Raw genomic sequence first — 72,089 nt, forward strand, 5'->3', positions numbered from 1 at the left:
AAAAGTCACCGGTTCTGTCCAAGTCACTTTGATCCTCTTATGCTTTTGCCCTTTGACCGTTTGACCGTCAGTTTGAAAACTTCATAACTAATTCATACAAAATCAAAAAAATGCAAATAAGATACCAAAATGTTGAGAAAAACATCACCTATATGTCAGTGTCATTTGCATTCATGAAAAAAGTGTTGGAAAGTGCACATCCGAGTTTTAGCTCTTTTGATACCACCATGAATAGTAAACTCTAAAAAAATTCAAAAAAATATGGTGGCAAAGAACGACAAGTGTTCTAAGTGCTTGCCAAGTTTCATTAGGGAACGACATTCGTGGAAGTCGTGGCAAAAAAATAATCTATTTTGGAGTGCTGATTGTTTTTTTTGCCGCGGCACCCACGAATGTTATTCCTTGATAAAACTTGGCAGGCACTTAAAACATTTGTCATTCTTTGCGACCAAATTATTTTTGAATTTTTTTGAACTTTTTTAGATTTTACTATTAATGGTGGTAGCATAATAGCTAAAACTCGGATGGGCACTTTCCAACACTTTTTTCATGAATGCAAATGACACTGACATGTAGGTGATGTTTTTCTGAACATTTTGGTATCTTATTTGCATTTTTCTGATTTAGTACGAATTAGTTATGAAGTTTTTAAACTGACGGTCAAACAGTCAAAGGGCAAAAGCATAAGAGGAGCAAAGTGATTTGGACAGAACCGGTGACTTTTGGGAATTAGGGGTAAAACAGACAAGTGGGACACAACTAGGGGCATAAATCTAATTATCCCTAAAAGTTTTGTAAAGTCTAGACTCGACTTTGGCCAAGGAGTGTGGAAGGGGGATTCCTACAAGCAGTCGGCTCTGATACCAACTTCTGACGCCCCCGATTCAATCGTACACTAATCATACATGCAAACGTGTATGATCAAGATCAGGGACTCACGGGAAGATGTCACAACACAACTCTAAAATAAAATAAGTCATACGAGCATCATAGTACAAGCCAGGGGCCTTGAGGGCTCGAATACAAGTGCTCGATCATAGACGAGTCAGCGGAAGCAACAATATTTGAGTACAGACATAAATTAAACAAGTTGCCATAAGATGGCTAGCACAAACTGGGATACAGATCGAAAGAGGCGCAGGCCTCATGCCTGGGATCGTCCTAAACTACTCCTGGTCGTTGTCAGCGGCCTGCACGTAGTAGTAGGCACCTCCGGTGTAGTAGGAGTCGTCGTCGACGGTGGCGTCTGGCTCCTGGGCTCTAGCATCTGGTTGCGACAACCAGGAAGAAAGAAAAAGGGGAAAGGGGGGAGCAAAGCAACCGTGAGTACTCATCCAAAGTACTCGCAAGCAAGGATCTACACTACATATGCATGGGTATCTGTGTAAAGGGGCAATATCGGTGGACTGAACTGCAGAATGCTAGAATAAGAGGGGGATAGCTAGTCCTGTCGAAGACTACGCTTCTGGCAGCCTCCATCTTGCAGCATGTAGATGAGAGTAGATGGGAAGTTCACCAAGTAGCATCGCATAGCATAATCCTACCCGGCGATCCCCTCCTCGTCGCCCTGTTAGAGAGCGATCACCGGGTTATATCTGGCACTTGGAAGGGTGTGTTTTATTAAGTATCCAGTTCTAGTTGTCATAAGGTCAAGGTACAACTCCGGGTCGTCCTTTTACCGAGGGACACGGCTATTCGAATAGATAAACTTCCCTGCAGGGGTGGACCACATAACCCAACACGCTCGATCCCATTTGGCCGGACACACTTTTCTAGGTCATGCCCGGCCGCGGAAGATCAACACGTCGCAGCCCTACCTAGGCACAACAGAGAGGTCAACACGCCGGTCTAAATCCTATGGCGCAGGGGTCTGGGCCCATCGCCCATTGCACACCTGCACGTTGCGAACGCGGCCGGAAGCAGACCTAGCCCCCTTAATACAAGCGCGAGCTTACGGTCCAATGCGGCGCGCGCCGCTCAGTCGCTGATGTCACGAAGGCTTCGGCTGATACCACAACATCGAGTGCCCATAACTGTTCCCGCGTAGTTGGTTAGTGCGTATAGGCTAATGGCCAGACTCAGATCAAATACCAAGATCTCGTTAAGTGTGTTAAGTATCCGCGAATGTCGACCAGGGCCAGGCCCACCTCTCTCCTAGGTGGTCTCAACCTGCCCTGTCGGTCCACCACGAAGTAACTATCGGGGGCCGTCGGGAACCCAGGCCCACCTCTACCGGGATGGAGCCACCTGCCCCTTCAGCCCCCATCTCCGAACAGTATCATAAGTAATGTAACAGTATAAAGTATATAGCATATGCCCGTGATCACCTCCCGAAGTGATCACGGCCCAGTAGTATAGCATGGCAGACGGACAAGAGTGTAGGGCCACTGATGGAACACTAGCATCCTATACTAAGCATTAGGATAGCAGGTAAGGGTAACAACTGTAGCAACAATGACAGGCTATGCAGCAGAATAGGATTAACCGAAAGTGGTAACATGCTACACTACTCTAATGCAAGCAGTAGAGAGAAGGAATAGGCGATATCTGGTGATCAAAGGGGGGGCTTGCCTGGTTGCTCTAGCAAGAAGGAGGGGTCGTCAACACCGTAGTCGTACTGGGTAGCAGCGGCGTCGGCCTCGGTGTCTAGCGAGAGAAGAGGGGGAAGAAACAATAAACATAATGCAAACATATGCATGACGATGCATGACATGGCAATGGGCGGTGCTAGGTGTGCCCTAACGCGGTAGGAGGTGATACCGACGAAGGGAGGAAACATCCGGGAAAGTATCCCCGGTGTTTCGCCTTTTCGGACAGACGAACCGGAGGGGGAAAGTTGCGTGTTTGCTATGCTAGGGATGTGTGGCGGACGAACGGGCTGCGTATCCGGATTCGTCTCGTCGTTTTGAGCAACTTTCATGTACAAAGTATTTTCATCCGAGTTACGGTTTATTTTATATGATTTTCCAAAGTTTTAATAATATTCTGGAATTATTATTAATTCAAAATTAAATAGCTAAATGCTAGGTGCACCCAGCTCTGCGTACACAGAAGTGTACCAGAGGCTGACGGGTGGGCCAGGGGGTCCTGTTGACCAGTCAACATTTGACTGGTCAAAAGGGGGTGGGCCCCCTGTCATTGACTGTTACATTAACTAACTAGTTAATTTAGTCTAACTAGGTTATTAGGATAATAGATTTTAGTTAGTTTAATTAAACCTATTTAATTAAGTTAATTAATTTAATAAATTTATTTATTTATTTTTTAAAATCAATTTATTTATTTTTAATTCTTTTTTTGTATCTTTTTTTAACGTTCTGGGGGTGGGGCCCGTGTCATAGGCGTAGCGGTTACGGGCGCTGGGTCGCTGCGGGCGCCCGACCCGTATGAGGGCCAAGCGGGCGATGGCGCGTCGCCAGAGGTGGCTGCAGCCACGGTGGAGCGAGGCGGCAACGAGGCAGTGGGTCCGAGTGGGACGACGGACGACGGACGATGCGGGCGCGCACTGGGCGCAAGCGGCGTCGGGCGCGCGCGCACGATGGGGGCAGCAGCACCGCAGCAGGCAGCGGCGTGGCCAAGCAGTGCCATGGCGCGGGTGCGGCCAGGCCACCGTGGGGGTGGGAGGGGGTTCGGCACGGCGAGGTGCGAACGGCCGCAGGCAGGGGAGCGCAGGACGCGGCCGGTGCGACGAGAAGCGCGGTCGGGCAGGGACGGCCATGCGCGGGCAGTAGCGGGCTCGCGCGTCCAGAGCGCGGCGGGGTGCAGGGCCGCGGGCGGGGGCTCGCGTGGAGCGTGAACGGCGAGGTGCAGAGAGCCACAGGGGGGTTGCCAGGCGCGGTGAGCATGTGCTGGCACGGCTAAGGACGGCGCCGTGGCGAGCGCGAGCGCGCGCGGAGGAGGAACGGGGGCGCGGTGACAGGAGCCACAGCGTGGGCGGAGCGTGAACGTATGGCAGTGACTGCGGGCAAGGGGGGAGGATGGGGGGGCCCTCACATGCGCATGCAGGGGATCGGGCGGCGAGGCTCGCCGGAGCCCAGTTGAGGAGGAGGATGGGGACGAGCGCCGGTGGGGAGGAGCTGGCGACGGACGACGAGCTCCGAGCGGCGGCAGCGGGCGCTGGAGGCCTCCAGGCGGCGTCGGCGGCGGTTCGGTCCCCCGATCTAGATCTGAATCGGGGAGGAGGGCGAGGAGAATGGGGGAGTGGGGAGTGGGTTAGGGTTCGGGGGGAGTGGGGATAGGATAAGGGAGTGGGGGGCGCGGCCGGTTGGGCCGGCAAGGCGGCCCGGTGGGCCGAAGTCTAGTGGAGGGGGGTTTATTCTATTTTTTTAGACCTTTTCATTTTTCTTTTTATTTATTTTCTTTTTACTGTTTTCTCTAATTTTCAATATATGTTAGTTTTAGTAAAATATCAAAGTTGCACCTAATTTAGTATATGTAAATATGCCGCAACCACATTTAACTTGGCACACAAAGTAAAATAGTTTGTGATGGTTTCTTATTATAAAAGCTTTTAAATATTTGTTTTTGCTACTGTTTTGTTCATTTTAGAGTATTTAAATAATTTATAAAATTGTGGATTCTCCACCATAATTACCTATGCATTATTTGTCACAATCCGAACATTTTAGTTTTAATATTTGAAAACTTTTGTGGTTTGCCTTTAACTCAAATCTGAATTTGAATCGTTTTGAACTAACGTGAGATTAGCAACAGTAATCGAAGTGACGTGGCACCATTAGCAAGGGATTACTGTAGCTTAATTATCCGGGCGTCACAGAGGGGCGAAAGCCCCTCCGAGATTGGATCTGTCTCTCTATCTCTCTCTGTTTCTGCGTTCTCCTCTGCCGCCCTTTCACCGTTTCGTATATATATGGAGATCCGTAACTCCGATTGAACTGAAACCTTCGCCGTGATTTTTTCCTAAAAATTAGCTTTCTTGCGTCCGAAGAAGGGCATCAACTGGCTTACGGGGGGCCACGAGGGTCAGGGGCGCGCCCAGAGGTGTGGGGCGCGCCCCCCTGCCTCGTGCCTTCCTCGGGCACCGTCTCGTGTGGATTTTCCTTCCCATATTCTTCGAATATTCCAAAAATAATCTCCGTCCGTTTTTATCCCGTTTGGACTCCGTTTGATATGGATATTCTGCGAAACAAAACATGCAACAAACATGAACTGGCACTGGGCACTGGATCAATATGTTAGTCCCCAAAAATAGTATAAAAAGTTGCCAAAAATATATGAAAGTTGTAGAATATTGGCATGGAACAATAAAAAATTATAGATATGACGGAGACGTATCACGCGTCGCCATCGGTTGGTCACCTCATAAGCACTCGAACGCCCCGCGCGTCGCCATTCGGTTGGTCACCTCATCACCACTCGGTCGCCCCACGTGTCGTCACTCGGTTGGTCACCTCATCACCACTCGGCCGCCCCGCGCGTCGCCATTCGGTTGGTCACCTCATCACCACTCGGCCGTCCCGTGCGTCACCACCCAATTGGTCACCTCATCACCATTCGGCCGCCCCGCGCGTCGCCATCGGTTGGTCACCTCATAACCACTCGGCCGCCCCACGCGTCGCCAGTCGGTTGGCCACCTCATCACCACTCGGCCGCCCCGCGCGTCGCTATTCGGTTGGTCACCTCATCACCACTCGGCTGCCCCGCGTGTCGCCACTCGGTTGGCCACCTCATCATCACTCAGCCGCCCCGCGCGTCGCCATTCGGTTGGTCACCTCATCACCACTCGGCCGCCCCGGGCGTCGCCACTCAGTTGGTCGCCTCATCACCACTCGGCCACTCGCACGCCTTCAGACAGCTAAGTCATTTTACATTCTGTTATTTCCGTCTTCCCGAGTATCCCGTAATTCACACATCACATTCACTCGGAGGCCACGCCACCGAGTGTACATCTACACTCGGCTGCTTATTTTCACATACTTGCTTACTACTAGTTATGTGACCCCCGTGTCCAACTTCCATTTTTTCGCATACATCATTCACGAACACCATGTGTCGTTCTTCATTTCGAGTTTGCACCGGTCCTCCGGGGCTGCAACTCAGTCGAAACACTACACTTTCGTTTTATTTGAGCCAGTATTCCAATGAGTTCAGTCGGATCCGTCGCTTCGACAAGTTCGAACGGATCCTTCGCTCTTTCAGACTCTTGCTGGTTAACCAACAAGCCCCTTGCACTCCCAGCGGGTGTCTATGGGTGTTATTCACACAAATCATTTCAACAAACATCAAATTTCCTCGAGAAATTATTTCGTTGGCTTGTGCCATTTTTTACACAAGTTACGCGATCACTCGATGGCCCTATGCGCCAACTTCATCGCTGCTCGGACTCGGTCACCGTACCGGTCCTAGCGCACCACAACACCGACCTTGTCGCTCTATTGACTTCAAACACATACGGCCAACCCCTCTGTGGAATCCTCTTCATCATATCAATGATATAGACCTCGTCAGGCATGAGACAGATAAGTCCCATTTATAATTAAACTTCACACTTCACTCTTTTGCGAGTTTGCCTCTTTCGAGCATCACTCGGAAGCTTCTCCTCATCTTTACCCGAGTCCGACTCGATGAATTGCAAATCATCCATTCAAAACTATATTTTTCGTATTCGGACATGTCCGTTGTCGAAGCCTATAGTACGCTCGGGGGCTGCATCTCATTTGGAATGACACTCTCCTGAGTAGTCGAGTACTTCATCACCAGTCAGATCCTTCACTTCAACAACTGCATTCGATCCGCCACTTTGACAAGTTTTATAATCACCCAGACGCTCTGCACGCCATCTTCATTCCTACTCAGACTCAGTTTTCATGCCGGTCTTGTTGTGTCGCAACCACACTACACCTACCTCGTCTCTACATTAGCTTCAAAAGCATCTGGCTAACTTCTTCGAAGACCATTTCAGTCACTTGGCTGGACACGCAATCTGTCACTCGACCACCCCGGGCATCACCACTTGGCTGGACACGTAGTCCTTCACTCGGCCACCTCGCGCATCCTCACTCGGCCACCTCGCGCATCCTCACTCGGCCGTCCCGCACCGCGCCAGGTTGTGCACGTCTTCACCACTCGGCCGCTCCGTACGCCACCTCTCGGTTGTGCACGTCTTCACCACTCGGCTGCCCCGCGCATTGCCACTCAGTTGTGCACGTCTTCATCATTCCTCTACCTCGCACATCATGACTCGGTCGCCCCGCGTGTCGCCACTCGTTTGGGCACGTCTTCACCACTCGGCCGCTCCGCGCGTTGCCACTCGGTTGTGCATGTCTTCACCACTCGGCCGCCCCGCGCGTCGTCACTCGGTTGTTCACATCATCGCCCCTCGGCCGCCTCGCGCATCACCATCAGTTGGACATGTCTTTACCTCTACACCCCAACACGGGAACGACTAAGTTACTCATATGATCAAACCTCATATCACACTCTGTAGCAAGCTTACCTCTTTCGAGCATCACTCGGGGGCTACGCACAGCCGTTGGCCATGCCGCCCTCAGGGGTTACGCCCATTGAATCAACCCATTGATCACATCAGGAATATCTTTTTGACCATACATGCTCGGTCTGTCGAAAATCTATAAGGGTAGTACTGTCCACTCGGACGACCGCCCAAATCATTACCTAAAGTCATCTTCAGGACTGCAAAAGGGTCAAAACAACGCTCCTCTACGGATACACTTGGCCCTATCCTAGGCTCCAAGGCGTCAGTTTCACAAACTTGGACTCAGAGATGGCATGTGTTGGTGTTCCCCCGGGATAATGAGTGGCCTCTCTCTGGAGAGTCAGCCCACACACTAGCCTCGTCACTCGGGTTTCATGGCACGTCCATGTCAGACCACTAGTCTATCTCCTCCGGGAGACATACAAGTGCCACCAAGTTTTTCCTTGCAGTCAACATACCCCGATCAGTCGGGAAGCACGTCCACTCGGACAATACCCCTTTCATGCAAAAGGGTGAAAATGAAGCTCCTCTACGAATACAATGTACTCTTACAAATACCCCTTTCATGCAAAATCTAACGGTCAATATAAGAAGTACTACTGGAACGATTACTCCCTGGAGTGTCCAGCTTTTTTCTACAGTCGGCAGTTTCAAAGCTGAATTCATTCACCATGCCGAGAGCATGAAGATTCACCTGCTTGACCGAGTTCCAGGCTGAATTTATTCCGTGCTGAGTGCACGAAGATCATTCCGACTGACTCAGCTCTAGGCTGGGCTTATTTGCCATGTCAAGCGTCTGAAGATGCATCTGATTGACTCAATTTCGGACTAAAAGATATTTACCGTGTCGACTGCATGGAGGTTTACCAGGAGACTTAAACCCTCTGCCCGACTCATCTTGTCCGACAGAAGCTCAGGGACTACACCCGGTGGGTGTACTCAGCGTGCCCCCACTGGAAGAGAAATCAGAAAGAAACATTTTGCTCGACGCAAGACCATCTCCAGATCACTCAAGTGCTACTCGACCTCCGAGTCGGAGAGGAACAAGTTCTATCAGTACCAGCTAAGAAGATTTTTAGTTCTCTCAGACCCCAGCCGACTGCCCGCAGTCGACGATGGTCTCGGGGACTACACCCAGTGGGTGCACTCAGCGTGCCCCAACTGGAGTAATCTCCACTCGGTACGGCCTGACCGGTCCGAGTGGAGAACAACAAACAAACAAGTTCTAAGGCTCCCGCCGGCTACCAAAAAAAAATTGCTATAAGGTGAGTTTAACGCTCCTCCGTGGACCTGTCTTGAGCCTTCTTCTAGGACTCAAAGCGTGAAACTCATAAGTTTGGATCTAGAGCCGACTCGTATTGACGTTCCTCGGGGATAAGAATGGCATCTCTCCGAGAGAGCAGTCCATGCATCGATCTTGTTGCCTGGATTTAACGACACATCCATACTCTGATCACAAGTTAACCTCTTCCGAGAGATGATCGAATGTCACCAAGTTGCTCCTTGCGAGCACTTACCCCAGATCAGTCGGGAAGTGCAGCGCCATAATCCATTGAGATTTTGTTCAAACCTTGGTTATCTGAAAGCACGATGACGGGTACCGAGTATTTTCGTAATCACTCGGACCAAATTGTGTCTTTCACAAACTCGTTCTGCAAAATCGCAACTAATTCGAGGGCTAATGTTGGGGACACACATAATAGGTAGGCCAACAAAGGGTGAAATATATTAAAGCATGGGGTCCACACATCAAGTGGGTCCAGATAAATTTCATATCGACAAACCATCCACTCGGATGACCATCAAGTCACTTGGACGACAACAACCACTCGGAGCATAGCACTCCACTCGACGAAATCATTCCACTCGGAGTACCTGATCTCACTCGGATATGCGAAGACTAACGATCGACAAGGCACTCGAGGCATCTTAGTAGCAGGCTGACATTATGACATCAACGCCCCACTTTGCAACATAGGAGGTGGAGGGGTGGTGCACTCTGTATAAGCCACCCCACCACTAGACTGGGGGCAAGGGCTCTTTCTTTCACCTCTCTCTCTTCTTCCTCTCTAGTCTCGGGACTTAGATCAGGCATGGGGATCCGTTCTCCTCGCTCTCACATACATTGTAATCTCTGGATACAGACTCAGATAAACAAAGCCTCTCCGGAGCACGAGACGTAGGGTTGTTATGTCCACCGTGAGAGGCCCGAACTCGCTAAAACCACGTGTCACCCATTTGCATCTCAATAGATCATGCTCATTTATCCTAACCCTCTCTTATTGTTGGAATCGTTCCCACGACAGGAGTCCCTGGATATTTAATGACTGATGGTGGTTCACACTTTATTCATGGTGCTTTCCGTAAAATGCTTGCCAAGTATGATGCTAACCACATAATTGCATCACCTTATCATCGTCAGTCTAGTGGTCAAGTTGAACTTAGCAATAGAGAAATAAAATTAATTTTGCAAAAGACTGTCAATAGGTCCAGGAAGAATTGGTCTAAGAAATTAGATGATGCACTTTGGGCTTATAGAACAGCATATAAAAATCCTATGGGTATGTCTCCTTATAAAATGGTTTATGGAAAAGCTTGCCATTTGCCTCTTGAGTTAGAACACAAAGCATTTTGGGCAGTTAAAGAACTTAACTATGATTTCAAACTTCCTGGTGAAAAGAGGTTGTTTGATAGTAGCTTACTAGATGAATGGAGAACCCAAACTTATGAAAATGCAAAATTATTCAAAGAAAAAGTTAAAAGATGGCATGACAAAAGAATTCAAAAGTGTGAGTTTAAAGTTGGAGAATATGTTCTTTTGTACAACTCTCGTTTCAGATTCTTTGCAGGAAAACTCCTCTCAAAATGGGAAGGCCCATATGTCATCGAGGAGGTTTACCGGTCTGGAGCCATCAAAATAAATAACTCCGAAGGTTGTCAATGGGCAACGAATAAAGCATTATATCTCAAGTACGCCCATTAATATTGAAAGTAATATTATCCAAACTTTGACATCGGAAGAACACATAAAGGATTCCTTCCGGAACACTCCAGAATCGTTAAAATAAGGAGGTACGTGATACGGTAGGTAAACGGACTTCGAAAAATCTGCAAAAATATTTTTTATTAGTTTTGGAATATTTAAGAATTTTTGGAATAAAGAAACTCCCAGGAAGCGTCCCCTGGTGGGCACAAGACACCAGGGCGCACCAGGCGCGCCTAGGTGGGTTGTGCCCACCTGGGACACCTCCCGTATTCCATTTTTCTACCACGTGCTTGTCCTCCAAGATAAAATTATCTATATATACTTCCCGAGCCTGTTTATCACTGTATCGCGGAGAAATCTTCGGTTCCCTTTTTCCTTGTTGTTTTCTATCAGATCCCATCTACCATGGCCACCTCCGATTCCTCCAAGGACAAGTTCTTCAAGAATGTCATCAACCAATATCTGCGGGAGGTGGTGCAACACCCTCAGGTCATCCAGATGCATGAGGGGCTGCTCCACATCCGCGATGTGAAAGTCCCCAAAGGAACGGGAACCGTGGAAGCTAGGCTTGAAGCTGTGGAGCAAGACGTCTTCCGGTGCAAGGGGATGGTGGAGCGTGGTCTCAACGCCAATCACCTTATGATCACGGACCTCTCCCGTGATCTAAAGGTGGATGTCAAGCCCATGAAGGACATCGTCTTCACCCTCAACGAGCAAATCAACTTCCTCCAAAGCCAGATCTATGACCTTCAAAACCAAGTCTTTGAATATGAGGCTAGGTTCAAAGGTATGAGTTTGGCTGCTAGTTGCAGGCCCCGTGAGACTCACTCCTCCTCTTATGATGGTGGACCACTGCCATGGAAATCCGAGGACAAGATCTCTCCTTCATCACCATCATCATCTTCTTCACCACCAAAAGAGAATTGAGTATCGGGTATGGGCACTCCCCTTGGCTTCTGCCAAGCTTGGGGGAGGTGCCCCGGTATCGTATCATCCCACTGTCTTATTACCTTTACTTATTTTAGTTCGATCCTTTCCATTAGATGAATAAAAGTTTAGTTCGATCCTTTCTTCTTTGAAAGTTTGCTTAGTGATTTATCCTTGTAATCACGTGCAAGTTATATAATAAAGTTTAGTGTGAGTTTTTGCTTTCTTTACTTTCATGTTGCAAATAAAAGAAAAGAAATAAAGAAAGAAAAGAGAAAGGAAATAATTGAATAAAAGGAAAGAAACAAATCAATAAAGATTATATACTAATCCTATGGTAGGTGATGGAACCACATAAGGAAAAGTATAAGTAGGAAATTTTATTAGAGATTGACAAACATAACATTAGTCAATGATGGAACTCATGAAAGAACTAATAAAGGAAGAGAAGATTCACATATAAATATACTATCCTAGAAATCTTTTGTGATTGTGAGCCATCATCAAAATATTATATGCCAAAATTGTTGACGTTGGACAAGAAAGACAACTTAATGGTTTATGTTTGTCTATATTCACACAGAAGTCATATTGTCATAGATCCTTTAACATGTGATGCTTGCCCCCTATCTTTGCTAGCCAAAAATTCTGCACCAAGTAGACATACTACTTGTGCATCCAATAACCCTTAAACCCAAATCTTATTTTCAAAGAGTCCACCATACCTACCTATGGATTGAGCAAGATCCTTCAAGTAAGTTGTAATCGGTGCAAAGAGGCAATAAAAATTGCTTCTAAAAGTGTGAGATCATTTAGTGTAAGAGAGAATTGAGCGTTGCACGAACTTGTGATGGTGTAGAATAAAAGTGACAGACTGCATAATAAATGTTGCTAACACAAGGGGCAATGTAACGTGACGTTCTCTTGCACTAAGGGATTGAGCATACAAACAAATAAGCGCATGGCAACCTCTGCTTCCCTCTGCGAAGGGCCTATCTTTTACTTTTTATGCACTTACTTTTATGCAGAGAGTCAAAGTATTCTTCCTATTCCCTTTTATTTTTCTCTTTTGGCAAGCATCATGTGGTGAGGAAAGATCTAGGCACATATGTCTAGTTGAATATAGATAGCATGAGTTATTATTGTTGACATCACCCTTGAGGTGAGTATGTTGGGAGGCGAAACCTTAAGCCCCTATCTTTCTATGTGTCGGGTTGAAACGTTTTGCTCATGGGTACGCGGTGAGTGTTAGCAATCATAGAAGACTATATGATGGTTGAGTATGTGGACTTGCCTAAAGGCTCCGATACGTGACCCTTCCTGAAAGGATGATGAATTGTAGTTGCAAAGTTGACTGAGAAAATAGTTTGTTGGTTTTTAATAGAGTTTTTGCTTTATACTTCGATTGTGTGATGAACTATTACTTATTCATGAGAAGTATATGATAAAAGTTCTTTGATAAAGGTTATTTTATAAAAGTTCTATGTTTAATTTTGTTGTTGTTATAATAATCAACATGATGCTTCTATGTCCGTATTTTGTTTTTATCGACACCTCTCTCTCAAAGCATGTGGACATGTTTTTCGATTTCGGTTTTCGCTTGAGGACAAGTGAGGTCTAAGCTTGGGGAGTTGATACGTCAATTTTGCATCATGTTTTCTTACTGTTATTTATAATGTTCTTATCCATAATAATGCTTTTTGGAGTAATTCTAATGCATTTTCTCTCATAATTTGCAAGGTACACACCAAGAGGGAGAATTCTGGCAGTTGGAAATCTGCACCTGAAAAAGCTACGTCAGGCTACCTATTCTGCACAACTCCAAATGAGCTGAAACTTCACGGGATTTTTTATGGAATATATAAGAAATATTGGAGCCAAGAACCACCAGAGGGGGCCACTAGGTGGGCACAACCCACCTGGGTGCGCCAGGCCCCCTTGGCGCGCCCTGGGGGGTTGTGCCCACCTAGTGGCCCCCCTCCAGTGCCCATCTTCTGGTATATAGGTCCTTTTGACCTAGAAAAAAATAAGAGGAGGACTTTCGGGATGAAGCGCCGCCGCCTCGAGGTGGAACTTGGGCAAGAGCACTTTTGCCCTCCGGCGGAGCGATTCCGCCTGGGGAACTTCCCTCCCGAAGTGGGAAATCATCGTCCTCATCATCCCACCAACTCTCCCATCTTGGGGAGGGCAATCTCCATCAACATATTCAACATCACCATCTCCTCTCAAACCCTAGTTCATGTCTTGTGTTCAATCTTGTTACTGGAACCATAGATTGGTGCTTGTGGGTGACTAGTAGTGTTGATTACATCTTGTAGTTGATTACTATATGGTTTATTTGGTGGAAGATTATATGTTCAGATCCAATATGCTATTTAATACCCCTCTGATCATGAGCATGTTTATCATTTGTGAGTAGTTACCTTTGTTCTTAAGGTCACGGGAGAAATCATGTTGCAAGTAATCATGTGAACTTAATATGTGTTCTATATTTTGATAGTATGTATGTTGTGATTCCCTTAGTGGTGTCATGTGAATGTCGACTACATGACACTTCACCATATTTGGGTCTAAGGGAATGCATTGTGGAGTAGCAATTAGATGGTGGGTTGCGAGAGTGACAGAAACTTAAACCCCAGTTTATGTGTTGTTCCGTAAGGGACCGATTGGATCCCAAAGTTTAATGCTATGGTTAGAATTTATTCTTAATACTTTTATCGTAGTTGCGGATGCTTGCGGGAGGGTTAATCATAAGTAGGAGGTTTGTTCAAGTAATAACAACACCTAAGCACCGGTCCACCCACATATCAAATTATCAAGGTAGCGAACACAAATCGAACCAACATGATGAAAGTGACTAGATGAAATTCCCGTGTACCCTCAAGAATGCTTTGCTTATCATAAGAGAACGTTTTGGCCTGTCCTTTGCCTCAAAAGGATTGGGCTACCTTGCTGCACTTGTGTTACTACTATCGTTACTTGCTCGTTACAAATTATCTTGCTATCAAACTATTTGGCTACTTACAATTTCAGCACTTGTAGACACTAACTTACTGAAAACTATTTGTCATTTCCTTCTGCTCCACGTTGGGTTCGACATTGTTACTTACCGAAAAGAGCTACAATTGATCCCCTATACTTGTGGGTCATCAGTTGCCCTTTATTATCATTGGTGGCGAACTTTGATGCCTAGGGGATGTAATGTTGTAATTTCTTTGTTGTATAGTATAGGTTTATTCTTCGTCACGACGCTGTAATTTATTTGCTGTTTCTGCTATCGTCGCTCTGAGAAAAGGTCATAATCTTTGATCGGTGCACAACGAGCCAATAGGTTATTTTTATAAAATAATAATTTCTGAACTAAAACTGGCCGGTCGCCAATCGCTAGTATGGGCCGAACTGTGGGCCTACAATCATCTTGGGCCATTAGTTAGGTCTAGTCTTAATCTAGCCCACTATTAGTTTCAGGCTAAAAGGCCGAGTAAACCGCTTGTCTTAATTGGGCCGAAAAATTAAATAGGCTTTTAAGAGATAGAAAACTAGATTCATCCTTAATTGTGGCGAACAAATCACGAACTGACAGCATGATGTAATATAAATCGTCCCATTATTGGCCCATTCGGTTGACGGGCCATTAACAGGGTGAAATGTTTTTGGGCCTTGGCTGACCCAATTACATGACAGGCGGGAAGCAGGCCAGATGTAACGGGCCTAAATTAGGCCCAACACTCTCAAGGGCCTTTAATAGGCCGATAGGCAATTTGGGCTAGAATGTATCCACGAAGACTATGGGCCCTTGAGAGGCCGAAAGTAACTACGGACCATAACTAGGCCCAGGTGCAACTCGGGCCTTTAAATGGCAGAAAGTGAAACCGGGCTGAAAGAGGCCCATATGTAGACAAGGCCGTTGTCAGGCCGAAACTAATATCGGGCTCAATTGTTAAACGGGCCATCAAGAGGCCGAAGAGCAAATCAGGCCGCCAATGGGCCCAATGGCACAATGCTACGTCTCCATCGTATCTATAGTTTTTTATTGTTTCATGCCAACATTATACAACTTTTACATATTTTTGGCAACTTTTTATATGATTTATTGGACTAACCTATTGATCTAGTGCCCGGTGCCACTTCTTGTTTTTTGCATGTTTTTTGTATCGCAGAAAATCCATATCAAACGAAGTCCAAATGCAATAAAATTTTACGGAGAATATTTTGGAATATATGTGATTTTTGAGAGTTGGAATCACCGCAAACGGAGGCCCACACAACCCACAAGACACCAGGGCACGCCAGAGGAGCCTGGTTCGCGGTGGTGGGTTGTGCTCACCTCGTATGTCGGTTGGAGCTCTACTTCGGGCGCAAGGAAGCTTATATCCGAAAACAAATCGTGTTAAAATCTCAGCACAATCGGAGTTACGGATCTCCTGGAATATAAGAAACGGTTTTCGGCCAGATCTGGGAGCGCGAAACAGAAGAGAACAGAGAGGGAGATCCAATCTCGGAGGGGCTCCTGCCCCTCCGCCACCATGGAGGCCATGGACCAGAGGGGGGGACACTTCTCCCATCTAGGGGGGGGCAAGGAAGAATAAGAAGGAGGGGGGCTCTCTCCCCCTCTCTCCCGGTGGCGCCGGAGTGCCGCCGGGGCTAGGATCGTGACGGCGATCTACATCAACAATCTTTCTACCGTCAACACCAACTCCCCCCCTCTATGTAGCGGTGTAACACCTCTTCTCCCCGATGTAATATCTACTTAAACATGGTGCTCAACTCCATATATTATTTCCCAATGATATTTGGCTATCCTATGATGTTTGAGTATATCCGTTTTGTCCTATGGGTTAATCGTGATCTTGGTTGGTATGATTGTATATTTTATTTATGGTGCTGTCCTACGGTGCCCTCCGTCTTGCGCAAACGTGAGGGGTCCTCGCTGTAGGGTGTTGCAATATGTTCATGGTTTGCTTATTGTCAGTGTTGCGGGGGTGACAACAGCCAAAACACGGATAAGTGGGTTATGGCGTATGGGAGTAAAGAGGACTTGATACTTAATGCTATGGTTGGGTTTCACAACCTTAATGATCTTTAGTAGTTGCGGAGGCTTGCTAGGGGTCCAATCATAAGTGCATATGATCCAAGTAGAGAAAGTATGTTAGCTCATGCCTCTCCCTCATATAAAATTACAAGAATGATTACCGGTACTTGTCATCGATTGCCTAGGGACAAATGACTTTCTTGTTGATAAAAGCTATCCACTTTTATTACCTTGCAATTTATTCGTAGTTTTATTCTCGCAAAGTACTCGTAGTTGTATTCTTGCAAAATAGTTTCATACTTGTTTCCGGTAAAGCCAACGTCAAGTGTGCGTAGAGTTGTATCCATGGTCGATAGAACTTCAGGGGATATTTGTTCTACCTTTAGCTCCTTGTTGGGTTCAACACTCTTATTTATCGAAGAAGGCTACAAACGATCCCCTATACTTGTGGGTTATCACACAGTAGCTACTAAAAGGGCCTTATCTGTTATGAGCCGTAATTTGGCCCAAGAAATGAAAGTCAGTTAATGGGCCGGATCAGGTATGGACCGTAATTTGGCCCAAACTATTGCAGGCTGTTAACGGGTCGGATCTGATATGGCGGTAAACTGGCCCAGAATATTGCAGTCATTTAACAGCCGTATCTGATGTGGGCTATAATTTGGTCCAGAAAATGTTAGGTTCTTAACGGGTCGGCCCATTAGATCTAACGAAATCTCGTGGGCCTGTTCCTGGGCAGGCTTTTAAACCTATATGGGTCTCTATTGGGCCGTCCCACGTGTCAACGTTTAATTGGCGATTCTTGTCAAATGGACGGTTGACATCTGTCCCAACGCTGAGGCGACACATGGATCGTCGACGAATGAGAATTTTACACTTGGAAAATCACTATTGGTCCGGGCTATTAACGGGTTATCGGATCCAAACCGGAACCCAATAGCTTAACGGCGACCCGTTACGGTGGATGCCACGTGTCGGTTACCCTTGACGAAATCACTTCTATGACGCGCGATTTATCGTCATGGAAGTGGACACTTCTGTGATGATAATTTTGGTAATGTCACGGAACACTTCTATGACAGCACATGTATGACTATCTTGATTCGGTCATAAAATCGTCATGGATGTACATGCATGACAGAAAATGTGACCTACTATGACAAACACGTATCATCACGGAAGTGTATTTTTTTTGTAGTGGTGGCCGTGTTTAACCACGACACATTATTATCAATATCATATTCATCATGAGGCTTTTAAATAAATTTTCAAGATCATAAGAAGCATTATCACCCCAATCATGATCATTGCAATAAGTAGCGGACATAGTAAAATGGGGATACAAGGGCAAAGCCCAACAACCACACGCAGGAGGCCCTGTGCGCACGGGGTTAGTGGAGCCCGTGCGCACGGGGTATCCAGAGACCCAGCGACTTAGCCCGTGCACACGGGCTTGTACCGTGGGCACGGGGTCCAAGGGCCCGTGCGTACGGGGTATCCAGAGGCTCGCAGCATGTCGCCTTCTCATGGACACCCATCGGTGCAGGTGGAACCTCACCTTCTCCTTGACGGTTCCTTCTCCGTTTCCAGGCTTCTCTCATGGATGGTGTAGGCACTCGCTTGTGGATGACCTCCTCGCTCACCATTGGGCTCAAACCTACATGGGCACATGGTAGGACGGTCAAGTAGTATACCATCCTCGAGGGAACTAAGAGGACACACATTAAGGATGGAATTCACCTTAGTGTGATTGAAGTAGGAGTTGGGCATGTCTCTTAGCAATGGAACTCTTGACATGGTGATGTCCGTAGGATGCTCTGCATCATCCCCTCCCCCTTGGGAAAGATCCGTCCTCGGATCAAAAACTAAATCACCATGGGAAAGAGATGATGTCGCCGTGTAGTAGTGGACGATCACCAAGCATTCATCATCTTGAAGTTCAGAATGGGCACTCTCCAATGTCGCACCGTCTTGTGGTTCCTTCAAAAGGAGCAAAGATAACAAACACTTGGAAAAGCAAATGTGGTTAGCGTTAGTGCGGAACCAAGCATTCAAAAGGTGATTCACCCAACAAGTGTTGTCATCAAGCATAGAATATGGTTTGACAAAGAAGTGTGGCATGGCATTTAAGCATATAAATTGAGCACAATCAAGGACATCATGGAAATAAGCATGCAAATGGGAGGTAGAGATGCAAAGATGTGTGAAAAGAGAGTAAGCATCTACCTCAAGGGCATAGCAAGAATGCACAAAGTGCTCAAAAAAGGGTCTATGGTAGGGATAAGAAGCACTCACAACACCACATAAAATGAAGTGTCTAAACACATGGGTCAAGTGCAAGACAATCCAAGCATAATGTGCATATGGTGTAGTGAAGATAGTGTGGCACTCAACACAATAGAAAGAGAAATTGTTCATCATGTGTGAGGCAATCAAGTCAATCATGTGACAAGCAATGGGACATGGCATATGTGAAGAAATGACATTGTTGCAACAAAACATATGATAGGAGCAAGTAATCCAAGAATTGGATGCAACACACAAGGTATATACAAACATATGGTCCACACTACTCGTGCTCATGGTGTGGGTGTTCTCGAAAGAGAAGGATATCACCTCAAAAGCATGTCCTTGTGCGTCCTTCACAATGCCGAAACACAAGCAAAAGCGATGTAGAAGCGAGTCGTGGTCGAAGGTATGAGGCTCGCTCTCAAGAGCTCGAATGGTTAACTCACGTGAAGTAGAAGTTTACATGATGTCGAAAGATCCTACACATGCATAAAACAAAGCAAAGAACGTATGTGCATGGTAGATAAACACATCATCCATCATGATGGTTCTCTTCTCTTGCACATAACCATTAGAAGCAAAGGGGTATGAATAATATGATGCAACGATGGTTATATTCATGGCACTAGGCATATGGTGCAAAGAAGGAAGACAAGCATGCTTCACAAGAAATATGTGAAAAGCTCCAAACATATGCGAGAAAGCTATGAGGGCAATCTCATTAGGAAGACTAAAATCATTGTTAAAATCATCTAGCACGAGAGAGGCAACATATGGAGAGATATGACAAGTAGCAACAGCAATCATGTGCAAAGCATGGCAATAGTGGCTATCAACCGCATGAAATGAGCAACTATGAATCATCAGTGGTGCAACATATGCAAGCATAGTAGAGAAAATCATGGTAATCATGTCATGTGAGCAAATAGTGGATATAGAATGCACATGACATATCGCAAGCACGGACACAAAGCAATATCAAAGTATCATCACAAGAATGGGTCATAAAATGGAACATGGCAATAACAAGCATTATCTCCACCAAGCTTTGCAAATGCACATACAAGTAGGAGAATCAAGTGTCATGTGTAAAGAAAAGCATGGGTCACAAATGCATGACAAAGGCATAGAAATGAGTATATCATGCAAAGTGAACATGGCAATATGGGCATAAAGTGAGAAGTGGTAAATAACCCATAACCATATGAGGGCCATGTAGAAGATATCCGCGAAGTCTTTGCGCGAAGGGAGCGGTGGGAATGAAAATCCATGGGATCCCAAGTCATCATTGCTCTCTAGAGCTTGTTTCGTCAACTCATGGGATTGTGAGATTGACGAGTATTCATGGGTACCTACACAGCAAATCACTACAAAAAAAAAGACACATCCGTGACATTTTGGGCCGAACGAATTTTTTTCTGTCATACTTATGACACTTCTACGACGATAATTGTGACAAAACCCGGTATCATCATAGATGTGGTGGGGTCCTACTTCTATGACAAAAAATCATGACAGAAAATGGGCTTTTCGTCCTGGGCGGGCCGGAGACGCAGCTGCATGACATTCTTTGGGCCGTCCATGACGGAAAAAACCATGGTAGAAGCGAGGGGGAGGAAAATATCGGGGGAGTTCCCGGTTACAGTGGGTGGTCGGGGCCGAGCGATGCGCGTTTCTCTCATACGTACGCGTGTGTGTGCAAGGCATTGGGCTCTAACAGAACCCGAGCGAGGCATTGGGCTCTAACTGAACCCGAGCGATTACACTAGCTACATTACTGAACCCGAGCGATCGATCCCTTGCTGTTAACTGAACCCGAGTGATTCCTTCGCTACTGCTGCTAACTGAAGCCGATCGAACACTACTGCCTCCTTCCCTTGATGAATAGTGAGTGTTGTTGAGGGGGTTTGGATGAACAGTTCCCGGTGGGGGTTGGATGAACAGGACCCCGTGGTAGTAGAGGCCGTTGCCGCTGATGAATAGTACCCCAATCGATCGAGCCGGTGGATGAGCAGGACCCCGTGGAGGGCTGGATGAACAGGACCCCGTGGAGGGCTGGTTGAACAGTAGCCGGTGGAGGGCTGGTTGAACAGTAGCCGGTGGAGGGCTGGATGAACAGTAGCCCGTGGAGGGGTGGTTGAACAGGACCCCGTGGAGAGGGCTGGTTGAACAGTAGCCGGTGGAGGAGCGCGCGGTGGAGGCTGGATGAACAGGAGCCCGTGGATGAACAGTCGCAGGTGGAGGCTGGAGGAGGTCGACGGTGGATGAACAGTAGCACGTGGAGGCTGGAGGAGGTCGACGATGGAGATGAACAGTATCCCGTGGAGTCCCGTTTTGCGGTACGCCACACCCCTCCCGATGAACATGACCCCCGTTTCGACCGTAGCGCTCCAACACAAGTCCGTTTCCTCCGTTTCGCGATACGCCACACCCCTCCCGATCAACAGGACCCCGTTTCGACCGTAGGAGGTCCGTTTCCTCCGTTTTGCGGTATGCCAGACCCCTCCCGATGAACAGGATCCCGTTTCGACCGTGGCCAGTCGAACACAAGGCCGTTTCCTCCGTTTTCCGGTACGCCAGGCCTCGTTTCCATCGCCTGTTCCATCCAAGCCGGTTGGATCCCGATGAACATCACGCGTTCCATTGCCTCCCGATGAACACGATGCATTCCGTTGCCTCCCCATGAACACGACGACGACGCAGTTTCTCTGTTCCGACCCAGCCATGTACACGAGCCCTGGCTGTATGTATGCGCGAGTAGGCGTTCGAGACCCCGCCCGTATGTACGTACGTGGCCGTATTTTCTTTCTTGCACCCTGGCCGTTGTACGTGTACATGCTACGTGCGCGCCTTTACTATGACACGTGCGCGCCTCTACTAGGACACGTGCGCGCCTCTACATCGACCAGTTTGTACGTACACGTTCGCCACCAGAATGACAACGCTATGTACGCTTCGACGAGCTGGGTCCTGACTGTCAGGCACTTCCTTGCATGCGAAGATGTAGCTGGTGGGTCCCAGCAGTCAGGGGGGCAAATATTTTTTTTGCGCATAATATGGACACACTTCCTTGTGTGCGAAGATTTAGCTGGTGGGTCCCAGCAGTCAGGGGGAAACGTTTTTTTTCGTGAAATACGGTGGCCCGCCCGGTGGGTCCCTGCTGTCAGGTGGAGGAATCATTATTTTGCGCGTAATAAGGAGGCATTTCCTTGTTGCGGCCGTGCACCCAGCTGTCAACCTCTCCACGTATAGTACTCTTCCGATGGAAGTCGTTCGTTAACCACATTGACCACGCCGCGCCGAGAGCACCAGGGCGGTGGACGACGGCGAGGCCTAGGAAGGGGATGACACGGAGCCGGGGAAGACGCGACAGTGGATGCCCACGCGGAGGGGAGTACGTGGGTTGACTGCTTCGGCTGCGGTGTGAGGCTGCCGTCGCCGGAGAATAACCGTCGCCGGAAAATAACAGGAGATGTGGGTGAGTAGAGGGATAGCCAGGCCAGGGATGCGAGTATGATGGGGCCGTGAGGCCTGCCCGGCAGCATAGCCGGCCACGGGAGGCGGGAGTAGGCGGTTCCGCCGGCGCTGGTTTGGGCGGCTGGAGTAGGAAGATCAGAGACTGAAGAAGCATGATTGCCGTTGGATTGACATCTAATGGTCTGACACTGGTAGAGTCGATTGTTGATAAGTTTCTTTTTTTAGCAAGTCAGCCTCCCATTATGCTGGGTCCTAGCTAGCAGGGGGAGTATTCATTTTTTTGTGCGTAATAAGGAAGCACTTCCTTGCGTGTGAAGATATAGCTGGTGGGTCCGAGCTGTCAGTGGCTGGAAAGTTTTTTTTCACAAAATACAGATGCCCTTTCGGTTGGTCCCAGATGTCAGGTGGAGGAATCATTATTTTGCGCGTAATAAGGAGGCATTTCCTTGTGTGCGGCCGTGGACCCAGCTGTCAGCCTCTCCACGTACAGTCCACTTCCGATGGATGTCGTTCGTTGACCACGCCGCGCCGAGAGCACCAGGGCGGTGGACGACGGTGAGGCCTACGAAGGGAATGACATGGAGCCGGGGAAGACACAGCAGTGGCTGCCCACGCGGTGGGGAGTACGAGGATTGACTGGTTCGGTTGTCGTCGCCGGAAAATAACAGGAGATGTGGGTGATTAGACGGATAGCCAAGCGAGGGATGCGAGTATGATGGGGCCGTGAGGCCTGCCAGGCAGCATAGCCGGCCACGGGAGGCGGGAGCAGGCGGTTCCGCCGGCGCTGGTTTGGGCGGCTGGAGCAGGAAGATCAGAGACTGAAGAAGCACGATTGCCGTTAGATTGACATCTAATAGTCTGACACTGGTAGAGTCGATTGTTGACTAAGTTTCTTTTTTTTTGAGAAACCTTGTGTACGCATGAACTTAGTAAGCCCACAAGCCAGCCTCCAAATCTGTGGCAAACAATATAGAGCCCATTTGTTATTTTTTAATAATTTGCAGCCCGTTTGCTAATTCTTAAGTAATTTATTACAGCCCATTTTCTGCCCAGGACCACGGTCAAAAAGTTCAACCTTATTTTGCATATTTCGGTGGAGTTCGAACTGTTGTAATCCCGGAATGATAAACATTTTTTAAGAACTTATTGATTTGTCAAAAAAAATCGTTTTGTTTTTGTAAGCAAACAAGATGTGGGGCAATTTAGTTGGTTTAAGGGAAAACCAGTGGTAAAAAAATCAGCGCTGGGAGGGGAAAAAAGATGTAAATATTAAAAGGGAACTTTATGTATTTTCAATATAATGATACATGTATATGAACTAGTAAAACTATAGGTAGAGATTAGAAAACGGAAGTAGGACATGGCGTTTCAAGAGGAAAATAGAACTGGGCTCTGTGTTTGATTTAGTAAAAAAACTGTGTGCGGATGTTGTAAGACAAAATATAACTAACGCTGGCGGGCCAGAGGCCAGTAGATACCTGCTGGATCTTTGTGCCCTGTTATCGTCATGGGCTAGGCCTGTTAAAAACAAAACCAAGCCTGGGCAGTCTACATCCCAGTTGAAACTTGCTCGACCTGAAAAAACAATATACCTGCTCAATAAACGAGAGAATTCTACAAGTACAGACTGATAACTGGGATGCAACAGGTATATTATTTTTTCATCATGATAATAAGTGCATGCACTTGTTTCAAAAATTTGGAGAACTCGGAATTCGAACGGCAGGTGCTTATGCTACCCATCAAATAAAAATCAGGTGCCTGAAAATTCGTTTCGAAACAAATGATTTAGCTTTATATCCACGTCGACCGAATCGCGTGCATGCCATAGTGCGACTGTATCTTGCGACGTGTTCACGTGCCCCTTTTGAACGCCCTGAAATTGCGCTGGAAGAAATGCTTGCTTAGGCCACTCAGTATGATACCTGCAGTATTGTCAAACACAGATTTTAGTATACGTAGTTGGCATTTTCATGACATCTTTGGCATGTTGCAGTCACTTGTTTCACTTTTTATTAACTGTCAAATTGTAATTTCTTCACTTGGTCTGCGTCTAAAAAGAAAAATAAAGCTATAAACAAAGGAATATGTTTGTGCAAGTAGACGGCCGATCTGTGTCTTACCTGGAAGTTTTCTCAGGATGGGTGTAGCATATGTCGTGCTCGCTGTCGATGGTTGGTATGAACAAATCGATAAGAGGGTGAGATCTCGCGCTGTCAGCACTCACTTTGGCCTCAAGGTGCTCGATCAGCTCCTGATCTGTGGGATCGAACTTGACGCTAGCCGGCAGCACCGGCCAATCCTTCTTGGAGTTGCATCGGTTAATTCCAGTTATATGGTACTCAATGTATGATCAAATTAACTGTTTTAAGTGAATGATGAAAGATTTCGACAGATAAATGGTAGTACTACACATCTAAAGTCCACAATACCCAAACACGCCGCCGGGATTCTTGTGTCACCTCACGCGCAGTGTGTTGTCACGTCAATTCAATGTGAGGATATGGGAAGATTTGATTTTTAGCCACCACTTACTTTGCACTTTGATAATTTGCCACTCTTTATATCGTCATTGATCTTTTGCCGCTCTTTACTTTGCACTTTGATCTTTTGCCCTTGGTGGGGTGTGTCCCATGTAAAATGACTAGAATATCCTCGCCCTATAGATTGACTATGCGCACCCTCTCGCTGGCAAGGATGCCAGGAGACGGCGGCGGCGGCCCCGGCGCCCGGCAATCCCGGCCAAGCCCCGCTCTGCCCCTCCCTCCCTTGATGTGCGCCACAGCCGCCGGCCCACAACCACGAGTCATGACCATGCAGGCGCTCGGCCGACACCAAAACGCGCACCTGCGGGAGCGCACGCTGTTGCCCCCGTGCTCGTCGCCCCATAGACCACGTCGCTGCTTCTCTGCTTCTTCTCCATGGACCGTGGCGCCGCTCCCCTCTCAATTCTGGCGAGCATAAGCAGCAGCAGCACGCGGCGAGCACAAGCAGCGGCAGCAGTACGCGGCGCTGGCGAGCATGTTGACGCTGTACATACACAAACACAAGCTAGCCAAGGTAAGCTAACATGCTGCTTGATGGATTCTTTGGAAGACAAGCACATACACGGCTTAATTGATTCCGACGAGTTACACAACACGCAGGCAACGCACGAGGAAACATACCGATCCCATCGAGACACACACGTGGCCGCGGACAAACTGGAGGAGAGCGGCGCCCAACATCACCGGCGGCATCTGCTATTCCGGCAGCGCGGCAGCGGACAGACTGGAGGAGAGCGGCGCAAGGAGGAAGGCGGCCATCAGCAAAGGCGATGGCAGCACGGCGGCAGGGGCGGCGGCGACGAGTTCATCCCCTTTCTATTTGATTTCAACCGGTGAATCGGAAACTAGCATAAAGGGTATTTTGGTCCACTGCTTTATGCATATATTATGTCAATCATTTGTAGGTATTATTTTTGTGTGAGAAAGTGTCAAAAGATCAAAGTGTAAAGCAAAACGTGACAATGGATCAATTACAGTGTAAGGAGTGGCAAATTATCAAAGTATCAAGTAAGTGATGGCAAAAAATCAAAAACCTCGAGGAGATGAATAATTTGACCGCCGTATACTAGTACTGCTATGTACTACTTATTAGTCGTATTTAGTGTCACATTTTGACCATAGGTTTAACTAACAAAATGTCAATGCATGTCACCGAAAATTATTCCATTGAAAGCTATGTTCAAATACGAATAAAACGATATAATTTTTTATGACATGGATTAACATTTAGTTAGTGAAATTTATGGTCAAAATTTGACACAAATTACGAAGGGGACCAGTAAACTAGAGGGAGATAGTAGTACGAGTAGCGGAATATACAGTATAGAGGACTAGTATAAATTTAAAAATGGGATAAGAAGTTACAAGGCTGTGCGACAGACTTTATAGGCTACATGAGTAATACAAAATATAATTCCCATTGGACAACACTTTCACCAACAAGTACATACTTGAAGCCTAATGTGACATTTGAAGCCTAATTAATATATATAGGACAGAGCTATTCTGTTACTAGTAACAGTCCTATATAGAGCGCGATGCGACGATTTAAAGAAAACAGAGAAAAGGCCTGTCCCGAACTGCTCGAAAAGAAAAGGTAAAACACAACTCCCTCCCGATCCCATCTCCTCCAGCGCGTTGAACCATGCCCCGCCGCCGCGCCATGACCCGCCGTCGCACCATGCCCCGCCGCCGCGCGCCACCACCCCATGACCCGCCGTCGCACCATGCTCCGCCGCCGCGCACCGCCACCCCATGACCCGCCGTCGCACCATGCCCCGCTGCCGCGCACCGCCACCCCATGACCCGCTGCCGCGCGCATCCACCCCCTGCCCCGCCGCCGTGCGCCACCACCCCCTGTCCCGCCGCCGCGCGCGCGCAGGATTCTACCGGCCGGAGCAGATGCGAGCCGGATCCAGCCTCCCCCCGAGCTCCGTCTTCTTCCCCGCCTCCCTCCCGCGAACCGAACGCCTCCTTCTGGGTGGTCCGGCACCGCTGCGTCTAGCGGTCCAACCTCGCCGCCCGAGGCCGTTCACCGTCGCAGCGCCTCCTTCCGTCCGCGCCACGGGCTCCCGTGCACGGCCCTTGCCGAAGCTGGTGCGCACGTCCCTGCCCACCTTTTCTCCCTCTCTGTTCCTGCACTCCATGAATTCTTGTTGAGTGCTCGTTACGTGTTTGCTAAAATGTCTAAGTGCACTTTACTACTAGTTTTGATGTGTTCACTGTTTATTTGTAGCTACCTTGTGCTTGCTAAATGTTACAGCTTACAGTACTTGGAGAATTTTTCGTGTGTGATCTGTACTTTAGGTGCTAATCCGAGAATTCGTGTCCTCGAGGAGTTCATGTATTACTACCATAGGAGTTCAAACACTACACCAAGAAAAAGTTCACCACACGTACATTTTAGAAAAAGGATACTTTGGAAAGTTTACTGGAAATAATACTTAACAAGAGCCGCATGTTTGTTTTACTGCCTAAAGGGTGATCTGCTGTGAAGTTAAGCGAGGCAAGGCTAGGACAAGTCCGACTGTTTTTGAGTGGGAAGTTCTGGGTTCTGACTTACATTTGATGTAGGTGAGGGGCAACTACCCAAAATTTCTTGAATGATTGGTTGTTCCATTTCTCAGTTGTACAATGATGATTTTCCCAAAAAGTTCCCAATTTTTTTGATCAATTTCTCAGTCGGTTTCGTAGATCCAAGAGTAAATGAATGCAATGCTAATTATTTCACTGGCATAGAAAAATGTAGTACGTGGTTCTTGCTGGAATCTAGATAGCTTTCTTTGTCCTCGTTAAAGAAATATAGCCTGTATTATTGCTAAAAATGTCTACATTAGTTCAGACTCAAAAAGACCATAAAGTTCAGAGGAAGACAAAATTAGCAAGAGAACAAAAAAACAAGGTGGCTCACCACAGAAACCCCGGAAAACTGAGGTCTCGTTTTCTTTTTTGCTCTAGTTTATTCTACTTTGGCATTTGGTGGATGATATTTATTGCATCCTTCATCACTGATCTTGAGAAGGAGATTGATCCGTGAATTTCTACTTTCAGTGCGTAAATCTATTGATTTTTAATGGTTAGGAATTTTGGGAGAGTAGAAACCTGGAAGAGCACTCTCAACCGTCCAGGAAGACAATAACGACAACCAGTATGATGGATGTGAGAGTTATTTTGACATTTCATTGTACAGTGCTTCTCTTTCTGTAGTGTTGTGTGTTTTCAAGTGCTTGATGAAAATTGATGTTCCAAGTAGTTCATGTATTACTGAGGAGTTCATGTACTGCCTAGTAAGTAAACCTGTTCAACGATGTAAGCCACGCAAGTTCGAAAGGATTCACATCAGTACAAACTCGAGGGGCATGTATTACCGTCCAGAGTACAAACTTCAGTTTACCAAGAAGAAGTTAATGTATTACCATTTAGAGTTCATGTATCACTATCCAGAAAATATAACTATTGGTATAGAAAATGTTCAATATTTGTTCGAAAGCTACCTGCAAAAGAGAAGCCCTTCTTACATCCATTTAGAGGTCAAACCACGTGCACCGTCCTCAGTCCAACCCCATGGCGTCAGGATGATCGAGCTCGTCGCAAGTAGCAGTCCATGGCTGCCATCTTCCACTTTCCTCTGCCTAGGTCCTTTCCTATGGAGGTGCAAGGTTTCTACTCTTCTCCCTCCCATGCTCTCTCTCACTGTCTGTGTTCATGTGTACTGCTGCTTCAATTTCTTTGTGATGCAAATGTTGTTGATGAACATTTTGTTTAATAAAAAGCTACCAAAAAAAATCAGTTTATCTCGTTGTGATTTTTTTTTGAATTTTGCTCTGGTCTAGCAGTTCGACATGTATTCTACTTCAGTTTAGTACATCGGAGTATCATGTACGTCAGTTCAGTTCAGTACGAAAACATTAGAGATTCGACAGACATAATCATGTCGCACAAGTTCAAGTATAGGTACAGAAGTTTCTCACCATAAATAAATTGATCTGGAGTCTCCTTGACAAAACCTCATCTCTCATATTTGTTCCTATTTTTGTAGGTTGCAGGAAAAACAAGATGCACAAGTTCATCTTTTGTATGCTTTTCAGTACATCTACTTCCCAATCGTGAGTCTGATTTCCTTTGTGTTTCCATCTTCTTCATATAGCACAAACAATTCCTTGTGGTTATGCTTGAGAATGAGCACCATACTGTCACTTGGTTAATCAATTTTGTAGAAAGTTCTCGGGGATTTCTTTATGTAGAGTTGTTGTTAACTTCATAATTATACAGATCATGCATTCTATCCAATGAGCCATCAATTAAAGCAATTTCCAAATATAGAGAGGGAAATATACAAGATTGCCAACTAATATATACTCCCTCTGTAAACTAATAGATTCCCAACTATAATAATTATATTTCTTTACGGAGAGAGTATTAATGCTCTGCTTAGCACATTGCTTGTAGTTGTATCAGTTACCTTTCTTTTGGAGTTAGGTAATTAATAAATAATCAAGAGGGATGGTGCACCCTCACGACCGCTTGCCACCCCCACAGCTGCTACAAATTCTTGTGTGGGTCGCCGTTCCCTACTCCGGCGTGTGTCACCAGCGTCATGACCTCCCCCAGCCAGCCCCCACGGCTTGCCTCGATGGTGCCCCCAAGCCTGTCTAGAACCACCATGATGAATAGAAATCCATCCAACTATTCACTTATGGTCTCATGATCATTTTCTTGAAAAAGTGTGACTTTTCTGCTGTACTCTCCTTGTTATTTACTTGTCAAAATTTAGTTTGAATCCACTACAATTTCCATGAGTGGATTTTTCTTCAAAACGGAATTTCCATGAGTGGATTTAAAAATCAACAAATGTAAAGTTTTAAAATGCATACAACAACTACAAAATATCAATTTAGTTCAGTCCAGTTTGTAATGCTGCTCCACCTTCCGGTCATTGACGAGCCCCTGGGCAGGCGCTTCCTCCTTCTCTCAGGTCTGCCTCCCTCTAACACTCTCAGTTCAAATTTGCTAATATCTACAGTACTAGTTGGGGAACTTTGGTAGTTCATTTTCCTAATATCTGCACGCTGCCCCTTCCTGCAGGACCCGACCCAACCACTGCCGCCATGGCACGGCGCCTCCACCTCCCGGCGAAGGACCACCACCTCCCCGACGACATGCCCAACCCCGACGAGGCCTGCCGGCCCTGGAGTTCCTCCCGCAACGCCTCGACCTCCTGTTCATCCATGGATTCTTGCCATCCACCACGCCATCAGGAACACGATTGGTGAGAAACACCTTCGTGCTCCTCCTCTCCTACTCTTCAGTTCACATACTGCCATCCATGAAGGCCATTTTTCTTGTAATCTAGATTTTGATCCAACTGAAAGTTCAGGAGTTCTTCGGGGGACTGCTCATAGATGCAAAAAAGAGACATAGAGAGAGAGAGAGAGAGAGAGAGAGAGAGAGGCTACTACAATTCACTTGGGGGATGCTTTGTTGTGCAGGATTTGGGGGGTGCCTAGTCTGGCAAGAGTTTTCAAGTATAACATGTGTGATAGTGGCAATTTTCAAAAACTTTAATAGTTCAAGTACATAAGAGAACAGAAGTCCACTCTGTAAAAACAACAGTAGACGCAGAAAGTTCAGTTTTGCTATATACGATTGGTAATGCCGATGTGTTCCTTTGTGGTTTAGATTTCGGCAGTAAACTATGCAAACAATTTAAAAGTACTCAAGTCCAACTTGCAAACCAGTAGCAGTCCTATAGGGCAACATGCATCAAATTCAAAAAAATAGCAAACCTGACTTGAAGCAAATTCGCATCTGGTTGTTTATTTCATAGCTCATCGTTTCTAATACAAGCCAATGCTTCTATTCTAATCTAGTTGTTTATTCTGTAGCTCACTTTTTCTAATATAATATTAAAAGTCCACTAGATGAAAAATTCTTTGTGTTAGCGATCAGTACTAGTGCTCATCAGTACGGCAAGCAGCAGTACTGATCAGTATGACTTACACAAATACTAGTACTGATTAGTACTTTCTTAATGTTAAAGATGATCAGTAAAAGATACAAGTTGCAGTTCCAGGGCAACCTGTCTCAGATCCTTTTCAGGTTCAGGTAATAAATGCTTGGTATTCTTATATACTTGCATCAGTTCAGACTCGCGGATACAATAAGTTGAGGGAAAACCCATACAAAAGTTCAAAGTTGAGAAACAGGGGTTCTTTGTTTCAATGCTCGCTAGTATGCAGATTGGGTTTGCATGTTCATAGTTGGATGGCTACTGATCTCTATAAAACCTTGGAAGCAGTGCTTGCATTACTAGTCCAACCATACTAGGTAAAACTGAATGTACCTAGCCAGTTCAATAACATCATCTCCTTGTGCAAAAAAGTAGTTAAAAAGGTCGAACTGACATCTGCTTCAGAATGTCGCACAAAAAGATATTTATCTGTATTTGTCTTTTTCATGTTGAATTATTTGAAGTAAAACAAAAATAGCTCACTTTTGTGACTTTCATCATTTGAAAATATACATGCCTCATGTTCGAACTTTCAATTTGTTTAAAACTAGACTGATGGTGCTCTTGTTTCAGGGCCGGGGGAGAAGGCAGAACCTCTGGGTGCATGATGGAAATTTTTTGAAGTTCTTGTTTAGATGTTCAGGATAGCCTTCTCTCATTTCATTTATGTTCAGGATAGCAGGTGCATGATGGAAAATTGTGTATCATGTACTCCCTATGTCAACTTTTATAAGAGCGTTTAGAAAGTGCAGTTCAAATTTCGTAAGGCTACGCAAATTGTGTCGTTTCCCATTTTGCCCCCGTGTTCACTCACTCATTGCTTACTCGCTCTGCTGATTCCCCTCCCTCTCACCGCACTCTCTCCCCAAATCCCTAGCTCCCTCTCGCCAGCGCCGCTCTCCCTCACGCCGGCGCCGCTCCCTAGCTCGCCCGTGTCGGCGTCGCCCCTTCTCCCTTTCGCCTGCGCCGCCTTCTCCCTCTCGCCGGCGTCTCCTGCGCCACCTTCTCCCGCTCGAGGCAAAGTTGCCTTTTTTACCAAGGTCGAGGAGGAGCGGGAGGATAGCCTTGTCCTGCTCAACGACGGTGACGGTTTCTTTCTGCTCGACGACGCCGGCGACAAACGCCGGTGCTCCTTGTCGCCCTCGACCTGCAAGGAGGAGCGCCTACCCCATGTTGGGCCGGAGATCTGCTGGAGAAAGGAGTGCGTGAAGAAGCCCCTACAGTGGCAGAAGCAGGGGCGGGGGAGCGAGTCGGACGCCGGGGTCGTCCACGGCGTCGTCGAAGCAGAGCAGCGGTGGGTCCTCGTTCAGGCTGCGGCAGGTCCTCCATGCGCGCCGCCATCTTCCTCTGCTGCGTCGACGGTGGATTGCGGCGAAGTCTGTGTGTGCAGGTACTCTTCCTGCTTCTGTATGGATGTATGGATGATTCAAGGAGTACTATTGTCTAGAGAAGTGCATAGAAGAATTGCTCACGGATGCTTCTTGCTTCTGTATGATGTATGGATGTATGGAACTCACGGATGCGAGTGGTAGGCTTGCTGCTTTTACCCTAGAAATAATCATACTACATCTAGGAGTAAAATGCCAATGATGTTGTGCTGCTTCTTTTCATACTAGGCTTCTTTTTATACTCAGTTTGTATCGCCAATTTTTGCAAGAACACATGTGCTATAGCAAATGCAGTGGAGCAGGTATCCAACCAATCACTTGTCATTTGCTACTGCTATAACAAATGCAGTCTTATCTACTGCTTCTGTGAATCTTTTGTTCGAGTACAAATGATGAAATGTGGGCGTTTAGTTTATAAGAAAATGACCATGAGCAGCCTGACCATGATCTTTTAATTTTGTCCAATTAATCTACCACTAGAACGAGTACTCTTTCATTAGCCTATTTATCTACTTCCACTGGAGGCATGTTTGTGTTATTTTTTTCTAAGAGGTGTAGGAATAAAAGAAGTCTGACGGCAGAGTAGCATCTTATTAGCACAAGATTATTTGGTGAATTATCAGCCGAGTCCTATTAGTTGGTGAATTATTAGCACAATATTAGGAGCTCCTCGTTCATGTTGAATTGATGTAGAAAGGACCAGGAGTAATTATCTCCTCTCCTACTCCAACAAACAAAAGGAAATTTAGAAACTCTCCTCTCCAACAAACAACATAAAATTCAGAAATTTGCATACAATTCAGAATATTTCAGAAAATGTAATCATACAAAGCCCTTTCTTCTCCTCTGTCTCCTCTCCAACAAATTCAAAAACTTCATATAATTTTTTTCTAAAATCATACATAGCCTTTCACAACTTCATATAAAATTCAGGTAATGTAATCATAGAAAGCCTTTCCACAAATTCAGAAATTTCATATAAAATTCTGGGATAAATTCTGGAACTTCCTAAAATTCATATAAAATTCCTAAAATTCAGAAATTCATATCCTCTCCTCTCCTTTCCACTACAGACATCGAGTACAAGACTTTCCATTACAAACATCGAGTACAAGACTTTCCATTACAAACATCGAGTACAAGCATCTCCTCTCCTTGCCTCTCCTCTCCTATCCTCTCCTCTCTTTCCACACTAGTCAATGCCTTTCCACTACAAACATGGAGTACAAGCCTTTCGCTACAAGCCAAACATGGAGTACGGTATCTCCCCCTTTCCAATCCAAGCTCACTGAACATCTTGTTCTAGAATATCCATGGCATGTTCATAAACTTCACGAGGAAAGTGAATCCTAGGTGGTAGGATTCCTTGCCTTTCCAATCTATCCTTGCGCAAATGTGGAATTTCGTATGAATTTTCCCCTCCATGGTTCATCACTTCTACCATGACGGTCTAAAGTGTTAGAAATATTCTGTTGATTTTTCCGGCATCACACTCATCAAATTCTTCCTGCACACCTTGAATCAGTTCTTTGATAGTTGTGGGTGCTCTACAGTCGGTCAAAGACTCAAGGGATCTGAAATATCCAAGATCAAGTGTGTTTAGATCAGGAGAATTTGGAGGCTGGTTTATTATTTTAATGTCCAGACCAGTTGTAGCCACAACTTCTGCAAACTCTGCATCACCGGGAAGAATGTGCGTTCTTGCATTATCTTGCTGGATCAATATTGGATTAGTATCATCTGCGGGCCAGACTTCCTTTCTTCCAGGAACCACTTTTTCTATCATATACCTCCTCATTACCCGTCGGTTCACGTTGACGGACTTGATTTCAATGGTCCCTCTTGCTCTATACTCACTTCTTCTAGCAGCAGGAATCTCTTGCACAAAGGGCCAGACACCAATTTTACCTGAGAATGTCATATTGCCTTCAGCGTCATATCTAGGTCGAGCAACAGTGGTCAGAAACACCACTTTCCCAATACAGTTTTTGTTCCGAACAGTTCTGACCGGGTCATCTTCCCTGGGGAGGAGGTAGTAGCATCTGTTCATTTTTGTCATATAGAACCACTTTTCGTCAATATGCACAATGTTGTGCATATTGATGAATTTAGGTCTTGGAGCTGCTAAGGTGGTCTCGTCAAGCATTGACAAACAAAACTTGATCCTTTCTCTTTTATTCTTTTCTTTCAAGGATGGCTTCAAACGATTGGAGTGCCTTCTAATCTTGCGAAGCTTGAGTTTCTTGTAGAGTGTAGTATGACTGACACCCAATTGGCGAGCAAGTGACCTGAGAGTCGACCTACTATTCAAAGGAACTGTGGGGATTTGGGATAGAGTATCATCCTTTCCTTTCCTCCCGCATCTTCGTTTCCTTCCGCTGGATACATCCACCTCTTGACCAAGCGCTTTTTGTCGCTTTGCTATCATCCAGATTTTTCGAATATGTTGAACACCAACTTGAAAAATTTGAGCAACATCCTTCCTGTCATTTCTTTTGAACTTGCCACCCCTAGCCAGATGCAAGGTATGTAGTGCCATCTAGGCAGCATATCTCTGCTCATCTGTCATTGACTTTCTTTGCCTACGCAATTGCTGACCACCTACAGTAGCAAAAGAAAAAGAAACTTAGGGAAATGATGGAGGCCTTGATGATCACAAGATAGACCACATGTTGCAGGTAGCTAGTTAGAGTGGCTAGCAGGAGTACCTGTTGCTTGACCATGCATTGCTTTTTCTTCTTCTTGGAGTTCCATGTCAACTTCTTCTTGGATTTCCACGTCAACTTCTTCTTGGAGTTCCATATCAACTTCTTCTCGTGCAGGTTGAGTACTTGCTTGAGGTCCAGGTTCATCCTCTTCTGGTGGAGAACAATTCAGGTCAAGGTTCAACATCTTCGTGTTGTTGTTGTTGTTGTTGTTGCTATTGCTCTTGATATTGTTGATGTGTTCTGCTAATTTACTCATGATTTTGCTACTAATTTGCTACTGCTGTTGTTGCTTGAGCTACTGCTGTTGCTGCTGTGTTTGTTGCTGGAGTACTTGCTTGAGCTACTGCTGCTAATTTTTTGATGGAGTACTTGATTGAGCGACTGCTGCTGCCATTGTATTGCTGCTTCTCTTGCTTATATCTGCATGAACAAGTCCATCAATGACACAATCTTCAGTTTATATGGTTCAGAACTGGTTAAGTTTATAAGCTAAAACATCAGATATGCAGATGTTTGAACTCTCTGTAATAAATTTATATGGGGTATCATTAGATGCTGCTACAAAGATTATGCTCTCTGTAAATTCTGCTAACTGATAATTTTAATACATACAAGTGCTATATATGATGTTCCTGACCCACAATCAGTAGGAGTACAATGCTCTTACAAATGTTGCATACTGTAGAAATTAAACTTGTGAATGTTGTACTCATACTGTTGTAGAGATTCATGTTGTGACAGTCATAGTTGATCCATTTAGACAAGGAGTATTGTGCAGTAGGAGTACAATAGTCTGTATTTTGACAGACAAGTGCAGCATCCCATAGTGAATTCTCCTGTAAATTCTGTAAATAATGCATAGACAGACAAGTGTAGCATCTCATGTGTGACATGCATAACTGAATCTATGCTGAATCAAAATGATCCTTGTACTGATACTTGAGTCTGTTTGAAGAATTTACAGTAAAATTTACTCTAGGGAGCAAGATCACATTACTGCAGTTAGGTACTCCCAGCTGTAGTTCATGATTAACTTTAGCAAGATCACATTACAGAAGACAAGTACTCCATGCTGTAGTTCATGATCTTACTGTGATTATAGCATGAGAACAAGGAGAAAATTCTTCTGTAAATTCATGGAGTCATTTCTTTCATGGAGTAATTTCTGTTGTTGTGCAAGGGGCGAGGCGAGGAGAACCTGCCTGGAGACAACGTGCTGCGTGCGGCAGCGACGAGCCAGGTGGGTTGGGCGCGGCCAGGACCAAGCTGAGGGGCTGGCGACCAATTTCGCGCGGCGGCGACGAGGTTGTGCCGGCTGCGACCAAGCTGGGGGCGGCGACGACCAAACTGGGCGCCTGGGCGCGGCGGGGACCAAACTGGACGAAGGGGTTGAGCGCCTGGAGACGGGGCCGAGCGCCTGGATAATGGGGACGACTCGAGCTCGTGGCGGAAGACGAGGAGGCGAGCTCCTAGAGGAAGGGGACGGTGCGAGCTCCTGGAGGAGGGGAGCGGCCCAAGCTTTTGGAGGAAGACGAAGACACGGGCTCTTAGAGGATGGGGACGGCGCGAGCTCCTAGGGGATGGGGACGGCGTGAGCTCCTTGGGGATGGGGACGGCGTGAGCTCCTGGAGGATGGGGATGGCGCGAGCTCCCGGAGGAGGAAGACGGCTTGAGCTTCTGAGGAGGAAGACGACGCGAAATTCAAATTGGGGGTAAAATAGTCTAATTCGCCATCTGTCGGCTGTGTCCTAAAATTCTAAACGCTCTTATAAAAGTTTACAGAGGGAGTAGTTCTTGTTTAGATCTCGTGCAAGTACAAAAATTGTCGATTTTGCCACTGGAGAGAACCCGTTGGTTGCATTGTTTTTCCAGTGTGACGTCCCTTGGTATGTTTGGAGTATTGTTATTGTTGCTCTGCATGCGAATGAATTAGCTTGTCTTGCTAAGATGAGGATGTTTTAAGATGAGGATGTTTGTGCTTGAGTCTTGAATTTTAAGAGGTCTGGGGAGATGAATAATTTCTTTCATATGAAAGAACAAAAATGTTTGAATTGAAAATATTGATGAGTACGAGTTAAAAACGGTGATCAGTTCGGAACAAAAAGAAATGGTCAGTTTGAATTAAAAAAGAAACACACATAAAAATTCAAATTGTAAAAGTTCAAACAAAAAAGAAACCCCATGAAAATTCAAATGGTAAATGTACAAGTCGTAAAATGAGAGAAGTCCAGAACATCATTGAAAAAAAATGTTGAGTTAAAAGAAAACATGCAAAACATTTTTTTTGAAAAGAATATCATTCAGTTTAACGATATAAACCATGCAAGTTTGGGGACGATAGTATAGTAAACCGTTGAAAAGTTACGAGCAAAACTCTAACAAAAAAACATAGTAAAGTCGAGTCTACGAAAGCACACATTTTGCACAAACCCATATAGAGATCAGTTCGAGTACTATGTTTCCAAAACAGAAAAAATAACACAACCGGTATAACCATATTTAAAACTAGTCTGTGAAAAATACCTCAGTACAAGCATATACATAGATCAGTACGAGTACTCTGTTTTTTAGACAGGAAAAAACAACACGATGGGTTTCACCTTATTCAAAATTACTCTTAAACGGTTGCAAAGTAGAGAAAACATTCAACATGACTAAGTTTCACATTTTTGATAGCTATCCAACGGTATATTATTTACCCCATTTCGACAAACTTTCTAAAAAAATCACGCTCGAAATCAAATTTAACCGTATTTAAATTCGAGTTTAAATCGTAAGGAATTAGGAAAACATTTCTATACGAAAAAGTTGTGTATTTTCCATAGCTTTCCAACGCCGTATCATTTGCGTCAATCCAACAAACCGTTTGCAAAAAAAGCAAAAAATGTTTCACCCAGAATTTCACCGTTTTCAAAATTACTTTTAAATCGTATAAAATTTGAAAAAACATTAGATATATGGAAGAAGCAGATTTTCATCAGCTTTCCAATGCCATCTTATTTGCTCAATTCCGACAAACTATTTGAAAATTAAGTCCAAAATACGATTCACGTTTTTGGTTAAAAAAAACAGTTTTTTCCAAAACTGCTCTTAAATCATAATTTTTTTGCAAAAACAAATTATTTGATTGTAATGTAGATGTCAAGAGCTTTCCAACAATATATTACACGCCCCATTCCGACGAAAACATGATTAGTTCGACGAGATGAAAATCATCAGTACAACCGTGTGAAACCATCAGTTCAAGTAGGGTAACATAATAATATTCTGTTATGCGAAACAGAATAGCCCAGATGTGTATATATATGTACATCCTACGCACGTGAGTTAGGATGCACTTGATCCCAGAAAGGTATCTATCCTTCAAACCAGAGAAGTGCTTCAAACTAACAACAGTACATAATATCCAACAAAAGAGGGTCATGCTACAGCAGCAGGATACATGGCTCAGTCTAGATGTCAGTACGAATCAAGTTGTGCATATTTGCTGTTGGCATGAACCACATCGCCGCATGTCGGGTTTGTAGAAGCCATCCATCGCATGGAAGCTTGATGCCTTTCACACACTGAAGATTATCTGGCAACAAGCTGTGTCGATGAATCTCTGGATATGGTGATTTATGAAACCCATGGTATGATGTGTAAACACAGTCCCCCCTGGCGAATGGAAGTTGCATAGGTAATCATCGCCGGTGATATGATTGATGATTGGTTGGATGATCGAATAATTGAGCCCGAGAAACATGGAGTGGTTGCCGAGGCTGTAAACCCGCCTCCAGTTGAATACGCCTGGCCCAACGGAGCTGGGATCTTTCTCGAACACAAAGCAGCCATAGCTATCAATGTCACGAACGTCCCAGACATTGTATTGCATGTGGTTTGATGAAATGGTTTGGTCAATTTGGTACGTGCAAATGAGCATCAAATGACTGACGTCAGCTGAACGAGCGATAAACCACCACCCATCGGCTGGTATGATTCCAGGTCCTGGAATCATGAAGGCCAGCGCATTTGCGTCTGCTTCAACAATTCAAATTGGAGACCAAAAGGACAAAAATAAACAATCATGTTCAGAGTATGTGTGGAATTAAGATTATTATAACAGTGACACATATCATAGACAGAGAATTGCAATGTTGTGGTCATAATCATACCCCAAGTTAAAAAATAAGCCAATAGCTTTCATATTCTAGCAATATATCATCGTTCAAACATCATGTAACAATAAGAGGAAAACATATATGACAGGGCCTACTCATATTCTACCATAGCACTTACTACAGTTATCATATCAACTCTAAGCAATAACATGCGTTGTTATAAAAATCCTGGAAATGAGAGTAACATATAGCAATCATGAGGTTATACTCATAATATCTATTCTAACAATCATTAGATGCCAATTGTTCTCATATCAACTCTAACAATAACATGTGTGGTCATAAAAATCTAGGAAATAAGAGGAACATATAGCAATGATGTGGTTATAGACGTACTATATATTCTAAATTTGTAACAATGAACAGGCAGTCGTATTCTTAAGGTAAAGATGAGATGAGATAGAACAATTACACGACGATAGATTCCACCATTATAGGCAGCCAATCTGTGCGTCGACCACATAAACGATGCCATCGTGCACTATAGCATCAGACAGAAATGTTGGGTGAAGAGGATCGACGATGAGCCATAACCATGTATGGCGACCAGATTCCAGATAGAGTAATCCCATGTTGAACACGGCAATGAGCTTGTAATCCATGTAGTCTTGTGATGGTGTGGGCACTTCACAGATTACAACCTTCAGCAAACAGAGGTTGAGCCAAAAGCTCGACGCGTCTCGTGCGTAGTAGGCAGGAGTGTCCGGCGGGCCGCGAGGATCGATGGCGGCGGTATCCAACGATGGAAGGGTGATCTCTCGCTAGGTGTAGATATCCACGAGATGCCACGGACTACCGGATTGGTGGATGAGGAAAATCCAGTTGGCCTTCATGCCCGCCCAATAGTGGCCGCGCATGAAGGACAGGTGGACGGGTAGTGGTAGCATGTCGAGGGGCACCACGGCAACCTCCGTAGGATCGTCAAGTCGGTGTCTGGGCCACCTGCGAGGATCGGGCATCAGCAAGCAGGGTGTCTTGAAAAGAGCCGTCCGGTTGCAGGCGAGTAGACGGTACAAAGACACCGAGCATGCGGCAAGACGGACGGTGCTGAGCAGGTCCATACGACTACAGATCTGCTCCAAGAGAACATCGGGGAGGGAATTCCAATCGCGGCTCTGATAACCCACAAGTATAGGGGATCAATTGTAGCCTCTTTCGATAAGTAAGAGTGTCGAACCCAACGAGGAGCTAAAGGTAGAACAAATATTCCCTCAAGTTTTATCGACCACCGATACAACTCTAGGCACGCTTGACGTTCGCTTTACCTAGAACAAGTATAAAACTAGAAGTACTTTGTAGGTGTAACGGGATAGGTTTGCAAGATAATAAATAGCACGTAAATAAAATCTAGGGGTTGTTTAGATAAAGACACAATAAAGTTAGTATAGCGAGTGTGGAAAAGTGATGGTAGGAGTTGCGAAATTGTCCCTAAGCAATTGACTACCTTACTAGACCGATAGCAAGTTTTATGTGGGAGAGGCCACTGCTAGCATGTCATCCCTGACTTGGAATTCTATGCACTTATGATTGGAACTATTAGCAAGCATCCGCAACTACTAACGTTCATTAAGGTAAAACCCAACCATAGCATTAAGATATATTGGTCCCCCTTCAATCCCGTATGCATCAATTTCTATGCTAGGTTGAAGCTTCTGTCACTCTTGCCCTCCAATACATAGTCCTATCAACATACAACTAACCGTATGGTGTGATCCACGCGCGCGCTCATATGATGGGTGATGACCCACAAGTATAGGGGATCTATCGTATTCCTTTCGATAAGTAAGAGTGTCGAACCCAACGAGGAGCAGAAGGAAATGACAAGCGGTTTTCAATAAGGTATTCTCTGCAAGCACTGAAATTATCGGTAACAGATAGTTTTGTGATAAGGTAATTTGTAACGGGTAACAAGTAATAAAGTAAATAAGGTGCAGCAAGATGGCCCAATCCTTTTTGTAGCAAAGGACAAGCCTAGACAAACTCTTATATGAAGGAAAACGCTCCCGAGGACACATGGGAATTATCGTCAAGCTAGTTTTCATCACGCTCATATGATTCGCGTTCGTTACTTTGATAATTTGGTATGTGGGTGGACCGGTGCTTGGGTGCTGCCCTTTCTTGGACAAGCATCCCACTTATGATTAACCCCTATTGCAAGCATCCGCAACTACAAAAGAAGTATTAAGGTAAACCTAACCATAGCATGAAACATATTGATCCAAATCAGCCCCTTACGAAGCAACTCATAAACTAGGGTTTAAGCTTCTGTCACTCTAGCAACCCATCATCTACTTACTACTTCCCAATGCCTTCTTCTAGGCCCAAACAATGGTGAAGTGTCATGTAGTCAACGTTCACATGACACCACTAGAGGAGAGACAACATACATCTCATCAAAATATGGAACGAATACCAAATTCACATGACTACTTATAGCAAGACTTCTCCCATGTCCTCAGGAACAAACGTAACTACTCACAAATCATATTCATGTTCATAATCATAGGGGTATTAATATGCATTAAGGATCTGAACATATGATCTTCCACCTAATAAACCGACTAGCATCAACTAGAAGGAGTAATCAACACTACTAGCAACCCACAGGTACCAATATATCTGAGGTTTTGGGACAAAGATTGGATACAAGAGATGAACTAGGGTTTTAGAGGAGATGGTGCTGGTGAAGATGTTGATGGAGATTTACCCCCTCCCGATGAGAGGATCGTTGGTGATGACTTCCCCCTCCCGCAGGGATGTTTCCCCGGCAGAATAGCTCCGCCGAGCCCTAGATTGGTTCCGCCTTGTGGCGGCGGTGTTTCGTCCCGAAAGCTTGCTTATGATTTTTTCCAGGGTAAAAGACTTCATATAGCAGAAGATGGGCACCGGAGGCTTGCCAGGGGGCCCACGAGGCAGGGGGCACGCCCAGGAGGGTAGGGCGCGCCCCCCACCCTTGTGGCCAGGGTGTGGGCCCCCTCTGGTGGATTCTTTCACCAGTATTTTTTATTAATTCCAAAACGTGCCTCCGTGAAGTTTCAGGACTTTTGGAGCTGTGCAGAATAGGTCTCTAATATTTGCTCCTTTTCCAGCCTAGAATTCCAGCTGACGGCATTCCCCCTCTTCATGTAAACCTTGTAAAATAAGAGAGAAAAGGCATAAGTATTGTGACATAACGTGTAATAACAGCCCATAATGCAATAAATATCGATATAAAAGCATGATGCAAAATGGACGTATCAACTCCCCCAAGCTTAGACCTCGCTTGTCCTCAAGCGGAAGCCGATAACGAAAAATATGTCCACATGTTTAGAGATAGAGGTGTCGGTAAAAATAAAACACGGACATGAGGGCATCATGATCATTCTTATAACAACAACGTATATATTGTCATATGATTTCTTATGCTCAAGTAACAATCTATTCACAATGTAAAGTATGAATCAGAAACTTCATTGAGAACTAACAAACTATGATCTCGGTCATTGAAGCAATTGCAATTTATCATAACATCGGAAAGAGTCATTATAAGAGCTTTTCAGCAAGTCCACATACTCAACTATCAGTTAGTCTTTCATAATTGCTATCACGCACGCAATACTTATGGTTATGGAGTTTTAATCGGACACAGAGAAAGATAGGGCTTATAGTGTTGCCTCCCAACCTTTTACCTCAAGGGTAATGTCAACAATAATAATTCATGCTAACTTACATCCAATTGGATATATATATCAAGATCTTTCCAACATAATGTGCTTGCCAAAAGATAAAATGTAAAAAGGAAAGGTGAAGATCACCATGACTCTTGTATAAGGTATAAGACAAGAATAAAAGATAGGCCCTTCGCAGAAGGAAGCAGAGGTTGTCATGTGCTTTTATGGTTGGATGCACGAAACCTTAATGCAAGAGAACATCACTTTATATTGCCACTTGTGATATGGACCTTTATTATGCAGTCCGTCGCTTTTATTGCTTCCATATCACAAGATCGTATAAAGCATATTTTCTCCACACTAATAAATCATACATATTTAGAGAGCAATTTTCATTGCATGCAACAATGACAACTTACTTGAAGGATCTTACTCAATCCATAGGTAGGTATGGTGGACACTCATGGCAAAGACCGGTTTTAAGTATATCTGGAAGCACAAGTAGTATCTCTACTTGGTGCGAAGAATTTGGCTAGCACGAGAGGGAAAGGCAAGCTCAACATGTTGGATGATCCATGACAATATACTTTATTTCGGATATAAGAAAACATAACCCATTACGTTGTCTTCCTTGTCCAACATCAACTCTTTAGCATGTCATATTTTAATGAGTGCTCACAATCATAAAAGATGTCCAAGATAGTATATTTATATGTGAAAACCTCTCTTTCTTTATTACTTCCTATTAATTGCAACGATGACCAAAACTATGTTTGTCAACTCTTAACAACTTTTGTTCATCACACTCTTTATATGTGAAGTCATTACTCTCCATAAGATCAATATGATCTCTTTGTTTCTTTTTATTCTTTTTCTTTTCTTTTATTTTTATTCCCTCAAGATCATAGCAAGATAATCAAGCCCTTGACTCAACACTAATCTTTATTATATATAGCTCACGGACTCGATTACATAGAAGGATCATAAAGCAAAGCTCAAAACTAAATCATACTAAAACTTTATTCTACTAGATCAAGATATTACTAAAGGGATCGAACTAAGAAAAATGGTAAAGATAGGAGTGTGATGGTGATACGATACCAGGGCACCTCCCCAAGCTTGGCAGTTGCCAAGGGGAGTGCCCATACCCATGTGATTATATCTCTTTCTTCGGAGGTGGTGATGTGATATTCTTGGCGATGATGCCCCTCAGGATACGATTCTCTTCCTCGAGCTTATTGACTTGTTTCTTGAGGTCCATTATTTCCTTACGAAGCTTACCCGTGATGGCTAAAGCTCCTTTCACCCATGGATGTTGCATATCTGCGGGTGAACAAGTAACACTCTTTTTCATATTTTCATACGAGAGAAATTTAACATTGGAGGGGATGACCGAGTTTGGAATAGCTGAGCTCTGTAGTTCCCCCATCGTGAATCCGGCTCGGAAACGGGAAGTAACTTCTTGATCCTCCTCCATGGCATCTATCCTTTTCAAGTCGGCCTCCATCTCTTCCTCCGTTGATGGCCCAAAGTGGTCAGCATCACTGTTTGCTCTTGGCCCCGGTGTCGGATTAGACACCCGGCTCTCCCCGACTGACTCTTGAGAAGACATCTTGCTCTAATCAGCGGCAGAAACAGCTCGAAACAAAAACAGAGGATATTTGCGTGATACGGTGGTCAAAACCTTCGGAAGATTATATAATGAATTTTTACCGACCAAAAGAAGTACCGTGCAAGAAAATGGAGTCCGGAGAGCACACGAGGTGCCCACGAGGCAGGGGGCGCGCCCAGGGGGTAGGGCGCGCCCTCCACCCTCGTGTACGCTTCGTGCCCGGACTACTTCTTATTTTCCTATTTTCTTAAATATTCTAAAACGGAGAAAAATTTCCATTAGAACTGTTTTGGAGTCGGTTTACTTACTGTACCACATACCTATTCCTTTTCGGAGTCTGAAACGTTCTGGAAAGTGTCCCTTATGTATTCCTCCGGGGTCACAGTTTCAATAACATTAGTTTCAACATTTATAGGATTACGTGAGATATAATGTTTGATTCTTTGACCGTTCACCACCTTTGGATTTGTGCCTTCGAAGTTGTTGATTTTTATGGCACCGGAACGATAGACCTCCTCGATAACGTAAGGACCTTCCCATTTAGAGAGAAGTTTTCCTGCAAAAAATCTTAAACGAGAGTTGAATAGCAGCACATAATCACCTACATTAAACTCACGCTTTTGTATCCTTTTGTCATGCCATCTTTTAACTTTTTCTTTAAACAGTTTGGCATTCTCATAGGCCTGGGTTCTCCATTCATCAAGTGAGCTAATGTCAAATAGCCTCTTCTCACCAGCAAGTTTGAAATCGTAATTGAGCTCTTTAGTTGCCCAATATGCCTTATGTTCTAGTTCGAGAGGTAAGTGACATGCTTTTCCATAAACCATTTTATACGGAGACATACCCATAGGATTTTTATATGCAGTTCTATAGGCCCATAATGCATCATCAAGTTTCTTGGACCAATTCTTTCTAGATCTATTAATAGTCTTTTGCAAAATTAATTTGATCTCTCTATTACTCAAGTCTACTTAACCACTAGACTGTGGGTGGTATGGAGATGCAATTCTATGATTAACATCATACTTAGCAAGCATTTTACAAAAAGCACCATGAATAAAATGTGAACCACCATTAGTCATTAAATATCTAGGGACTCCAAACCTCGGAAAAATAACTTCTTTAAGCATGTTAATAGAGGTGTTATGATCAGCACTACTAGTTGGAATAGCTTCTACCCACTTAGTAACGTAATCAACATCAACTAAAATATGTGTATACCCATTAGAGGAAGGAAACGGTCCCATATAATCAAAGCCCCAAACATCAAATCATTCAATAACAAGTGAATAATTCATAGGAATTTCTTGATGTCTACTAATATTACCAATTCTTTGACATTCATCACAAGACAAGACAAACTTACTGGCATCCTTGAAGAGAGTAGGCCAATAAAAACCGGATTGCAATACTGTCGTGGTTTTGTCATGGCAAATGTCCTAATAAAAGGACTTAGTCGTGGAGCCATCGCGACGGGTTAGCTTAAAGGGGTTAAAGCGGACAAAGGATGCAGGGAGTTTTATACTGGTTCGGCCCCTTGCGATGAAGGTAAAGGCCTAATCCAGTTGTTGTGGAATTGCTAGGGTTTCGATGACCAGGGAGCGAATTCGCTATGCCTGGCTCTCGAGTTGTTGTTTGTTGTTCCTAAACCGCCGCCGGGTCGTCCCTTTATATACTTAGGTTGACGCCCGTCGGTTTACAGAATCCTGAGGCCGGCTCATAAACGTGTCCGGCTCGGTTTCTACTCTTTCTATCTTACAACACAAGTTTACATATCAATGGCGGTTTATGTCTACATGCTTTAATCCGCCTTTGGGCCCTGGGCCTTCGTAAAGCGCCACACTCCTTGTCTTCATGGGCTTCAAATATAAATAACTTGTTATGGGGATAACCCGGTCTCTCCTGGCCGGTTTATACCCAGTAGTAATATCCCCAACATTAGGCCCTAGATTGATTTGAACTGGTTCATGTCAATCTTCAACACTTGAGAAAAATTCTCCTTCTGCACCTTCGCGTAAATCTTGTAAACCGCCATGACGTCATCCTCCAGGATCATGATAAACCTCCATGACGTCACCTGTTATTAAAGATTTCATATATCTCACCTTCATTTAATGAGCCCCCGACAATCGAGGCGACAACTCTATCACATATCCAACCTTTGGGCTCCTCGACTCTCACGCCTGTCACTTATCCTTTCACCTTTATAAATAAGGCCGGGGGGTCCTTTTCATTTTCCCCCTTGCCTCTTCGTCTTTCTTCTTCTTTGCACCGACCTGACCGTCACACGTAGCCGCCGTCGTCAAGCTCTGCCCTCGACTTCAACTCCGGCCGCTGCATCAACCTGATTCGTACCAGAAAAAACACGGCGCTCCTCCGCTGTTCCATCAACATTGGTAAGTTTCTCCTTTCCTTGCCCTAGATCCACCATTAGGGTTTCAGTGTTCATCGGAGTTCACTGAAGCTCCGGCGCTGTTCTTCCCTGTTCTTCTTAGTAGCATAAATGGCTAGTTTGGATCTGATATTTCTTGTGTGGCCGTAGCCATAGTTCCCTTTTTCCTCATTATAACATCCCATTTGTATAGAAAAAAATCATCTGAATCTGATGAACTGTTGAAGCACCTGTACTTTAGGTCTGAATATATTTTGGTTTTCTGACACGCCGCAGATCTGAATTTATCATACCAGTCTGTGAAACCTGTTTTTCCCCTTACTTAGCTTTTTTAGATCTGTACCTTTCATACCAATATAGGCGGTTTAGCTTTTTAGAAAATGATAATCCGATAGGTACCATCAGTCCCCTCTTAAACCGCCAATGCATTTATCTTTGTAACTCCTCCAATACCAGACTCCGGTTTAACAAATGTCAGACTCCGGTTTAACAATGTGTATATGCCTCTGTTTCTGCTTCTGATCTTGCGTCGCTTTATATTTGTCCGTCATAAATCTTAAACCGGCAATAACCATGTTTCAGCTTTCCATTGAAATGGCCAAACAAGTTTACGAGTGCAACTGGGTTCCTTCCCGGGTTACTGAAGAACAACTAGACAGATGTGTCGCAACCGACGCTTTAGCAAAGAAAGAAGTCATCCACTGGAGGGCCCCTGGTCTGGAAAATCCTCCTGAACCCAAGGACGGAGAAGTAGTCGTGTTCGCTGACCATCTGGGTCGAGGTTTTAGCCCTCCCGGTTCAAAAAAATTCCGAGACGTGCTTGCCAGCTTCCAACTCCACCCTCAAGATATTGGACCAAACTCTGTGTCCAATATTTGCAATTTCCAAGTATTTTGCGAGGTCTATCTCCAAGAGGAGCCCACAGTTGAGCTGTTCAGAGACTTTTTCTACTTGAACCGTCGTACTGAGTTTACCGATGGGCCCAATACTGAACTTGGTGGAATGGCAATTCAGAAGAGGAAAGATGTCAGCTTCCCTCACGCCAAGCTTCATAGTCACCCCAAGGACTGGAATCAAACTTGGTTTTATTGCCGAGACACGTCTCCAACTGATGAGAATCCTCTGCCGGGTTACCGTCCTCACCGGCTTAGCAACACTCATCCATTTCCTCAGAGGCTGACTGCCAAGGAACGGTCCATTTATGCACCACAACTGTCAAAGCTCAGAGCCTTTATGGCAAACGGTTTAACATGTGTTGACTTTGTTCGCTGCTGGATATCTTGGAGCGTTCTGCCTTTAAGCCGGCGCCCCGGTTTAATGTGTGAGTACACATGGGACTTAAAAGACCCTCAACGACATATCGACATTCAGCACAGAAGCTGAAGTTACTGAGGCTGTCAAGAAAATATTGAATGAACCGGAAGCTGTCTGTAGCCAGACCGGGTTAAGTCCCTTCTGCGTTTCCAATAAACCGCCAACTGTAAGAATCACATAACTTTTTGTTTTTAGCTTGATCCTTTTTTAAATAGTCTCAAAATTTTGTCCAACTTTGACAGGGCGATGATCCATTCTGGAAGAAAAAGCCACAAGATAAACCGGCAAAAACACCTCGCCCGAAGACCAAGGTTACCAAAAAACTGCCAAGAAGAGGACCACTGAGTCTTCTGAACCAAATGCTGATGCTGACCTGGCTAATCCGGATTCAGAGGTAGAACTTGACTCTCTTGGTTCTTTTTTCATACACCTCATTGACAATGACTATCATCAGGACGACGCTGAAGGCAGCCAAGCTGATGATGTAGAGGTAATTATTCTTTCCTCTGGTTCAGATCCTCTGGCAACACACAAAATCCGTCAAGCAAACCGGAAAGTAAAATTTTCTCACCCCCTAGCTCACTTGGACCCAAACTTTCTTTTGAAGACGCAACAACACGAAGGTCGCCACACAACCCGGCACAGCGGCCAGGTAGTTACCTCTGCCGGTTTACCGAATACTCCAGTCTGGAAACGCCGATCAGAGGTCTCTTATATTCCTGATACTTCATGCCCCAAGGCGGGTTGTTTCCGACAGCCTCTTAATCCGTCTGATTCAACTTATCAGGGCACACCGCACTCATCTTCTGGCGAGTCAACGGCCACGCAACTTCCAACCCTCAAGACTGTTCCTGGGTAAGTTATATTTTAAATTTACCCTTAATACCTTATGTTCACCTGGTGCATTGACCTTTATGTTTGTTTACAGCGCCAAGCCTAGACCCAGCAAGAAGGCCCGGTTAAATAAACCGGTGGACGATAATATAGTTATTGAACCGGAAAAAACTCCAGACCCAGAAGGAAAAAATGCTGATGCCATGCTTGATGATCCGCCACCACAAGATCATGAATTCTTTGCTGAACAAGTAGAAGTTGATACAACGGGCCATGCTGATGAACCGACAAGCCCGATCCGAACTGATGATAAACCGTCCAGCCCAGCTAAGGCTGCTGATAAATCGTCAACTCCATCAAAGGCTGTTGATGACAAGGAGGATGACATTATGATTACTGGCTTCGGCCACACCGCCCCTGGCAATCCTGTTGCTTTATCGAAGCATAATGCCAAGGACGAGCTTTCTGCTATGGGCAAAGGCAAGTGGAATGCCGATTTATCAAACTATGCTCATCTCAACGCCCAGGATATTCATTCTGGCTTCTTGAACTGTCTATACACAAGCTGCGACTATGAAGCCGGCTTAGTGAATCTGATGAAGGAGCGATATGAGGTAACCACATAACTATTTCTCTCTTATGTCCAATTTCAAATATCAACCCCAGTAGCCCCCAAGGCCGGTTTATGATGTCAATCTAAACCGGGATCTTATAACATGCTTAGCCTCCAAGGGCCGGTTTATCTTTGTAATTGTAATATTGTAACTTTCGCCGGTGTAGTCCCCAAGGGCCGGTTTAACTTATGAAGATGAACCGGGACTTTTTAGAAGAATACCCATAATGTTACTTTGAGCAAACATACATTAGCCCCCAAGTGCTAAGAGTAATACCTGTATTGCGCTTGGGACTTGTAGAAATTTCTGATAACGAGCAAATAGGCATTAGCCCCCAAGTATCAGGTGCATAACTTGTTATGTGCTTGGTACTTCAAATATGTACTGCCAACTCATGATATGTCTATCCCTTATAGGCTGAGCTGAGCAAAAAGGAAGCTCAAACCGCCGATCTACAAGAAAATATCAAGTCCCAGCAAGCAGAAACCTCCACAGCCAAAGATGAGCTGACCAGTGCCTTAGCCGCTATGGAAAAGCTGAAGGAGGGTTTCAACAAGGAGCGGGCGGATTGGGACACAGAAAAATCCGCATTGCAAAAAAGAGCCGAGGACGCAGAAGCAGCTCTTAAACCGGTGGTAGACGAGTTGACTGGTGTAAAGTGGCAAATACATGCCATGACTGCTGCTGTGTTTGGTAAATATCCTTGCTTTAAGTTTTCAACATATCATACCATATATCGCTGGTTTACTGATGTCCATAATGATGCAGGAACTCGCATTAGCCATCTGGGCTCTAACATACAGAAGAAACTGAAGGCCGCGTATACTCTGATAGAGCGGTTATATACCGGCGCGCAACGGGTCATATGCACTGCTTCTCATAACAAGCCGCCCCAACCTTAATCAAAGAAACTTTAGAAAGGTTGTCCATGCTGCTTGCCCGGATTGAAGAATTGAAAAGATCGGCTGCAAGGGCAGGTGCTCTGACCGCGCTAACCCGGGCTAAGGCATGGGTGCCTGATCTTGATCCGGAGGACGTGGGTAAAGGCTATCCGAGCTTAAGGGAGGATGAATCAGAGTTTGACAATGATGCCCTCCGAGTTATAACCAGGGAGATGCGTCCACTGGCTTGCCAATTGGCTGAAGAAGCTGACCTGTCATACTATCAGGCGAGTTATGACGTCAACAACAAACAGGTTGCTGCACCAACTCCTGAGGCTCAAAACCTCATTCCGCCAATCTGTAAGCACACCTATGCCCATGACATTGAACCGTCCACCCTTATAAGTGACGAAGCTGTATTCCAAGCCCTAACTGGGATCGACTGGGCAACCATTGACTTCCAGCCACTGGGTAGAGATGAGGAGGATGAAATGGTGCAAGATGATCCGCAGCCGTCAAGTCAACCTGGTGACGAATCATGATCTGGAGGCCGGTTTAGCCTTCTGCGTACCGCAACACTTTCCGAAAAACAATTACCCTTTTGGGCATTAAAGCGTCTTGTAATAGGCTAGTTCAAACATTTTGTCTGCTATGCCATCGCGCATATTTATTTTGCTTGACACCGTTAACTCGCCATGCTTAAGATATATGATGTTCATAATCCGTAGCTGCTCCTGCATACAAGAATTTGAAAGTATCCTAGCGGTTTACCGTCGAACGGGTCATGATGCCCAAATATCTAGCCAGGGTTTATAACCAAGGCTGCAAAAAGATAATCAAATATGAAAATAAATGATACCTGTGACATTACATTACATCGTTGGTTGACCAACTTTTGTAGTACGGGTGATAACCCTAATCATGAGTACTGATAACTCCTTCCATGTTGTGCTGGTTTATGACAAAACCGTACCGTGTTGTGATAAACACCGGATTTATCCATATATAACACTGGCGACTTATAGTCGAAACCAGACCGGGTTAATAAGCGCCGGATTATAATTGATCATGTACTGACAACTTGTAGTTGAAAGCCGAGCTGGGTAAATGAACGCCGGTTTATAAAAAACATTATAAATCTCATCAAAGGAGAAAAAACTTGGCAAATAAAAGCATATGAAAACTTGTAGTCGAGGCTTTTCACGGGCTGCCAGGCCCCAAATCCAGGCTTTTCATGGGCTGCCAGGCCACTGAGTTAAACCATTTTGCAAAGCCTTTTAAGATGGACCTCAATCTTTAACCAATCATCGTTTTAACTTTGACAAGTTCAGGGTCTATGAGATTGACTTGTCAAAAGTTCGGCGGGTCATACCAGGTTTACCTGGACGGAGTGGCTTACTTAAAGAGGCAGGATAACCCGGGGTTTTAGGTGAATACACCTGGCTTCCAGGCCGTGGCTTGATAGCTTATTAAAAGTGTAGATTCTTTGTTCATTGCGAAGCAAAGAATCCGCAAGTAATATTTTGAGCTGTGCTCAGTGGGTGCCTATGTTTGAGTTGTGCTTTTGCAACACTCTCTTTGGCCCCTAAGTAATTTTCTTTTGGCCTTGAGCCGATCAAGAGGTGTAGCTATGGTTCGAATACGACCAAGCCCCCAAGTGATTTTCCTTGTGGCCTTGCGCCGATCAAGAGGCGTAGCTATGGTTCGAATACGACCAAGCCCCCAAGTGATTTTTACATATGGCTTTATAATCTGAATCAAGGGGTAAACCGTACGCCGCTTTATAAACAGAAGCCCCCATGTAACCACACATGATGTAAGAAAAACAATAGATACCCCGCTTTAGCTGAGGCTCCGGATTATTATATTGATCATAATATATACATTGTCATAACTATGTACATAAGCAGAGCCGGTGGCTCAAGTATAGTAAGGCCGAAGATGAGCGATATTCCACGGCCGGTGGGTCTCCTTCTCCGATTTACGTGAATCTTTGTGCTCTCAAACATCTATAAGGTAGTATGACCCGTTATGCAGATTTTTGCTGACCACAAAGGGCCCTTCCCAAGGCGGGGATAATTTGTGCATATCAGTCTGATCCTGGATGAGTCGGAGCACCAGATCGCCTTGTTGAAAAGTTCTGGTTCTAACCCGGCGGCTGTGATAACGACGCAGATCTTGCTGATAAATCGCCGAACGGGCTGCTGCAATATCACGCTCCTCATCTAACAGGTCAAGTGCTTCCTGTCGTGCCTTCTCATTATCAGCTTCAACATAAGCCGCCACACGAGGCGAGTCATGACGGATGTCACTAGGGAGAACCGCCTCTGCTCCGTAAACCATGAAAAAAGGCGTGTAACCCGTAGATCTGTTGGGCGTGGTATTGATGCTACATAACACAGACGGTAACTCCTCCACCCAACAACCCGACGTCCGCTGCAAAGGAACCATGAGCCGCGGTTTTATGCCTCTCAAGATCTCTTGATTGGCTCTCTCCGCTTGACCATTAGATTGGGGGTGAGCCACTGATGATACGTCAAGCCGGATGTGCTCTCGTTGACAAAATTCTTTCATAGCACCCTTGGATAGATTAGTGCCTTTATCAGTTATAATGCTGTGTGGAAAGCCAAACCGGAAAATCACCTTCTTGATGAATTGAACCGCCGTAGCTGCGTCACACTTACTAACTGGCTCTGCCTCCACCCACTTAGTGAACTTGTCAACTAACATCAACATGTGGGTCTTCTTATCCTTGGATCTCTTAAAGGGCCCAACCATATCCAGCCCCCAAGTCGCAAACGACCAAGTGATTGGAATCATCCTCAATTCTTGAGCCGGTACCTGAGCCCGTCGTGAGAATTTTTGACAGCCATCACACCTTTTGACCAAGTCCTCAACATCGGCATGAGCCGTCAGCCAATAAAAAACCGTGGCGAAAAGCCTTGGCTACCAGAGACTTTGAACCGGCGTGGTGACCACAATCCCCTTCATGGATCTCACGCAAAATCTCACGGCCTTCTTCAGGAGACACGGAACGTTGAAACGCCCCTGTCATACTGCAATGATGTAACTCTCCATTGACAATAGTCATGGACTTGGACCGCCGGATTATCTGCCTGGCCAAGGTTTCATCCTCCGGTAACTCGTCCCGGTTCATATACGCCAAATATGGGACCGTCCAATCTGGGATGACATGAAGAGCCGCCACCAACTGAGCCTCCGGATCAGGAACAGCCAAATCCTCCTCTGTTGGGAGCTTGACCGACGGATTATGTAGCACATCAAGAAAGACGTTGGGTGGAACCGGTTTACGTTGGGAACCCAAATGACTTAAAGCGTCCGCCGCTTCGTTCTTCCGCCGGTCCACATGATCGACCTGATAACCTTTGAAGTGACCTGCAACAATGTCCACCTCTCGACGGTATGCTACCATGAGTGGGTCCTTGTAATCCCAAGTACTAGACACTTGTTGAGCCACCAGGTCCGAGTCACCGAAGCACTTGACCTGGCTTAAATTCATCTCCTTAGCCATCCGAAGACCGTGGAGTAAAGCCTCATACTCAGCTGCATTGTTAGTGCAGGGGAACATTAAACGGAGAACATAACAAAACTTATCACCTCGCGGGGAAGTTAATACGACTCCAGCCCCCGAGCCCTCCAATTGCCTGGACCCATCGAAGTGAATAGTCCAATAAGTATGATCCGGCTTCTCTTCTGGCGCCTGTAACTCTGTCCAGTCATTGATGAAGTCCACAAGTGCCTGAGACTTGATCGCCGTCCGGGGCATATATTTTAACCCGTGAGGCCCAAGCTCAATAGCCCACTTGGCAACCCGGCCAGTTGCTTCCCTATTCTGGATTATATCCCCCAAAGGAGCAGAACTGACCACAGTGATGGGATGACCCTGGAAATATTGCTTAAGCTTTCGGCTTTCCATGAAAACTCCATACACCAGCTTCTGCCAATGTGGGTACCTCTGCTTGGACTCAATAAGCACTTCACTGATATAATAAACCGGCCATTGAACCGGATACTCCTTTCCGGCCTCCTTGCGCTCCACCACAATAGCCACACTGACAGCCCGGGCATTAGCAGCCACATATAACAACAAGGGCTCTTTCTCAACAGGAGCAGCAAGGACCGGCGGCTCGGCCAGCTGCCGCTTCAAGTCCTCAAACGCTTCATTGGCGGCGTCACTCCAGACAAAGTCATCCGTCTTCTTCAGCATCTGATATAAAGGGATGGCCTTCTCCCCAAGGCGACTGATAAACCGGCTCAAGGCTGCAATCCGGCCTGCTAGGCGTTGGACATCATTGATGCACTTCGGTTTAGCCAAAGAAGTTATAGCCTTGATTTTCTCTGGATTAGCTTCAATGCCCCTGTTAGACACCAGAAAGCCCAAGAGTTTGCCTGCCGGTACACCAAAAACACACTTGGCCAGATTAAGCATCATTTTATAAACCCGAAGGTTATCAAAAGGCTCCTTTAAGTCATCTATCAATGTCTCCTCCTTTCTGGATTTCACCACAATATCATCCACATAAGCATGAACATTGTGGCCAATCTGATTATGAAGACAATTCTGCACACAGCGCTGATAAGTCACCTGGGCACTCTTGAGCCCAAAAGGCATAGACACATAGCAGAAGGCTCCAAAGGGAGTTATAAACGCTGCCTTCTCCTGGTCCTTAACTGCCATTTTGATCTGATGGTAACCAGAGTATGCATCCAGAAAGCTCAAACGCTCACAACCCGCCGTAGCATCAGTGATCTGATCAATACGAGGGAGAGCAAAAGGATCTGCTGGACAAGCCTTGTTTAAATCTGTGTAGTCCACACACATACGCCAAGTGCCGTTCTTCTTAAGTACCAGCACCGGATTAGCCAACCACTCAGGATGAAATACTTCAATGATAAACCCAGCCGCCAAGAGCCTGGCTACCTCCTCACCAATAGCCTTGCGCCTTTCTTCATTGAACCAGCGAAGAAACTGCTTGACCGGTTTAAACTTGGGATCAACATTAAGTGTGTGCTCAGCGAGTTCCCTCGGTACACCTGGCATGTTAGAAGGCTTCCACGCAAAGATGTCCCGGTTCTCACGGATGAACTTGATGAGCGTGCTATCCTATTTCGGATCCAAGTTAGCGCTGATGCTAAACTGCTTGGATGAATCGCCAGGAACAAAGTCAACCAGCTTAGTCTCATCAGCCAATTTAAACTTCAAGGCCGGATCATGCTCTGTAGTTGGCTTTTTCAAAGAAGTCATATCCGCCGGATCAACATTGTCCTTGTAGAACTTCAACTCTTCTGTTGCACAAACTGACTCAGCATATGCCGCATCACCTTCTTCACATTCTAAAGCGATCTTGCGGCTCCCATGCACTGTGATGGTCCCCTTATGGCCCGACATCTTGAGCTGCAGATAGACATAACAGGGCCTTGCCATGAACTTAGCATAAGCCGGCCATCCAAACTGGGCATGATACAGGCTCGATTTTCACCACTTCAAAATTCAATGTCTCTGATCTTGAATCATGCTCATCTCCAAAAGCAACCTCCAGAGCTATCTTACCAACTGGATACGCCGATTTACCAAGCACCACACCATGGAAGACCGTGTTGGACGGTTTAAGATTTTTATCTGTTAACCCCATGCGACGGAAGGTTTCATAATAAAGGATATTGATACTACTCCCCCCATCCATGAGTACCTTGGTGAACTTATAACCTCCAACCTGAGGTGCCACCACCAATGCTAGATGACCCGGATTATCAACCCGAGGTGGATGATCCTCTCGACTCCACACAATGGGCTGTTCAGACCAGCGCAAGTAACGGGGCACCGCCGGTTCAATGGAGTTCACTGCTTCGGGTTGCTCTGGTAACCCGACTGCTGCTGCTGCTGTTGATTCCCCTGATGATTATAACCACCATGGTTGCCCTGACTGCCTTGATTGCCATGTCCGCCTTGATTACCGTGAAATCCTGAACCGGAACTGCCTCCATCGTAACCTGGCCCATGAGATCCGGGGCCTGAACCGCCGGCCGGTCCATGATCATACCCAAAAAAATCTGAATTTTTGAACTCCCGCATAATGTAACAATCCTTCAGAGGTGCGTGGCCGGCTTATCCCGCGACCCATGCTTTAGGAAAGGCTGGTTTAACAAGTGAGATAGGCGCTCAGGATTGGGACTTGGTCCTCCACCACGTGGGGGCGGTTTACCCTTACGACGCTGACCGTTATCCTGCGTGTTGGTATTAGCCACAAAATCTAAACTTTTATCCGCTTTATGCTTACCGCTGTTTCCATGACCTGCCGAGTTATGCTGCTGCCCTTTTGTGCTGCCGCTCTTCTTTCCCTTCCCTATCTTGTCATCGTCAGACTCGGGGTCCTTGGTACTATCAGAGTCGGCATACTTCACCAGAGCTGCCATAAGTGTCCCCATGTCATTGCAATGACGTTTGAGCCGTCCAATTTCAACTTCAGAGGTGCAAATCGGCAATTGCCTTCCAACGTTAAAACTGCTGTATTAGCATTGATGTGGTCCAATGAGTGCAATATTTCTGAAACCCGGCGCACCCAATGGGTTGTTGACTCTCCTTCCTCCTGGACATAGGCGGCTAAGTCCACAATTGACATGGGCTGCTTGCACGAATCCTTGAAATTCTGGATAAACCGGGCCCTTAACTCGGCCCATGACCCAATGGAGTTAGCTGGCAGATTTTTCAACCATGTGCGAGCTGTTCCCTCCAACATCATGGTGAAGTATTTAGCACATGCCGCATCGTCCACATCCAGCATATCCATTGCCATCTCATAGCTTTCAACCCATGACTCAGGGGATAAATCGGCAGTGTAATTCGGCACTTTACGTGGGCCCTTGAAATCCTTGGGCAGCCGTACGTTGCACAACGCTGGGACGAGACACGGCACCCCCAACGAACTAGAGGTAACCCCTGGTTCCACCGAAGTTGTTGGACGAACCAGAGTAAATTGGCGAGCTTCGTGTTGTGCCGCTAACTCGGCCTCTCGACGTGCCCTAGCACGATCCACCACATCCTGAGCATCACCACTGCCGCCTGCCGGGTTATGACCACGAGGCGGATTATGATTCCGCGCACTGCTGGACACGGCCGGTTCATCCATATGCCTGCTGTAACTCCGGCTCGGGTGGGGAGTAGAATGAATCCTTTCGCGGCTGTATGAATAAGCTTGCTGCTGAGTCAAGGCTGTCCGAAGGAGCTCTCTAGCCCGTCGCGTCTCCACCGCTACGGGGGACTCACCGTCGACTGGGAGGGCCGCCAATCGTGAAGCGGCTGCGACTATGTTATCCAAAGGGTTTGAGTAATGACCCGGAGGCGTCGGCACGTGTTGGGACGGGATATTCTGAGGAGGGGGATCCATTGCACGCGGCTGAATCGGCGTCCCCGTTCCAGGCGCTTCGACCCGGTTTACCACTGGCTGGTTGCTGGTTCCTGCTCCTGGCGTGTTGAAGAGATTCCTGGCTTCGTAAACCGGAGGCAGGTGAGATCGGTACCTTCTCCTCATTACGTCATTCGATGCGTTCTGATCCAACATAAGTCGATAAGACGGTGCATCTAACTCGGCCTGCTTTGCCGTCATCCTGGCATTTTCAGCGGCCAGGTCCACCTTGGCTTGTGCTATCTGATCCTTCACCTTCACCACTTCTGCGTTGTGCTGCTCCTGATTCGCCGGGCTGACTTCAGCCGCTAGCAGTGCTGCCAAGGTGTCGAATAAATCGGACAAAACCTGAACCGGCAGTGGCGCAGGGCCTCCTGCCCCAGCTGCTGTCGCCGCTGCTGAATCGGAAATCATCGCCGCGGTGGTCGAAGATTGTGGCGCTGACTGTGTACCGGCCATGAAGATCGCAACTCGGCTTGGCGGATCAAGGGGGTCCGGAATACTGTCGCCATCGGAACATCCCCCAAACCGGCCATCCTGCAACTGATACAATGACTCGGTCTCTCCAGTAGATGACTCGTCACCGGAGTAAACGTCAGTTTCACCACCAAATTCTGATTTATCCTCAGATTCCACTGTGTGCATGACTCCCACGAAGGCACGCTTCATGGCAGGCTTAACCCGGGCGGATCTCGCACGCTGAGCCGTTTCGACGATGTCGGTGCAGATGTCCGGCTCAGGGCCCGGTTCACCAATCTTGCCAATGAACACGTGAATGCCGCCGAAGGGGACCCGGTACCCGTACTCAATTGAGCCGGCCTCGGGGCCCCAGCCAGCGTCGTCGATGTAGAGCTTGCCGCGACGAATCTTGGTCATCCGGCTCACAACATATCCCTTGAGCCCTTCGAAGCTGCCCTCTAAGAACTCGAAACCATCATGCGATAGCCCCACGGTGGGCGCCAACTGTTGTGCTTTTGTCACGGCAAATGTCCTAATAAAAGGACTTAGTCGTGGAGCCATCGCGACAGGTTAGCTTAAAGGGGTTAAAGCGGACAAAGGACGCATGGAGTTTTATACTGGTTCGGCCCCTTGCGGTGAAGGTAAAGGCCTAATCCAGTTGTTGTGGAATTGCTAGGGTTTCGATGACCAGGGAGCGAATTCGCTATGCCTGGCTCTCGAGTTGTTGTTTGTTGTCCCTAAACTGCCGCTGGGTCGTCCCTTTATATACATAGGTTGACGCCCGTCGGTTTACAGAATCTCGAGGCCAGCTCATAAACGTGTCCGGCTCGGTTTCTACTCTTTCTATCTTACAACACAAGTTTACATATCAATGGTGGTTTATGTCTACAGGCTTTAATCCGCCTTTGGGCCATGGGCCTTCGTAAAGCGCCACACTCCTTGTCTTCATGGGCTTCAAATATAAATAACTTGTTATGGGGATAACCCGGTCTCTCCTGGCCGGTTTATACCCAATAGTAATATTCCCAACAAATACCTTATGCGCAGTTCTGTCTCCAGCGTGGTGTCCTCCATAAGCTTCGGAGTGACACTTGCGTAGGATCTGTTCCTGTTCATGCTCAGGTACACAACATCTAATAACACCATCTACTCCTTCTTTATAAAGGTGTGGGTCATCCCAGAAGTAATGTCTTAAATCATAGAAAAACTTTTTCTTTTGCTGGTATGTGAAACTAGGTGGTATAAATTTGGCAACAATGTAATTAGCATAATCAGCATACCATGGAGCAGTACGAGAAGCGTTTATGACAGCTAATTGTTCATCAGGAAAGCTATCATCAATAGGTAGTGGGTCATCAAGAACATTCTCTAACCTAGACAAGTTGTCTGCAACGGGGTTCTCAGCTCCCTTTCTATCAATAATATGCAAATCAAATTCTTGTAGTAGGAGAACCCATCTAATAAGTCTAGGTTTAGCATCTTTATTCTCCATAAGATATTTAATAGCAGCATGATCAGTGTGAACAGTTACTTTAGAATCAACAATATAAGGTCTGAACTTATCACAAGCAAACACAACTGCTAAAAATTCTTCATCAGTAGTAGCATAATTTCCCTGGGCACTGTCTAGAGTCTTACTAGCATATTGGATAACATTTAATTTCTTATCAACTCTTTGTCCTAGAACAGCACCTACAGCATAATCACTAGCATCACACATAATTTCAAAGGGTAAATTCCAATCAGGTGGCTAAACAATAGGTGCAGAAATCAAGGCTTTCTTAAGTATTTCAAATGCTTCTACACAATCATCATCAAAGACAAAAGGAACATCTTTTTGTAAGAGATTAGTCAGAGGCCTAGAGATTTTTGAGAAGTCTTTAATGAACCTCCTATAAAAACCGGCATGACCAAGGAAACTTCTTATACCTTTAATGTCCTTAGGACACGACATCTTTTCAATAGCATCAACTTTAGCTTTGTCAACTTCAATACCTCTTTTAGAAATTTTATGCCCCAAGACAATACCTTCATTAACCACAAAGTGACACTTCTCCCAATTCAAGACAAGATTAGTTTCTTCACATCTCTGCAAAACTCGATCAAGGTTGCTTAAGCAATCATCAAAATAAGTTCCATATACGGAGAAATCATCCATGAAAACCTCAACAATCTTTTCACAAAAGTCAGAGAATATAGCAGTCATACATCTTTGACAGGTAGCAGGTGCATTGCATAAACCAAAAGGCATACGTCTATAAGCAAAGGTACCGAAAGGGCAAGTAAAAGTGGTCTTTTCTTGATCCTCTTTTGACACAGGTATTTGAGAGAAACCGGAATAACCATCTAGAAAGCAAAAATGTGTATGTTTGGATAATCTTTCTAGCATTTGATCAATAAAAGGTAAAGGGTAATGATCCTTTTTAGTAGCTTTATTTAATTTGCGGAAATCAATTACCATTCTATAACGTGTAATAATTCTTTGTGGGGTCAATTCATCTTTATCATTAGGAACAACAGTAATACCTCCCTTCTTAGGGACACAATGGACTGGACTCACCCACTGACTATCAGCAACGGGATAAATTATACCTGCTTCCAGAAGCTTTAGTATTTCTTTTCTTACCACTTCTTTCATCTTAGGATTTAACCTCGTTGGTGATCAACAACCGGTTTAGCGTCTTTCTCCAATTTTATTTTGTGTTGGCATAGAGTGGGACTAATGCCCTTAAGATCATCAAGAGTATATCCAATAGCAGCACGGTGCTTCTACAGAGTTTTCAATAATTTCTTTTCTTCATGCTCTGAAAGGTTAGCACTAATAATAACATGATATATCTTCTTTTCATCAAGATAAGCATATTTAAGAGTATCAGGTAATGGTTTAAGCTCAAACACGGGGTCACCCTTGGGTGGAGGGGGATCCCCTAGGATTTCAGTAGGCAAGTTGTGTTTCAAGATAGGTCCTTGTTTAAAGAATACTTCATCTATTTCCCTTCTTTCATTCATAAACATATCATTTTCATGGTCTAGCAAATATTGTTCTAAAGGATCATTAGGAGGCACGGCAATAAAAGTAAGACCGATAATTCCATCTTTACTAGGCAATTCTTTATCATGGGGTTGTCTACGAAATTTAGCAAAATTAAACTCATGAGACATATCCCCCAAACCAATAGTAACAACATCCTTTTTGCAGTCTATCCTAGCATTAACAGTATTCAAGAAGGGTCTACCAAATATAATGGGACAAAATTTATCTTGTGGAGAACCAAGAACAAGAAAATCAGCGGGATATTTAACTTTCCCACACAAGACTTCAACATCTCTAACGATCCCAACTGGTGAATAGTGTCTCTATTGGCAAGCTTAATTGTAACATCAATTTCCTCTAACTCAACAGGTGCAATACCATGCATAATTTCTTTGTATAAGGAATGAGGTATTGCACTTGCACTAGCACCCATATCACATAATCCATGATAGCAATGATCTCCCATTTTAACAGAAATAACAGGCATGCCTACAATAGGTCTATGTTTATTTTTAGTATCAGGTCTAGCAATTCTAGTAGCTTCATCACAGAAGTAAATAACATGCCCATCAATATTATCAGCCAATAGATCTTTAGTCATAGCAATACTAGGTTCAACTTTAATTTGCTCAGGGGGTGTAGGTGTTCTAGTATTACTCTTACGAACCACACTTGAAGCTTTAGCATGATCCTTTATTCTAATAGGGAAAGGTGGTTTCTCAATATAAGCGGTAGGAACAATAGGATCAACATTATAAGTGATAGTCTTTTCTTCAACTTTAATAGGTGCAACTACTTTTACTTCAATGGGAGGATTATATTTAAACCACTTCTCCTTAGGGAGATCAACATGAGTAGCAAATGATTCACAGAAAGAAGCTACTATCTCAGAGTCTAGTCCATATTTAGTGCTAAATTCACAAAAAACATCGGTATGCATAAAGGATTTAACAGAATCAAACTTAGGTGTTATACCTGACTCCTTACCTTCGTCGAGGTCCCAATCTTCAGAGTTTCATTTAATTCTTTCCAATAAATCCCATTTGAATTCAATAGTCTTCATCATAAAAGATCCAGTACAAGAAGTATCGAGCATGGAGCGATTGTTGAGAGAAAGCCGAGCATAAATTTTTTGAATAATAATTTCTCTTGAGAGCTCATGATTGGGGCATGAATATAACATTTACTTAAGCCTCCCCCAAGCTTGAGCGATGCTTTCTCCTTCGCGAGGCCAAAAATTATATATATAATTACGATCACGATGAACAAGATGCATAGGATAAAACTTATGATGAAATTCCAATTTCAATCGGTTGTAGTTCCATGATCCCATATCATCACATAGCCTAAACCATGTCATTTCCTTTCCCTTCAAAGATAAAGGGAAGACCTTCTTCTTGATAACATCCTCGGGCATACCTGCAAGCTTAAATAATCCACAAACTTCATCCACATAGATTAGGTGCAAATCGGGATGTAATGTTCCATCACCTGTAAAAGGATTAGCTAGCAGTTTCTCTATCATACCCGAAGGAATTTCAAAGTAAACATTATCAGTAGGTTCAGTAGGTTGAGGAGAAACTCTTTGCTCTACTGGTCCGGGTGAAGATACCCCGAACAAGCCCCTTAAAGGATTCTGTTCCATAGTAACAAGTGACAGTAAATTTCAGCACACTATATAAAATTTTCCTTACCAAATTCCACCTACCAAAGGCACTTCAATCCCCGGCAACGGCGCCAGAAAAGAGTCTTGATGACCCACAAGTATAGGGGATCTATCGTAGTCCTTTCGATAAGTAAGAGTGTCGAACCCAACGAGGAGAAGAAGGAAATGACAAGTGGTTTTCAGTAAGGTATTCTCTACAAGCACTGAAATTATCGATAACAGATAGTTTTGTGATAAGGTAATTTGTAACGGGTAACAAGTAATGAAAGTAAATAAGGTGCAGCAAGATGGCCCAATCCTTTTTGTAGCAAAGGACAAGCCTGGAAAAACTCTTATATGAAGGAAAACACTCCCGAGGACACATGGGAATTATCGTCAAGCTACTTTTCATCACGCTCATATGATTCGCGTTCGTTACTTTGATAATTTGGTATGTGGGTGGACCGGTGCTTGGGTGCTACCCTTTCTTGGACAAGCATCCCACTTATGATTAACCCCTATTGCAAGCATCTGCAACTACAAAAGAAGTATTAAGGTAAACCTAACCATAGCATGAAACATATGGATCCAAATCAGCCCCTTACGAAGCAACTCATAAACTAGGGTTTAAGCTTCTGTCACTCTAACAACCCATCATATACTTATTACTTCCCAATGCCTTCCTCTAGGCCCAAACAATGGTAACGTGTCATGTAGTCAATGTTCATATAATACCACTAGAGGAGAGACAACATACATCTCATCAAAATATCGACCGAATACCAAATTCACATGACTACTTATAGCAAGACTTCTCCCATGTCCTCAGGAACAAACGTAACTACTCACAAATCATATTCATGTTCATAATCAGAGGGGTATTAATATGCATTAAGGATCTGAACATATGATCTTCCACCTAATAAACCAACTAGCATCAACTACAAGGAGTAATCAACACTACTAGCAACCCATAGGTACCAATCTGAGGCTTTGGGACAAAGATTGGATACAAGAGATGAACCAGGGTTTTAGAGGAGATGGTGGTAGTGAAGATGTTGATGGAGATTGACCCCCTCCCGATGACAGGATCGTTGGTGATGACGATGGTGATGATTTCCCCCTCCCGGAGGGATGTTTCCCCGGCAAAACAGCTCCGCCGGAGCCCTAGATTGGTTCGCCAAGGTTCCGCCTTGTGGCGGCGGTGTTTCGTCCCGAAAGCTTGCTTATGATTTTTTCCGGGGTAAAAGACTTCATATAGCAGAAGATGGGCACCGGAGGCCTGCCAGGGGGCCCCCGAGGCAGGGGGGCGCACCCAGGGGGGTAGGGCGCGCCCCCCACCCTCGTGGCCGGGCCCCCTCTGGTGGATTCTTTCGCCAGTATTTTTTATTAATTCCAAAACGTGCCTCCGTGAAGTTTCAGGACTTTTGGAGCTGTGCAGAATAGGTCTCTAATATTTGCTCCTTTTCCAGCCCAGAATTCCAGCTGTCGGCATTCCCCCTCTTCATGTAAACCTTGTAAAATAAGAGAGAAAATGCATAAATATTGTGACATAACGTGTAATAACAGCCCATAATGCAATAAATATCGATATAAAAGCATGATGCAAAATGGACGTATCAATGGGCACCAAAGGACAGCAACATAACCACAAGCAAATTAAACCAATCATAGCAATTCACCAATTACCGATAGGACAACGAAAATCTACTCAGACATCATTGGATGGCAACACATCATTGAATAATAATATGAAGCATAAATCACCATGTTCAAGTAGAGGGTACAACGGGTTGCGGGAGAGTGGACCACTGTAGATAGATGGGGGAAGGTGATGAAGATGTTGGTGAAGATGACGGAGGTGTTGGTGTAGATTGCGGTGACGATGATGGCCCCGGCGGCGTTCCGGCGCCACCGGGAGAGAGGGGGAGAGAGCCCCCCTTCTTCTTCTTCCTTGACCTTCTCCCTAGATGGGAGAAGGGTTTCCCCTCTGGTCCTTGGCTTCCATGGCATGGGAGGGGCGAGAGCCCCTCCGAGATTGGATCTGTCTCTCTGTCTCTCTCTGTTTCTGCGTTCTAGATTCTGGCCTTTCACCGTTTCTTATATTCTCGGAGATCCGTAACTCTGATTGGGCTGAAATTTGGACACGATTTTTATCTGGATATTGGCTTTCTTGCGGCGAAAGAAGGGCACCAACCGCCTTACAGGGTGGCCACGAGGGCCCAGGGCACGCCTGACCCCCTGGGGCTTGCCCCTCACCCTCGTGGGCCCCTCTGGCATCGTCTCGCGTTGATTCCACTTCCCAAAATTCACATATATTCCAAAAAAAACCTCCATCAGTTTTTATCCCGTTTGGACTCCCTTTGATATGGATTTTGTGCGAAACAAAAAACATGCAGCAAACAGGAACTGGCACTGGGCACTGAATCAATATGTTAGTCCCAAAAAATAGTATAAAAAGTTGCCAAAAGTATGTAAAAGTTATAGAATATTGGCATGGAACAATCAAAAATTATAGATACGACGGAGACGTATCAAGCTCTACGTGTCAGTAAGTTCTGCCATAGGTTTTTTTAGGGCGCTGAGTGACTGGGGTTTTCGGTGCCTGCGAGCCAGCGGGGAAGTGGATTCGGGCGGGCGAGCGAAGAAGATGGCGCGTGTGGCCGAGCAGTGAGCGGGGGGATATGGTACGCACGAGCTACCAAGGAAGATGGCGCGGCGGGCGAGCAGTGAGTGGGGGGAAATGGTGTGCGGCCGACGATGAGGAAGAGAGGAGGAAGAAGAAGAGACGAGGAAGAAGAGTGAAAGACGGGGAAGAAAGTGCATTAAATCTCAATTCTACTACTACTACTACTACTACCAGGATATACCGTCCTTCGGAGTGTAAATAGTTACGCCGATGACATGTGGGTCTACCTCAAGAGAGCCCATATGTCAGTTAATGGAGGAGAGAGGTGCGTAGTCGTATTTGCGGAAGCGTGCTTCACTGGCAAACATGATGGCAGTACTGGGTAAGGCTGATTTAGTGACACCAACACGCTGGTTCAGCTTATTAATCAAGTGTCCCATCTGCTGCAGCATGTATTGTCACTTCACTGTGAAGACTAGTTGAATAGTTCTCCCTGACCGAGATGGGGAATAATGGATCGCGAAGACTTCCTATCTACAATATCCCTATGCCTGTATGCTTGGGCCCCTCCCAATGCTCCGCCTTGTACAGGTGCTAAGGCTGCCATGTAGGCAAAAAGTCTGATGTGGCAAGGTAATTAAGAGGAAAGATAAGTGTGGTGACCCCAGTACTAAGCGCGAGAACCTAGACAAAAGACTTAAATGGAAGAATCCCACCAATGCATGAAGAACTTTAGTTACAAAATCATTAAATAAAGGATGCTTAGCACCAACAAGTTAAGCACCTGTACATGTAAGCATTGGGATCTTTAGTTGCTAAAGTTTTTAATGTGCTTAGCACCCCATGTAAGCACCGATGCATTCGGGTAAAAAAAAACACCGATGCATCCTGTCCGACAAGATGAAACATTGTCCAAGGCACCCGGCGCCAATAATGTAGGAGTACTAGTAGTACCTCCTTTCCGGTTTATAGGGCTCAATTCAAAAATCTCATCAACCAAGGTAGATGATGAGTGGTGGAATAATTTTTGTAGTTTGCAAAAACACTCAATTAATGCACTTGTTTTGCTCAAAAAATTATGTTTACCAATGCATTAATTTTGTGTCAAACTTTGACCATCTACTCCCTCCACCCAGGTGAGTCATCTTTGGTTGTGCACCGTGACCAAGGAGGGAAAAACAAGAGAACTTAATGTTTATTTGCTACTCCCTCCGTTCCAAAATATTGTCTTTTTAGACATTCAAATGGAATACAACATACGGATGTATGTAGACATATTTTAGAGTGTAGATTCACTCATTTTGCTCCATACGTAGTCACTTGTTGAAATCTCTAGAGAGAAAAATACTCCATGGGAACAGAGGGAGGCCTTTACTCCGTATTTGGGAACAGAGGGAGTATCACAATATGGAGGGAACAGAGGAAGCTTGAAATATGAACATGTCAATGGGAGGGAGTAAAAGCCTCATGCATGCAACATGCAACACTCACACGTACACATGGACGCACACAACACTCACGCACCCATGCGGCACACAGCACGCGACAACACACATGCTCACACTCAAGTGCTCAACCTACTCCCTACGTCCGTGAAAGACTGTACATTTAGAGATTTACACATTGACCAGGGCATAATTAACGCCCAAAAGTAGCAGATTTATGCGTGCATGCGATCATTGAGAGAAGAAAATTAAATGAAGGTTGTTGCATGCTGTAATTAAGGATAGACATGTAGCCTATAGCTAGAGCACAAGTTGGTGCATTAGTCAATCAATATCAATTTTAGATTAAAGGCTAAATGCATTGGAAGTGTAGATGTACACTCTTTGTTTTTAGCCAATGTACTGTACACTCTTTGTTGGAAGACCGAGGGAGTACACGTGCATGCACTCACATACACAACCAGGGTGGTTCGCGCGCAAGGGTTGGACTCCTGTCGCGCCTGCGTAAAGTTTTGTTCAATTGATTTCTTTGCTCTACCAACTGGCAGGTGGGACCCAGAAACCAGGTGACAATTTAACCAGTCAACAAAGTGCCACGTCGACTATGTGGCCGGTCAGTAGGGTGCAATACGGTGCTCTGCGGTGAGCTAGTGATCGTATAATCACCGCAAAACTATATATAGTGACCGTAAAGAGCGTATTGTTACATACGTTGACCGCCAGTGTATTTTTCTCGTTTCAAATTAGGTCATATTTAACCGGAAAGGACTAGTACTTGTACTGCTTTGATGTGTCCCGTCAACTCGCTGAACGAGGAGAAGCTTGCTTACTACGCCTCTCCCTCGCCCACGCGCGTCGTGGCTCGCGGGACAAGGAGAGGGTTTTGACTACAGCACCCTCTCCCTCTCCCTCTCGCTCGCCCTCGCCCTCGCGGTGGACGTGCAGCTGTTCAATCGGTGTCAGATTGCCAAAAGCATATTGTACTGTAGTATCGTCATTGTTGGACCTTCCGAAGAGGCGAAGAGCCAAGTGCAAGGTTCACACGAGTACGAACTGTTGAACCTCCCGAAGAGGCAAAGATCAAAGCGCAAGGTTTTATAGGTGTTGTCGTCCTAGTAGGAGTATTACAACTATAGCGAACGATGCTACTGTATGATGCCGCCACGTCACCAATATCCAAAGCTGTGCCACCATTTTTTCTCAATGAGCGTGTTGGATCCCATGCAACAACCACAGAAGTTGCACGTACACATAACACATTTACTAGTAATAAATTCTAAAGGACAAATGCCAGTATGCCACACAAGTTCATCTCCAATTCATGTGATAAATTTGTGCACGACTAGTCTACATATATTCACAGCGCTACCGTTCCCAATTTACCATACCCCACTTACACGTTATAGATGGGCTACATGTCCTCCTCCAGGTTCCAGTCCCAGGTGTTCTTCATGGATGTCAAGATCCATAGCGGTGGGCAACGGGGATCATTGTCACAGCTTTCTAGTCCGGTTCCACACGATGGAGACTCATCCAAGCTGAAGCGGCATAAATCAGGGATAGCGTGTCCCAGCATGTCGTTCATCCGGCAGTGCGCACTAAAGACACAACCATGCTTCATGAACGGCAGGCCTTCAGTGTCGTGCACGGAAGGTGGCATCCTCTTCACAATGGGGTAGCTGTCCCCAATGAAAAGCGAGTACTCTCCAAGAGTGTTCCTCGGCACCCACGTAGCATCACGGGGGTCGAACTCGACGCCGTTCATCTGGTACACGCGGCATCTCAGATCTGGACACATGGTGACGTACACAGTCAAGGTCCATGCATAATAATGTTGTGCTCAAATATGGCGGTCAATAATACTGTGCAGCAAATAGTACTACTCCGGTATAGAGGAAGTAAAATAACCGGCTTATTATATATAGCCACTCTTGGCTACATGGATGAGATAGTAAGACATGGAAAAACAAAAATGGTGGCAGCTAGTGGGTTCAAGTCTTCAAGGGCCTAGCTAGCTATACGCGTCCTCCAAGGTAAAAAGTACTCCTACTAGTACTAGTAAGTAGTACAACAACGAAAGAGAAGGCGAGAGGGTTAAAAAATATAATACTAAATGGAATACCTGGGTAGATGGTGACGGTCCGATCGTGGTAGATTGTGTGACCATGTTGCACATCAGTGGTACCATGGGTAACGACTGCTAAGATAGTTGATCCCAATATGCCAAAGTCAGCTACAAGGTTCCAGGTTAGACGCGGATGCAAATGCACATCCAGGATCGGCGACCTTATTTTGATCGGGGGATGACTGGTCCTTGCAAAATAATGGAGTACCATTAGGGATGCAAATGATGGTTTGTGCATTCCGTTTGTAATCTCCCGTACCGTAGGATGGCAACCAGATGAAACAAGACCCCTGGGTTGTCACCGCGAAGATGCGGCCTAGATGGCGCACGGCGTCTTCGAACGTGTAGGGGTACAGATCTGCCGCGGCCAACATGCGCCAGCCTCTGTCGTTACTGCCTCTTGCATTGATGGTAATCCTTATGTCGAACACCGCGATGAGATAGTAATCGTCATAGCCGCGTCGCTTTGTCGGCGGGTCCATAGTTGCTATCTTCTTCAATCTCATGTAGGGATCATCATACGTATTCAAGCCCAGCCAGCCCGGAAGGCCTGTTGTGGATGTTGTGCAAAATGATGGTGGTATCCGGACAGAGGTATGCAAGGCAATCTTCGTTGGCACCGACCCAGACCTATATATAAGACGGTGGGCAGTGGAGAAATTACGGGATGGAAATGGAATAACTAAGTACTACATGATCAAACTCCATGACTGACCTGCTCATAGGACAAAATCCGACTACCTCTCAACGTCGGCAACTCTAGCAGAGTCAACGTGCAACCATGGCCAGGGAGCGGCGAACTGTTCGAAGGATTGTCCCATAGAAGAACCTTCTCCCCGAGGACGCATGGAAGACCAACAAGCATGGCCTTTTCCCAAGCCTGTTTAAGCACCGTCTTGAAAAAGTTGGTGCAGGAAGCACCGAGTCTTGCGGCGGTGAGGATCGTCGTCCAAGGTCTCATAGCCCCGACGAGGAGGAGAACCACCTGGCAAATCCATGGGAGCAGGGACAAACTGCCTTCTCTTCGGGGGGAGGGGAACTGGCGAGGAGGAGATAAGAGCGTAGTAACCGCAGGGCCTCGTCCCTTCCAACTGTAGCTCCTCGATCGTTCCTTAGTGAAGGGGTGAGGCTATTATTTACTATGTACTCCTACTGTAGCAGTACTAGTACTACTTTCTCAACTAGTAGTGCGATGTACTGTGCTTCTAGTATAGTGCACCAGTTTTGAACTCTTAATCTCAGGGCCAAGGAGCTACAGTTGGAAGTGGAGGGTAGTACTGTTCTCTAGAACCATCGCTGTACCATCAATGCAGGGAAAGTACACCTGCGTAGTGGGTACTCTCGGTGCTCTAGTCAAGCGCGTAGCTGGCCTACTCAGCCGCTCCTCTCACGCACACACTAGCAGCCTGTTTATCAGCGACGGATACTGCGGGGGCAGAACATTTGAGTTATTTGATACAGCGAGACTAGGCTTTTCGCTTCCATTTGTGAAGGTGTAATGGATCTCATCGAACTTTGTTACTAGTTCCTTCTTTATGAATGAGATGAGGCAAAGCTTTTGCCTCCGTCTCAAAAAAATCACGTCAAGAGGAATTTCTTTTATAGAGCCGATAATGGAGTGAAGTCCATGCGTGCAACGCCACAAGCTACAGAGTACTACTCCTAGTAGAGTACTAGTAGTTTACGTACAGAGCCATATTGCACAGTTCCCAATGTCGCGCCAGGCTTTTCCGGCTCCTCAGGCTTAATTGGGAGGCGCTAGTTTAAATATGCTACTAGCTGATGAGGAAGCTACAAGCGAGGTGCAGCTAGGGCGAGCACGCGAGCCATGAGATGATGGGAAGGAAAACCCGTTCACGTGGCTTGGCTATCCAGTGCACCCAGATTGTGGTGCGACACGTCCGTTCGACTTCAAAACTCAAACTACCCGTGTACAGTATTGGCTCGCAGAAAAGTTACTATTTTAAAAAAAGGCCACCATGCGTTCGACCGGGATCGAACCCACAAAATGAGGTATACACTCTCGCGACCACTAGTAGTACTCGTTGGAGTACAACGCAGCCTAGAATCGCCTTTTGTCGCTAGTAGTAGATTGTTCCTTACAAGAAACCACTAATAATGCAAAGAAACCACTAATAATGCCAAGAAACTACTACCACTTGCATACGTGGCGGACTTAAGATAAGACTACCTTATCAACCATTGTACATGCCCTTACCAACCAGCCCTACCAAGAAATGACTACTCTACAAAGTGTCGTTATAGGTACGTTTCAACCCATGTCGCCCCTTAAGTCAACGCCTTCTATTCGACCGGCAAGTTAGGCATTATGACTTGTGGGACCTACATGTCAGTCTGCACAAAAATCCCCGAGTGACCTCCTACCTCCGGCCCGTCCACCTAGTCATCCTCGGCCATGGGACACAGCTACCGCCACCGGCAGAAGGCGAGGTCAAAATCGCCGGCAGTGCGGAGCCCATCTTGCGGCAGCCCGGATGCCAGCCCCGTCCGCCGCTCGCGGCCGCTAGCTAGCCAAGATAGCTCCGTCCAGTTGCTTGTCTGCAAGGTTTGCTAGCTAGGTTGGCACGGCGGCGCGGCGGCTTGCTCGTGCGCGCTGCGCTAAGGCCAGCCATCTGGCTCGAGCGAAGGCCAGCGTGGAGGCTTGCTCGCGCGTGAGTCACGCTCGGGCCAGCCTGCCAACCCATGCGGAGGCCAGCGCGGCGTCCGGACCGTCTGGCGGAGCGGCGGCCAACTCCCTCATCACCGGCGCCACCGACGAACACGCATCAGTACTGTTTGAAGTAATGTTTAGGAAAAATAATGATTTGAGGGGGAATATAACAGGATAGAAGGTCAGATGTGGGTCCCTCGTGTCAATGGTCAAACAAAATGTGTTGGTTTAAGCTGCCTCGTCAGCACGGACGTGTGGGCCAACCCTGTCATAAACATGTTTAAATGAGCCTAATCGGCACTAGGTAGTAGTTTTTGGCACGGATTAAGAAATTTTGGGTATGTTTTTGCTATTTTTTGTACAATAGTTTCTTCCTAGGGC

At 45.6% G+C, this 72,089-nt stretch overlaps 1 protein-coding gene and 1 long non-coding RNA gene across 15 annotated transcripts; one reads left to right on the forward strand and one right to left on the reverse strand.

Moving 5' to 3' along the window:
- Nucleotides 1-23,882: 23,882 nt before the first annotated feature.
- On the reverse strand, nt 23,883-25,789 carry LOC109756670 (uncharacterized). The gene is made up of 3 exons (XR_012186826.1): nt 25,335-25,789; nt 24,291-25,197; nt 23,883-24,092 (listed from the first exon to the last, which is right to left on the reverse strand). It is a non-coding gene; the product is annotated as an uncharacterized lncRNA (long non-coding RNA).
- Nucleotides 25,790-26,165: 376 nt separating this feature from the next.
- On the forward strand, nt 26,166-31,489 carry LOC109756671 (uncharacterized). 14 transcript variants are annotated; one of them, XM_020315517.4, is made up of 6 exons: nt 26,266-28,372; nt 28,547-28,667; nt 28,753-28,819; nt 29,669-29,688; nt 29,799-29,982; nt 31,297-31,489. In XM_020315517.4, the coding sequence occupies exons 1-6, from the start codon at nt 28,318-28,320 to the stop codon at nt 31,369-31,371; spliced, it is 522 nt and encodes a 173-aa protein (XP_020171106.1). In that variant the 5' UTR covers nt 26,266-28,317; the 3' UTR covers nt 31,372-31,489. The 14 variants fall into 14 exon arrangements, 5 of the variants coding, with proteins under 5 accessions (XP_073357339.1, XP_073357338.1, XP_020171106.1 ...); XM_040392269.3 differs by having other exon boundaries at nt 26,267-28,372; nt 28,550-28,667; XR_012187452.1 differs by having other exon boundaries at nt 26,271-26,810; nt 27,556-27,647; nt 27,765-28,667; nt 28,753-29,688.
- Nucleotides 31,490-72,089: the final 40,600 nt, after the last annotated feature.

This window comes from Aegilops tauschii, chromosome 6 (genome assembly GCF_002575655.3).
Source record: "Aegilops tauschii subsp. strangulata cultivar AL8/78 chromosome 6, Aet v6.0, whole genome shotgun sequence".
Taxonomy (NCBI): Eukaryota; Viridiplantae; Streptophyta; class Magnoliopsida; order Poales; family Poaceae; genus Aegilops; species Aegilops tauschii.

Coding starts and splice junctions, on each gene's coding strand:
- LOC109756671 (XM_073501237.1), top strand. CDS start 26,469: ATGACCCGCCGTCGCACCATGCCCCGCTGCCGCGCACCGCCACCCCAT. Junction 26,811..28,752: donor CACGGCCCTTGCCGAAGCTG/GTGCGCACGTCC, acceptor CTATTTTTGTAG/GTTGCAGGAAAAACAAGATG. Junction 29,983..31,296: donor CGCCATCAGGAACACGATTG/GTGAGAAACACC, acceptor CTCTTGTTTCAG/GGCCGGGGGAGAAGGCAGAA.